Here is a 72,089-nt window from a genome sequence, read left to right as displayed (position 1 = left end):
ACACGCAGACACATACACGGAGACACAGACACACAGACACACAGACACAGACACAAAGACACAGACACACACAGACACACAAAGACACAGACACAGACACACACAGACACAAAGACACAGACACACAGACACACAGACACAGACACACACAGACACAAAGACACAGACACAGACACACACAGACACAAAGACACAGACACACACAGACACAAAGACACAGACACACAGACACAAAGACACAGACACATAGACACACAGACACAGACACACACAGACACACAAAGACACAGACACACACAGACACAAAGACACAGACACACACAGACACAAAGACACAGACACACAGACACAAAGACACAGACACACAGACACAGACACACACAGACACACAAAGACACAGACACACACAGACACAAAGACACAGACACACACAGACACAAAGACACAGACACACAGACACACAGACACAAAGACACAGACACAGACACACAGACACAAAGACACAGACACAAAGACACAGACACAAAGACACAGACACACAGACACAAAGACACAGACACAGACACAAAGACACAGACACAAAGACACAGACACAAAGACACAGACACAAAGACACAGACACACAGACACAAAGACACAGACACAGACACAAAGACACAGACACAAAGACACAGACACACAGACACAAAGACACAGACACAGACACAAAGACACAGACACACAGACACAAAGACACAGACACAGACACACAGACACAAAGACACAGACACAGACACAAAGACACAGACACAAAGACACAGACACACAGACACAAAGACACAGACACAGACACAAAGACACAGACACAAAGACACAGACACAAAGACACAAAGACACAGACACAGACACACAGACACAAAGACACAGACACAGACACACACAGACACAAAGACACAGACACAAAGACACAGACACACAGACACAAAGACACAGACACATAGACACACAGACACAGACACACACAGACACACAAAGACACAGACACACACAGACACAAAGACACAGACACACACAGACACAAAGACACAGACACACAGACACAAAGACACAGACACACAGACACAGACACACACAGACACACAAAGACACAGACACACACAGACACAAAGACACAGACACACACAGACACAAAGACACAGACACACAGACACACAGACACAAAGACACAGACACACAGACACAAAGACACAGACACAAAGACACAGACACAAAGACACAGACACACAGACACAAAGACACAGACACAGACACAAAGACACAGACACAAAGACACAGACACAAAGACACAGACACAAAGACACAGACACACAGACACAAAGACACAGACACAGACACAAAGACACAGACACAAAGACACAGACACACAGACACAAAGACACAGACACAGACACAAAGACACAGACACAAAGACACAGACACACAGACACAAAGACACAGACACAGACACACAGACACAAAGACACAGACACAGACACAAAGACACAGACACAAAGACACAGACACAAAGACACAGACACAGACACAAAGACACAGACACAGACACAAAGACACAGACACAAAGACACAGACACAAAGACACAAAGACACAGACACAGACACACAGACACAAAGACACAGACACAGACACAAAGACACAGACACAAAGACACAGACACACAGACACAAAGACACAGACACAGACACAAAGACACAGACACAAAGACACAGACACAAAGACACAGACACAAAGACACAGACACACAGACACAAAGACACAGACACAGACACAAAGACACAGACACAAAGACACAGACACAAAGACACAGACACAAAGACACAGACACACAGACACACAGACACAGACACAAAGACACAGACACAAAGACACAGACACAAAGACACAGACACAAAGACACAGACACACAGACACAAAGACACAGACACAGACACAAAGACACAGACACAAAGACACAGACACAAAGACACAGACACAAAGACACAGACACACAGACACAAAGACACAGACACAAAGACACAGACACAAAGACACAGACACAAAGACACAGACACAAAGACACAGACACAGACACAAAGACACAGACACAAAGACACAGACACACAGACACAAAGACACAGACACAGACACAAAGACACAGACACAAAGACACAGACACAAAGACACAGACACACAGACACAAAGACACAGACACAGACACAAAGACACAGACACAAAGACACAGACACAGACACAAAGACACAGACACAAAGACACAGACACAAAGACACAGACACAAAGACACAGACACACAGACACAGACACAAAGACACAGACACAAAGACACAGACACAAAGACACAGACACAAAGACACAGACACACAGACACAAAGACACAGACACAAAGACACAGACACAAAGACACAGACACAAAGACACAGACACACAGACACAAAGACACAGACACAAAGACACAGACACACAGACACAAAGACACAGACACAAAGACACAGACACACAGACACAGACACAAAGACACAGACACAAAGACACAGACACAAAGACACAGACACAAAGACACAGACACACAGACACAAAGACACAGACACAAAGACACAGACACAAAGACACAGACACAAAGACACAAAGACACAGACACAAAGACACAGACACCTGCACCCCACCTCTCCCCCCTCCCCCCCGCCTCACCCCCCCTCGCCCTCCCCTCCACCCCCTCTCACCGGTCGTGACCTCTCCGTGACCTCCGCAGTGCGTGGGACACGTGACCTCGTCCATCCTGCCGCCTCCCTGCAAGTAAAACAACAACAAACAACAAACACCGCGACTCCGTCCACGTGGCCACGTGCGGCGGCCCACGTGGGTTCCCTCCGCGGCGGAGGAGCGGTGGCGCAGCGGTTGGGGTTGCCGTCCCGCCTCCCGCACGAGACCCGGGTTCGATTCCCCGCCCGGGTCGACCGCGTTCGGTTCGGGGGGCTGACCCCTAGGTCGACTCAGCCGTGAATGGGTGAGTTATCCGGTGCAGCTGCTCACGACCGGCACTTGCCCCCGCGGACTGGGGAGGCTACGCGGGGCAAGCTCCTTTGCCTCTGTGCTCCGAGCGGTTCGCGGACCCCGGCCCTCCACCCCGAGTTCGATCCCCGTCCGCGGGCCAACGGACCCGGCGACGATTACTCAGAACCGGTCCTGGGGCCTCCGCTAGGGTCAACCGGCCCATCAAATGGGTTCCCGGCGCGTGGAGTGATCGCCACTGGGAAGACAAAGGCGGCTGGGCGTGGTGGTGCTGGCCACCCACCCCTGTCGTGTGTCACGGTGCGGGCGGTTCATAGGTGCTCCTCGCTAACAGCACTTGCCCCAAGCATCTGGTCGGGCTATACGGGGGAACTTTGTCTTTGCGTGTGTTGGGGCACGGCCGAAAACGGGTGCTTGCGAATATCCTTGAGTTTACAAATCCACATCCGTCGGGAGGAGGTGGTAGGAGGTGGTAGGAGGGGGGAAGAGGGAGAACTTTTAAACAAAACAATTGCTATTAAAATAGATGTTTAAAATAAAAATGAGAGTGCGCATTGTAGCTGGCCTGACAGAACGGAGGGTTCACGATGGCCGGGTCAGACACCCTGAGATCCTGGGTGATAGGTTCAAGCCCTGGGTCTAGGTTGGTCTCACGAGGTTCATGATGGCTTGGTCAGAGACACTGAGATTCTGGGTTATAGGTTCAAGCCCTGGGTCTGGGTTGGTCTCACGAGGTTCATGATGGCCGGGTCAGAGACACTGAGATTCTGGGTTATAGGTTCAAGCCCTGGGTCTGGGTTGGTCTCACGAGGTTCATGATGGCCGGGTCAGAGACACTGAGATTCTGGGGTGATAGGTTCAAGCCCTGGGTCTGGGTTGATCTCACGGGGTTCACGATGGCCGGGTCAGAGACACTGAGATTCTGGGTTATAGGTTCAAGCCCTGGGTCTGAGTTGGTCTCACGGGGTTCATGATGGCTGGGTCAGAGACACTGAGATTCTGGGTGATAGGTTCAAGCCCTGGGTCTGGGTTGGTCTCACGAGGTTCATGATGGCTGGATCAGAGACACTGAGATCTTGGGTGATAGGTTCAAGCCCTGGGTCTGGGTTGGTCTCACGGGGTTCACGATGGCCGGGTCAGAGACACTGAGATCCTGGGTGATAGGTTCAAGCCCTGGGTCTGGGTTGGTCTCACGAGGTTCATGATGGCTGGATCAGAGACACTGAGATTCTGGGTTATAGGTTCAAGCCCTGGGTCTGGGTTGGTCTCACGAGGTTCATGATGGCTGGGTCAGAGACACTGAGATTCTGGGTTATAGGTTCAAGCCCTGGGTCTGGGTTGGTCTCACGAGGTTCATGATGGCCGGGTCAGAGACACTGAGATTCTGGGTTATAGGTTCAAGCCCTGGGTCTGGGTGTCTCTCTCAGGGGGTTCACGATGGGCAGGTCAGAGACACTGAGCCAGTGGGCGTCGTGTGATGCAGCGCCCTTCCTAAGTGCTGCTACTCGCTGAAAGCGCTTCTGTCAATAGTCAACCTAGACACACACACACACACCTTAAAGTCGCGGCATCTCTTTAGAAAGGTGAGAGACTCGATCAGCTGAGCCTTCTTATCCCGGAGTTTGTTGAAGGATCTCAAGCCCTCCCCGTAGAGGCGGTTAAATTTCGACACACACACACATAACCTTGAGATCCTTCAACAAACTCCGGGATAAGAAGGCTCAGCTAATCGAGTCTCTCACCTTTCTAAAGAGATGCCGCGACTCTCAGGTAATACCTTCACCTGAGGAAGGCTACTTGTTTTATGGCCGAAACGTCGTGAGAATTTAATTCTGTTATTATTATTTTATCTCCATTCTACGTGACTTTTACCGAAAGAACCCAGAACGATGAAAAGATGTTGCCGCTCGACTGATTCGGAGTGAGACCTCTGCTGTTAAACTAGAGCCGGTCATAAGCACACTGCCCAGGTATGGGAAACAAGACACACACACAGACACACACACACAAAAACACACAGACACAGACACATACACACAGACACACACACAAACATAGACACACACATACACACACATACACACAGACACACACACAGACAGACACAGACAGACAGACACACAGACATACACACACAAACACACAGACGTACACACACACAAGACATACACAGACAAGACACACACACAAGAGACACACACACACAGACAAGACACACAAGAGACACACACAGACACACAAGAGACACAGATACACACAGAGACACACACACAGACACACACAAACACACATACACACATACACAGACAGACACACAGACATACACACACAAACACACAGACGTACACACACACAAGACACACACAGCCAAGACACACACACAAGAGACACACACACAGACACATACACACAGATACACACACAAACACACATACACACATACACAGACAGACACATAGACATACACACACAAACACACAGACATACACACACAAACACATAGACGGACACACACAGACAAGACACACACACACAAAAGAGACACACAGACACACACAGACACACACACAAGAGATACACACACACAAGACACACACAGACAAGACACACACAAGAGACACACACACAAGAGACACACACAGACACACACAGATACACACACAGATACACATACAGACACACACAGACACACAAGACACACACACAGACACACACACAAGACACACATACACACAGATACACATACAGACACACACACAGACACACAAGACACACACACACAGATACACACACAGACACACACACACATATACAGATACAGACACACACACAGACACACAAGACACACACACACAGACACACACACAGACACACACACACAAATACGCACAGACACACACAGACACACACACACACAGATACACACACAGACACACACACAGACACACACACACAGATACACACACAGACACACACACAGACACACACACAGATACACACAGACACACACAGACACACAAGACACACACAAACAGACACACACACAAGACACACACACACAGATACACACACAGACACACACACAGACACACACACACAGATACACACACAGACACACAAGACACACACAAACAGACACACACACAAGACACACACACACACACAAGACACACAGACACACACACAAAACGCACAGACACACACACACACACCTTTTTTTCTGCACACTCACACGTGAAGATAATTACAGTTTTTTTTCACAGACGCAAATTTATGATTTTATTTCAGAAATCAACACCCGGCCGTGATATTGCCCCCAGCGTGATGCCTGGGTGGCACGGCAGACGGTCACACAGCAGCAGCAGCAGCAGCTCACAAAGACAAAGGTCCCCCGTGTAGCCTCGACACACTCACGGGGCAAGTGCTGTCAGTGGCGAGCAGCAGCAGCAGCAGCCTTTGAAGGCTGCCGCCACTGTGGCTACACGATGGGGTTGGGTGGGTGGACAGCTACCAGGCCCGGCCGCCTTTGTCTCTCCACCCTCCCCCCCCCCCACCACCAGTGGCGATGTTCACTACACACCACTGCACCAGGTGACTGATTTGAGGCTGAGTTGACCTAGGGGAGGCCCAGGACCCGGTTCAGATAAATCGTCACTTGGTGTTTGCGGTCGCGATTCGGGAGTGGAACTCGGGTGGCCGGGTTCGTAGCGCAGCGTAGCGCTAACCACTACACCCACCGCTCCCCATTCAGGAGGTCACACCCGCACACACTCACTCACACACATACACTCGCACACACACTAACACACACACTCACACACTCGCACACCACTCGCACACCACACACACACTCGCACACACACTCGCACACACACTCGCACACACTCACTAGCTCGCACACACTCATACACTCGCACACACACCCCACACACACTCACAGACACACTCATACACTCACACACTCACACACTCACTCACACACACTCGCACACACACACTCACACACACACACTCGCACACACACACTCACACACACACACTCGCACACACTCGCACGCACACACACACTCGCACACACGCACACACTCGCACGCACACGCACACACACACACTCGCACACACACACACTCGCACACTCGCACACACACACTTGCACACGCACACACACACACTCGCACACACACACACTCGCACACACACACACACACGCGCACACACGCGCACACACACTCGCACACACCCACTCACACACTCGCACACCACACACACTCACAGACACACTCACACACTCACACACTCACTCACACACACTCGCACACACACACTCACACACACACACTCGCACACACTCGCACACTCACACACACGCACACACTCACGCACACACTCGCACGCACACGCACACACACGCACACACACACACGCGCACACACGCACACACACACTCGCACACACACACTCACACACTCGCACACCACACACACGCACACACACACTCGCACACTCGCACACACGCACACTCGCACACACGCACACTCACACACACCACACACACTCGCACACCACACACACTCGCACACACACACTCACACACTCGCACACCACACACACACACACACTCGCACACTCGCACACACACTACATACACACTACATACATACACACTACACTCACACTACACACGCTACACAACACATACATACACACACGATACACACTACAACCCACACATACTACATACACACACACTACACACACACACCACACACACACTACACACACGCACTACACACACAAAGACAAAGATCCCCCGCATAGCCTTCGACAGACCGTTCTAGGGGCAAGTGCTGCTAGCGACCACCTCTATGAAGGCTGCCGCCACATCACCAATACCGTCACCACGGCGCCCGTGCCAGGCTAGGTGCACCACCAGCTGTGACCCCTACTGTGCCAGGCTAGGTGCAGAAGGTCACGGGACAGACCCAGCAGTTGACAGGTGACTGAGATGACCGGCAGATGCAGCAGCAGCTGTGACCCCTACTGTGCCAACTTGCTATATTTTATTCGCCTGGCGCTCCGCTCGTTGTTGTGAGCGTCGCTCCTCTGCCCTCCGTTGTTGCTGGAGAGCGACTACCTCCAACTGCCCAGCAGCAGCAGCGTCCTTCACGAGCCTCCTCCTCCACAGAGGCGGATCTTGACACCGCTGGTACCGCTCATCGGCAAGTCCACTCAGCTCCAAATCCCTGCTGTACCACATCACTCCATCTCTTCTCCAGCCCGTGCCACTCACTCAGCTACTCACTCACCCATTCACTCACCAACTCACTCACTCACTCACCCACTCACTCACCCATCAGCTCCACCTCTTCTCCAGCCCGTGTCATTCACTCACTCAGCCACTCACTCATCCACTCACTCAGCCACTCACTCACTCATCCACTCAGCCACTCACTCACTCAGCCAGTCACTCACCCACTAACTCACCGATCAGCTCCATCTCTTCTCCAGCCCGTGTCACTCACTCACTCAGCCACTCACTCACCCACTCACCAACTCACTCACTCAGTCACTCACTCACTCAGCCACTCACTCACCCATTCACTCACCCACTCACCAACTCACTCACTCAGCCACTCACTCACTCAGCCACTCACACACTCACTCAGCTTCAGTTTTTCAGTTTCATGTATTTTGGTACAGCCCTGTGAGCCATTCGGCTCTTGAATCGGGTGCAACCACAACAACCAAAAAACAAAAACATGAACAAGAAAACATCTTCAAGTGACTATGTGACTGTGCAAACAGAAAAATCCAGGAAACAGCTCAAATCTTCCAGAAAAAGCACCGTACACTAACGCTGTGTGAAAAAATCCCAGTGGGATGCAAGTCAAACAACAACAACAACTACCACCACAAGACAACTTAAATAAAGGCCATCAGTCTAATTCCGTACTACAAACATGTCCAAACCAAAACAACTTTTCGAAATCACCAAAATAAAGCCATAAAAGCAATGTAACAGTGAGCATAGGGACTGTGACCGAATTTTCACAATAAACGACATAAACAACATGTACCACCAAACCCTGCAGGCAAAACTGGCTGCAAGAGTCACTCCACAACAGCAGGAGCATCAGTAGGAGTATCAACATTTTTCAATGCACCTTTAAGATCAGCACACTAAATCAAAATACAGAATAATACTTTGCAGCGGTCATCCGGAGCAAAACATTTTCTTTTATTTTACGCCAATGAATAGCAGTGGCAGCTAAGGGTGTACAACTCCTCTAGAGCAGTTTTAAGTGAAGATCTCATTGGTAGCGATTCAAGTTGCAGTTTATTGGCAATAGCATTCCAGACTCTGGGGGCATCAGTCACCCACTAACTCACCCATCAGCTCCATCTCTTCTCGAGCCCGTGTCACTCACTCACTCAGCCACTCACTCAGCCACTCACTCAGCCACTCACTCAGCCACTCACTCAGCCACTCACTCAGCCACTCACTCAGCCACTCACTCAGCCACTCACTCACTCACTTAGCCACCCACTCACTCACCCACTCACTCACTCACCCACTCACTCACCCACCCACTCACCCACTCACTCACTCACACACTCACCCACACACTCACCCACTCACTCACACACTCACCCACTCACTCACACACACACACCCACTCACCCACCCACCCACTCACCCACTCACACACTCACACACTCACTCACTCAGCCACTCACCCATCCACTCACCAACTCACTCACTCACTCACCCACTCACTCACTCACCCACTCACACACTCACTCACTCACCCACTCACCCACTCACCCACTCACCCACTCACTCACCCACCAACTCACTCACCCACCCACTAACTCACCCATCAGCTCCATCTCTTGTCCAGCCCGTGCCGTGCCCGCCTAGCCCCCTCTATGCGGCCAAACAGAAGCTGCTGGGCCATTCGGTGGCTGCTGGGCCATGCGGGGCTACGTGACCACAAAGACAAAGATCCCCCGTATAGCCTGTGACAGACCGTTGGGGCAAGTGCTGTGAGCGACACACCTATGAAGACCGCTACGGTACACGAGGGAGTGGTGCGGTGTGTAGTAAACATCGCCACTGGGGGAAACAAAGGCGGCCGGGTGTGGTGCAGGCCACCCACCCCCCCCCCCTCGTGTGCCACAGTGCCGGCAGCCCCTACACTTGCCCCTGCAGTCTGTTAGAGGCTACACGGGGGATCTTTGTCTGTGTCTACCTTCACAGGTGCTGCTGCTACTCGCTACTAACAGCACTTGCCCCTGCAGTCTGTTAGAGGCTACACGGGGGATCTTTGTCTGTGTCTACCTTCACAGGTGCTGCTGCTACTCGCTACTAACAGCACTTGCCCCTGCAGGCTGTTAGAGGCTACACGGGGGATCTTTGGCTGTGTCTACCTTCACAGGTGCTGCTGCTACTCGCTACTAACAGCACTTGCCCCTGCAGTCTGTTAGAGGCTACACGGGGGATCTTGTGTCTGTGTCTACCTTCACAGGTGCTGCTGCTACTCGCTACTAACAGCACTTGCCCCTGCAGGCTGTTAGAGGCTACACGGGGGATCTTTGGCTGTGTCTACCTTCACAGGTGCTGCTGCTACTCGCTACTAACAGCACTTGCCCCTGCAGGCTGTTAGAGGCTACACGGGGGATCTTTGTCTGTGTCTACCTTCACAGGTGCTGCTGCTACTCGCTACTAACAGCACTTGCCCCTGCAGGCTGTTAGAGGCTACACGGGGGATCTTTGTCTGTGTCTACCTTCACAGGTGCTGCTGCTACTCGCTACTAGTAGCACTTGCCCCTGCAGGCTGTTAGAGGCTACACGGGGGATCTTTGTCTGTGTCTACCTTCACAGGTGCTGCTGCTACTCGCTACTAACAGCACTTGCCCCTGCAGTCTGTTAGAGGCTACACGGGGGATCTTTGTCTGTGTCTACCTTCACAGGTGCTGCTGCTACTCGCTACTAACAGCACTTGCCCCTGCAGGCTGTTAGAGGCTACACGGGGGATCTTTGTGTCTACCTTCATAGGTGCTGCTGCTACTCGCTACTAACAGCACTTGCCCCTGCAGTCTGTTAGAGGCTACACGGGGGATCTTTGTCTGTGTCTACCTTCACAGGTGCTGCTGCTACTCGCTACTAACAGCACTTGCCCCTGCAGTCTGTTAGAGGCTACACGGGGGATCTTTGTCTGTGTCTACCTTCACAGGTGCTGCTGCTACTCGCTACTAACAGCACTTGCCCCTGCAGGCTGTTAGAGGCTACACGGGGGATCTTTGTCTGTGTCTACCTTCACAGGTGCTGCTGCTACTCGCTACTAACAGCACTTGCCCCTGCAGGCTGTTAGAGGCTACAGGGGGGATCTTTGGCTGTGTCTACCTTCACAGGTGCTGCTGCTACTCGCTACTAACAGCACTTGCCCCTGCAGGCTGTTAGAGGCTACACGGGGCACCTTTGTCTTCGATGCACATGGCAGTAGCCCTGCACGTGCAAGGCACCGCCACCACCACCGCCACCACCACCACCGCCACCACCACCACCATATGTCCCCGTGAGCGCGAGCCCCCGTGTGCATCGCCAACAGAAGGGCATTTGTCTCATCTTTTTCATATTTATTTAATATTTATATTTAAATTATATTTACGTTATAATCATACAAAATCATTATTATTTTTTTGGTTGCAATCGAGAATTAGCGACGATTATTGAATCAATGGAATTGAGTTGTGGAGGGGCGATCCGCTGGGCCGCAAGCGAGCGGGTTGGACACCCCTACACACATACACACACACATACACCCCTACACACATACACCGCTACACACATACACACACCCACACACACATACACCCATACACACAAACACACACCCCTGCACACATATACACCCATACACACCTACACACACATACACACATACACCCCTACACACACATACACACATACACTCCTACACACACATACACCCCTACACACACATACACCCCTACACACATACACACATACATACACACATACGCCCCTACACACATACACACATACACCCCTACACACATACACCCCTACACACATACACACACCCATACACACAAACACACACCCCTACACACATACACACACATCCCTACATACACACACACCCCTACACACATATACACCCATACACCCATACACACATACACACACATACACCCACACACCCACACACACCCCTACACACACACACCCCTACATACAGCCCTACACCCATACACCTCTACAGCCCTACACCCATTACACCTCTACACACATACACCCCTACAGTCCTACACCCATACAACCCTACAGCCCTACGGCCCTACAGTCCTACACCCATACAGCCCTACACCCCTACAGCTCTACACCCCTACACCCATTACACCCCTACACCCATTACACCCCTACACCCCTACAGCCCTACACCCATTACACCCCTACACCCCTACAGCTCTACATCCATTACACCCCTACAGCCCTACACCCATTACACCCCTACACCCCTACACCCCTACACCCTACACCCATACACCCCTACACCCCTACACCCCAACACCCCTACACCCATTACACCCCTACACCCCTACACCCATACACCCCTACAGCCCTACACCCCTACAGCCCTACACCCCTACACCCATTACACCCCTACACCCATACAGCTCTACACCCCTACACCCATTACACCCCTACACCCCTACAGCTCTACATCCATTACACCCCTACACCCATTACACCCCTACACCCCTACACCCTACACCCATACACCCCTACACCCCTACACCCCAACACCCCTACACCCATTACACCCCTACACCCCTACACCCATACACCCCTACACCCCTACACCCCAACACCCCTACACCCATTACACCCCTACACCCCTACACCCTACACCCATACACCCCTACAGCTCTACACCCCTACACCCCTACAGCGCGGGGCAGGTCCCTGGCGGCGTGCGGAAGTCGAATGTCACCACCGCCTCACACGGCGCAGTCACGCGGGTGAGTGTGGGTAGGTGTCTCTGGGTGTGACTGTGTGTGTGCGGGTTAGTGCGGGTGAGTGTGGGTAGGTGTCTCTGGGTGTGACTGTGTGTGTGTGGGTGAGTGTGGGTGAGTGTGGGTGAGTGTGGGTAGGTGTCTCTGGGTGTGACTGTGTGTGTGGGTGAGTGCGGGTGAGTGTGGGTGAGTGTGGGTAGGTGTCTCTGGCTGTGACTGTGTGTGTGTGGGGGAGTGTGGGTAGGTGTCTCTGGGTGTGACTGTGTGTGTGTGGGTGAGTGTGGGTAGGTGTCTCTGGGTGTGACTGTGTGTGTGCGGGTGGGTGTGGGTAGGTGTCTCTGGGTGTGCCTGTGTGTGTGCGGGTGAGTGCGGGTGAGTGTGGGTGAGTGTGGGTGAGTGTGTGTGTACGTGTGTGTGTGTGTCAGTGTGTGTGTCAGTGTGTGTGTGTGTCAGTGTGTGTGTGTGTGGGGAGCAGTAGTGGGGAGCGATAGTGTAGCCGTTAGCGCCACGCTGCGCTACGAACCCGGCGACCCGGGTTCGATTCCCGCTCACGGCCAACACCGGCGGTGACGATGATCTGAACCGGTCCTGGGCCTCCCCTAGGTCGACTCAGCCTCAAATGAGTACCTGGTGCGGTGGATAAAAACATTGCCACTGGGGAGACAAAGGCGGTCGGGCGTGGTGCTGGCCACCCACCCCCTCGTGTACCGTTCCGGCCTTCATAGGTGCTGCTCGCTAACAGCACTTGCCCCTACAGTCTGTAGAGGCTACACGGGGGATCTTTGTCTGTGTCTACCTTCACAGGTGCTGCTGCTACTAGCCGTCATTGACCGCCGGACCTCTGAAGAAAAACATTGATGGAGGATTCAGCCTCATTGTCTCCAGAGTCAAGTGGGGATGAGGTCGGTGCTTTTAAGTATCTCCCAGAGTTGGAGTCGGACATCGCAGCCACGCCTCGGGGAGAGACGGAGAGCACCGGTGGCAGAGACGGGGGCCGTCGCCATCCCAGATGCCCCGAGAGCCGAGACACGCACGGGGGAAGAGGCCCCGTGCAGGAGCCAAGACCAAGGGGGGGCCAGGACACCCGCAGAAAAAAAATCTGGAGCTTGAAATCCAAGCGGAGTTAAACGCAATCTGTGCACAGTGGCAAAGGAAACGAGTGAGGAGGGTCGCACTTGAGACCTTGACGATGCCACCCAGTGAGGCGGCCGTGGGCTCCCAGCGGCATCACCCAATAAAGCACCGACAGAGGATACCACGACCATTGAGAATCCTCAAAGCCTCGGAGGGAAGCCAAGAAGAGGTGGAGGAAATCCTCGGTATAGAACGCGCGGCGAGCCCGACATCTGCTGAGCCGACTGAAGTGGCACCAATATTCCCACAGACGGAGCTATGGAACCTGTTTTTAGATCAAGTGCATGGCTCGGAAGCAAGAGTGACTGCAGCTCTATCAAGGTGGCAAAAGTGGAGGCAATTATAGCCTCCCTTACTCCATATTGAGCAGGGCTTCAAGAGACAGGGAAAGTCATGATTTGGCAAGGAAAGAATCAGGAACCACCTGACCCAAATAACAACGACGTGGAATGATAACACGCCTGGCAACAACTCCACTAACACAATGCTGCGGAGAGACGCAATTAATATAAATGGGGGTTTAGAGGTGCACTCAAGAGACACATTGTGCCGCCTCTCGCAACAACAACAAAACACACAAAGCCTCGGTGCTCTCTGTGCAGGAGACGCATCTTACAACCAGCGAGGAAAATGAATGGGAAACAGAATGGGGAGGTGATTTGCTATTCTGCGTGGGGGTGGGCAACGTTATTTGCACCCAGGTTTACAGCCACCATCGTTAACCAAGTTGAGGTAGTTCCGGTAAGAGCCCTCAACCTTTACAATCAAACTTAACGACATTCCCGTCCACCTCATTAACATGCATTCACCCATCAATGATGGGGATAAGCGAATTTTTTTTCCCAATGCGCTACAGAACTATCTCAAAAAAACATCCCAAATGACGAGCGTCTGATTTTGGGAGGAGATTTCAACTGTTCGCTGGATGTCCTCGAGCGGACTGGCCACGAGCGGTGTAAAAGCGATGTCCTGGACACCTTGCGGCATGTGCAGCCCGGTCGAAGTGTGGTGGGCGCAACATCCAAAGCAGCGTGGCTTCACCTTTGCAAGAACCCGAGCTGGCAGGACACCGTCGTAGTCAAGGATTGCCCGTTTGTACATCTCGAAAGACCTTGAAGATAGTGCAGTGTCGTCCAGTATTCAGGCTGCACCACTGGCCGATCATCGCCTTATATACTACTTGAAATGAAAATACGAGGAGTCCCAAGGGGATCGGGCATAACGGAATTTCAACAATGCCCTTTTGCAAGACACCACCTTCACTGATCTTTTTTGGGGTGTTCTGGGTGGAGTGGCCGGGAAAGAAAGATCGGTTTAAATAACCGCGCACAATGGTGGGATGGGGGGAAAGTACAAATTTAAACACTTGTGTTAGTTGTATTCCAGGGAAACACACAAAAAAAACATCGACCAATACATTTAGAGCAAAGGCGGAAGTTTATGGACAATCCAGGCCTACTACAGGAACACATGGAGACCCGAGAAAATCTAAAAGGGTTGCAGACAGAAAAGGCAAACGTGGCGTTTGTACGCTCTCGTTTTAAAGATGCCCTTGCTATAGACTCTAGCTCGACACTTTCCTTCTCATTGGTGGAAGCAGAATGGGAGACGCAAAGCCATTGAGAATGTTTTTGATGGCAAGGGGGTCCTTGTTTCAAACAATAATCAAATAGCTTCAAGAATAGCACAGTACGGTAGAAATCTCTTTTCTCCAGAGCATACATCCACAGTGGCCCAGGATGAAATCTGGAAGGTCCTGCCTACTTAGAGTGAAGAGGACAGGGACCTTTTAGAAGAAGAGGTCAAACAAAGTGAACCTGGACATGGCACTGAGTGCCCTGGCCAGGAACAAATACCCAGGGATTTATGAGCTAACAGGGGAATTGTATCGCCATGTTTTAGCACTCCATACGGAAGGATTACAAAGCCGTTCTAGACGGAGCAGTGGAGACCAACGTGATGCCTCGGTCCAGGAGGAGAGCCGTGCTCACACCGATTCCAAAAAAAGGTGACCTCAGGCATCTGAAAAATTGCCGTCCAGTCTCAGTGCTGAGCACAGACTGTAAGATTCTCGTGAAAGCTGCGTCTGCAAGGCTGAAGAGGCAATGAGCAGGCATACACTCTTCCAGGGGAGGACCATCCATGATGGGATTTTCCTAGTCAGGGATTTGATCACCCTGTCGGAGCATTTGGACTTTCCACTTTGCCTTTCTCTCCCTTGATCAAGAGAACGCCTTTGAGAGGGCCGATCATCAGTATCTACTTGGCACCCTAAAAGCTTTTGGATTTGCTTCATTGGATCAATTAGGTTGCTGCACAACATGGCCCAGCGTCCAAAGTTAACGGTGGACTAATCGGTCCCATCAGGCACGGCTGTCCTACGTCAGGACAGCTGTACACCCTCGGCGTGGAGCCTTTTCTGCGTCCACTTCGACGCCGACTCGCCGGATTGATGCTCTAAAGGAGCCCAGTATGAGAGTGACCCTCGCAGCGTATGCCGATGACATCCTCCGCTTTTTACGAAGCTTTGACGACATCGGACGGCTAGCTTTGACGACATCGGACGGCTGCGTGAGTGCCAAGAGGTTTACTCCACCGCGTGCGTCCTCCTCCTCCTCCTCCAGGATCAACTGGGAGGAGTGTAGTGGGCTGCTTGCGGGGAAGTGGGACGAAGCCCGGTTCCCCGAGCTGGCCAAAACAATAACGTGGAGCAAAGAGTGAAGAGTCTTCACCATCTCGGCGTGCTCCTGGGACCTGGAGACAAACAACTGCAGAGTAAATTTTTATTTAAAGCTTTCGTGACCGCGGGGATTCATATTCTTGGTTCTTTCGGTAAAGTCACCACGTAGAAGGGAAACAATAAAATAATACAATTATAATAAAATTATTTTATTGTTTCCCTTCTACGTGACTTTACCGAAAGAACCAAGAATATAACTGCAGAGTAATTGGGATTTCTTGGACGGCGAGGAAACGGCTGGGGCCTTGGGGGCGCCTGTGCAAAACTCTCACGTTCAGATGGAAACCCCTGGTGGTGAACCAGTTGATTTCATCCATCTAGTGGCACAGCTTATTATCCTTCACTCCACCCGCATACCTGACAGCCAAAGTTCAGAGAATGATAGCTGCCTTCTTCTGGCCACATAGGAAGCACCGTGTGGCTGCTGGCATCGTGGCCTTGCCACTGCGGGAGAACGGGCAAGGTCTGGTGTTCATAACAAAAGGTTTTTGGGTTAGATCGCGTTATTTATAAATGTGTCGTAACCCTCCACCACCCGACACGGCCAATCAGCAAAAAAAGTGCCACGTTGACAAAAAAGTTCACTACTTTAGCCCACCGGTGTGTTGAAGAGTGAATCCACAACATTTACAGTTTGAGTACGACGTTTCGCTGGTAAATACATCCAGCATCATCGGGCAATTCGTCGTACTCAAACTGTAAATGTTGTGGATTCACTCTTCAACACACCGGTGGGCTAAAGTAGTGAACTATTTTGTCTTTTGTCAACGTGACACTTTATCTGCTGATTGGCCGTGTCGGGTGGTGGATGGTTACGACAAAATTTATAAATAACGCGATCTAACCCAAAAAACCTTTATTATGAATAATATTGTTCGCGAAAGCCTCCTACGTGTTAAAGGTCTGGTGTGTGTGCGGAGCCAGCTCTCTACCTTTCGCCTACAAGCCGTACAGAGGTTTCTCTACACAGCCCCGTCACCCGTGTGGTGTTTCCACGGGATCTTTTTACTCCAAATAACCTGGGGGTGGAGGGGGGGGGCCTTCAGTGCAGCACGCAGCTCTTCTTTATGGCCATTACGGGGTATTCCACTCACGCAGACTCCCCACTTCTACGGGAGTGTCCTACATACATGGGGTTGCCTTGTCGCTGCCCGACTGAATGAAACCCCGGTGAGCATCAGAATTCGCTCACCTAGCCGCTGTTACGGAGCCCCAACGTGGCACGACCCTCTCGTGTGGGCCCCCGCCGTGGAGAAACGCGCGGTAGACGCACGTCTCACCGGGGTGGGCGATTTGGTGAGACCAGGCACGGAGGGCGCGGTGGTTTCTCTATACCGAGATAGCTGCAATGACCGGAAATGCACTCGGTGAGACTCGCCGCAAAACTCGTGAATGAGGTACGAAGGGCTTTCTTCAACAGCAGTGGGGAGCAGCGCGCCTGCTGTGAGTGCTGGCGACGAGTCAAGCTAGCCGTGGCCCAGTGCCACCAACACTGAATGTGGTCCCCAGCAAGGAAGTAAACTCAACTCTCTTGCTCACAGCAGCACGGGGGATACACCTCAGGGAATGACCAGGAGGGGTGCTTCTCAGATATAGACGGGAGAAAGCTGTACGCCCAAAATGGTCAAATTCCACCATCAACAAATACTAACATCACGCAAAAGCTACGCTTGGATGGAGACGGTGCCCTGCAGCCACCATTGGGGGCTGTTTAACTCCAATCCACCGTACAAGCGCCACGGTGATTCTGAGCTGGAGCATTGCCCATGGGACTGTGACCACGAACACTATTCCCGGCACTTTTCACAGAGACAAATGCAGAATGCGTATTTCCCGTGGCGACCTCGAAACAGCGGCGCGCCAATACGTACGCTGCAAGGGCCCGGACTCGCTCTATGTGCTGCTACGGAATATCCGACTGAAATCCCATCTTCCATTTCTCCGCCACGATTCTTATTTTTGGATATAGGGGGGAACGAGAGTAACAAAGATACAGAGGGGTTGACGAACTCTCAATCACGAACAAAGGCAAAGCGGGCATCTACAGGGACAGAAAATGCGCGATTGAAGTCAGCGGCTTCCCCAGCCGCTGTCGCATCAAGGTGCTGGTTTATGCCAGAATTCGGCTGGGATTTCTGCACGCTCAGTTGACGGGGGTGGAGGTGTCGCATCTTTCTTGACGCGTTGCACTACCGAGGAGTGCTTTGTGTAACGTGACAAAACGCATGGGGATCTGGCGATGGGTTTTTTGAGGGCGAATTTCTCCATTGCCGCCGGTGTCCACGAACGCAGCGTCACACAAAAGGGATTCACGTTACATAGATATCACCCCGCGGTGATATCTTTTGATTTTAAAACAGGGGGCGCAAAAGCAAAAAAAAAACGACGACGACGACGATGATGATGATGATGAACGAATCAAAGCGCCGAAAAATCGACCGTCTTTCTGTTTCTTCTGATCGTCAAAAAAAAAGTAAAAAAAAAATGAGGGAGGGAGGAGAGGGAGGGAGGAGAGGGAGGGAGGGAGGAGAGGGAGGGAGGAGAGGGAGGGAGGGGAGGGAGACAAAATATTAACAGAGCAACGCAAACAAATAAATTCGGGCCGCGTCATTACCACGGGAAGACGCAAGCCGTGGCGGGGGCGGTTTTGGGCCAAAGAGGCAATAAAAGATGTAACGAGCTGATGGGGCAGGGGGAGAGACGGCGAGAGAGAGACGGGAGGGGGGGGTAATGAGTGGGACACGAGGCGGAGGAACGAGGCCTTCGCGTCTAATGAACGCAGCCCTGTCTTGTTGTGTTTACTAAACACTTAAACGCGGCTCCGGCAGCGCGCCGAAGATCCACAAACGTCGATCCGGTGGGGGGGGGGGGGGGGCGGGGGGGGGGGCTCAGACTCGCGTCTACAGACAGCGATCCTGAGACCCGGTCTCAAAGTCTTAAAGTCTACAGATACCGATCCTGAGACCCGGTCTCAAAGTCTCAAAAGTCTCTAGACACTGATCCTGAGACCCGGTCTCCAAGTCTCTAGACACCGATTCCTGAGACCCGGTCTCTAAGTCTCGAAGTTTCTAGGTCTACAGACACCAATCCTGAGACCCGGTCTCCAAGTCTCTAAGTCTACAGACACCGATCCTGAGACCCGGTCTCTAAGTCTCTAGACACTGATCCTCAGACCCGGTCTCTAAGTCTCTACGTCTCTAGACACTGATCCTGAGACCCGGTCTCTAAGTCTCTAAGTCTCTAGACACTGATCCTGAGACCCAGTCTCAAAGTCTCTAAGGCTCTAGACCAGTGGTTCTTAACCTGGGTTCGATCGAACCCCAGGGGTTCGGTGAGTCGATCTCAGGGGTTCGGCAGAGCCCCCGCCACGGAGGTCCGGACACACTTGAATTATTGTGTACATTTGTGATGACACACACGGCCCGCTTGGCCATCACTGGCTGCAGATGATCATGCTACACTGCTTGGCCAATCAGCGCTGCGGGGAATTTAGTGCGTACTCAGTAGTCAACGTGTGACTGTTGTTGTCGTACGTCGTGTGATTTCTTTAATATTTTATCCATACTAACTATGTCGGGCAAAAGAAGAAAGTGGTCGGACGAATATGTACAACATGGATTCTCATGTATCACGGAACGTGATGGGAGTGAGCGTCCTATCTGCATGATTTGCAACGCCAAGTTGAGCAACTCTAGTCTTGCACCGGCAAAACTAAAGGAACACTTCTTGAAGCTGCATGGAGACGGGGAATACAAGAACACAACACTTGCTGAATTCAGGGTGAAGAGAGCCAGATTCGATTAAAGGTCCACTCTGCCTGCTCTTGGATTTGTACCTGTTAACAAACCGATCCTGACAGCATCGTACGAAGTTGCTTACCTGATCGCAAAGTAGGGCAAGCCACACACCATTGGTGAAACACTTGTGAAACCAGCTGCATTAAAGATGGCGAATCTGATACTCGGAACAGCGGCCGAAGGTAAATTATCCCAAATTCCCCTTTCAAATGACACCGTCAGTGACAGAATAGAAGACATGAGTAAAGACATCTTGGCTCAAGTAGTCGCGGATCTGATTTCAAGCCCGGCAAAATTCAGCCTTCAACTCGACGAAACCACAGACGTTTCTGATCTAAGCCAGCTTGCTGTTTTTGTACGCTATGTGAAAGACGACATGATAAAAGAAGAGTTTTTATTTTGTAAGCCTCTTACAACAACGAAGGCAGCCGATGTGAAGAAGCTTGTGGATGACTTCTTCAGAGACAATCTTTCATGGGATATGGTTTCTGCAGTTTGTACGGACGGAGCTCCAGTCATGCTGGGAAGAAAGTCTGGTTTTGGTGCGCTAGTAAAGGCCGATGCACCACACATCATTGTGACGCATTGTATTCTGCACAGGCATGCGTTGGCAACAAAAACCTTACCTCCAAAAATGGCAGAAGTATTAAAAACTGTGGTGGAATGTGTGAACTATGTGCGAAAAAGTGCTCTGAGGCACCGCATCTTCAGTGAGCTGTGTAAAGAAATGGGCTCTGAATTTGAGGTACTTCTGCTCCATTCTAATATTCGGTGGTTATCCCGGGGAAAGGTGCTGAATCGTGTTTTTGCCATGCGTGTGGAATTAGCCCTGTTTTTGCAAGAGCACCAACACTGCCATGCAGATTGCTTCAAAAATCCTGAGTTCATTCTCATTTTAGCGTACATGGCTGATATATTCGCAGCTCTCAATCATCTCAATCAGCAGATGCAGGGTGGTGGAGTCAATATCATGGAAGCGGAAGAACACCTGAAGGCTTTTCAAAAAAAGCTACCGTTATGGAAACGACGAACAGAGAACAATAACTTCGCAAACTTCCCGCTTCTGGACGACTGTGCAAGTAAGATCGAAGATGTGTCTGGAATCGGAGATATTTCTGTATCCACGGAACTGAAGCAAACAATTGCCACGCACTTAGATGAGCTTGCAAAGTCTCTCGACGGATATTTCCCTACAAGAGAGTCATATCCAGCATGGGTGAGACAGCCGTTCACGTTTGCTGTTGAAACAGCAGATGTCAATGATGAATTCCTCGACGAAATCATTGAAATTCAGCAGAGCCAGGTTCAACAGCAACTCTTCAGAACAACAACGCTCTCAACGTTTTGGTGTCGACAAATGAACAAGTATCCAGTTATTGCTAAGAAAGCCCTGGATTTTTTTATACCATTTGTTACAACATATCTTTGTGAGCAATCCTTTTCGAGGATGCTGGACATAAAAACGAAGAAAAGGAACAGACTTTGCTGTGAAAATGGCATGAGAGTGGCACTTGCCAAGGTGAAGCCACGCATATCTGAACTGATCTCTCAAAGGCAACAGCAGAAGTCACATTGATTTCCAGGTATGTAATTTGTTGTGAGTTTATGCATTGTGTTGGTTTTATTCGTTGAACAAGGTAATGTTCATGCACGGCTCATTTTGTGTACCAGTAAAAAACATATCTATGACTTGAATTTGAAAAAAATCACATTTTATTTTTCACTAAAGAGGGGTTCGGTGAATGCGCATATGAAACTGGTGGGGTTCGGTACCTCCAACAAGGTTAAGAACCACTGCTCTAGACACTGATCCTGAGACCCGGCCTCTAAGTCTCTAAGTCTCTAGACACCGATCCCGAGACCCAGTCTCTAAGTCTCTAGACACCGATCCCGAGACCCGGTCTCTAAGTCTCTAAGTCTCTAGACACTGATCCTGAGACCCGGCCTCTAAGTCTCTAAGTCTCTAGACACCGATCCCGAGACCCGGTCTCTAAGTCTCTAGACACCGATCCCGAGACCCGGTCTCTAAGTCTCTAGACACCGATCCTGAGACCCGGCCTCTAAGTCTCTAAGTCTCTAGACACCGATCCGGAGACCCGGTCTCTAAGTCTCTAGACACCGATCCTGAGACCCGGCCTCTAAGTCTCTAAGTCTCTAGACACCGATCCTGAGACCCAGCCTCTAAGTCTCTAAGTCTCTAGACACCGATCCCGAGACCCGGTCTCTAAGTCTCTAGACACCGATCCCGAGACCCGGTCTCTAAGTCTCTAAGTCTCTAGACACCGATCCCGAGACCCGGTCTCTAAGTCTCTAGACACCGATCCCGAGACCCGGTCTCTAAGTCTCTAGACACTGATCCTGAGACCCGGTCTCTAAGTCTCTAGACACTGATCCCGAGACCCGGCCTCTAAGTCTCTAGACACCGATCCCGAGACCCGGTCTCTAAGTCTCTAGACACCGATCCCGAGACCCGGTCTCTAAGTCTCTAAGACTCTAGACACTGATCCTGAGACCCGGTCTCTAAGTCTCTAAGTCTCTAGACACTGATCCTGAGACCCGGTCTCTAAGTCTCTAAGTCTCTAGACACCGATCCCGAGACCCGGTCTCTAAGTCTCCAGACACTGATCCTGAGACCCGGTCTCTAAGTCTCTAAGTCTCTAGACACCGATCCCGAGACCCGGTCTCTAAGTCTCTAGACACCGATCCCGAGACCCGGTCTCTAAGTCTCTAGACACCGATCCCGAGACCCGGTCTCTAAGTCTCTAAGTCTCTAGACACCGATCCCGAGACCCGGCCTCTAAGTCTCTAAGTCTCTAGACACCGATCCTGAGACCAGGTCTCTAAGTCTCTAGACACTGATCCTGAGACCCGGTCTCTAAGTCTCTAGACACTGATCCCGAGACCCGGTCTCTAAGTCTCTAGACACCGATCCCGAGACCCGTTCTCTAAGTCTCTAGACACCGATCCCGAGACGCGGTCTCAAAGTCTCCAGACACCGATCCCGAGACCCGGTCTCTAAGTCTCTAAGTCTCTAGACACCGATCCCGAGACCCGGCCTCTAAGTCTCTAAGTCTCTAGACACCGATCCCGAGACCCGGTCTCTAAGTCTCTAAGTCTCTAGACACCGATCCCGAGACCCGGTCTCTAAGTCTCTAAACACTGATCCTGAGACCCGGTCTCTAAGTCTCTAGACACCGATCCCGAGACCCGGTCTCTAAGTCTCTAAGTCTCTAGACACCGATCCCGAGACCCGGTCTCTAAGTCTCTAGACACTGATCCCGAGACCCGGTCTCTAAGTCTCTAAGTCTCTAGACACCGATCCCGAGACCCGGTCTCTAAGTCTCTAGACACCGATCCCGAGACCCGTTCTCTAAGTCTCTAGACACCGATCCCGAGACCCGGTCTCTAAGTCTCTAGACACTGATCCCGAGACCCGGTCTCAAAGTCTCCAGACACCGATCCCGAGACCCGGTCTCTAAGTCTCTAAGTCTCTAGACACCGATCCCGAGACCCGGTCTCTAAGTCTCTAAGTCTCTAGACACCGATCCTGAGACCCGGTCTCTAAGTCTCTAGACACTGATCCCGAGACCCGGTCTCAAAGTCTCCAGACACCGATCCCGAGACCCGGTCTCTAAGTCTCTAAGTCTCTAGACACCGATCCCGAGACCCGGTCTCTAAGTCTCTAGACACCGATCCCGAGACCCGGTCTCTAAGTCTCTAGACACCGATCCCGAGACCCGGTCTCTAAGTCTCTAAGTCTCTAGACACCGATCCCGAGACCCGGTCTCTAAGTCTCTAGACACCGATCCCGAGACCCGGTCTCTAAGTCTCTAGACACCGATCCCGAGACCCGGCCTCTAAGTCTCTAAGTCTCTAGACACTGATCCCGAGACCCGGTCTCTAAGTCTCTAAGTCTCTAGACACCGATCCCGAGACCCGTTCTCTAAGTCTCTAGACACCGATCCCGAGACCCGGTCTCAAAGTCTCCAGACACCGATCCCGAGACCCGGTCTCTAAGTCTCTAGACACCGATCCCGAGACCCGGTCTCAAAGTCTCCAGACACCGATCCCGAGACCCGGTCTCTAAGTCTCTAAGTCTCTAGACACCGATCCCGAGACCCGGTCTCTAAGTCTCTAGACACCGATCCCGAGACCCGGTCTCAAAGTCTCCAGACACCGATCCCGAGACCCGGTCTCTAAGTCTCTAAGTCTCTAGACACCGATCCCGAGACCCGGTCTCTAAGTCTCTAAGTCTCTAGACACCGATCCCGAGACCCGTTCTCTAAGTCTCTAGACACCGATCCTGAGACCCGGTCTCTAAGTCTCTAGACACTGATCCTGAGACCCGGTCTCTAAGTCTCTAGACACTGATCCTGAGACCCGGTCTCTAAGTCTCTAGACACTGATCCTGAGACCCGGTCTCTAAGTCTCTAGACACTGATCCCGAGACCCGGTCTCTAAGTCTCTAGACACCGATCCTGAGACCCGGTCTCAAAGTCTCCAGACACCGATCCCGAGACCCGGTCTCTAAGTCTCTAAGTCTCTAGACACTGATCCCGAGACCCGGTCTCTAAGTCTCTAAGTCTCTAGACACCGATCCCGAGACCCGGTCTCTAAGTCTCTAGACACCGATCCCGAGACCCGGTCTCTAAGTCTCTAGACACCGATCCCGAGACCCGGTCTCTAAGTCTCTAGACACCGATCCCGAGACCCGGTCTCTAAGTCTCTAAGTCTCTAGACACCGATCCCGAGACCCGGTCTCTAAGTCTCTAGACACCGATCCCGAGACCCGGTCTCTAAGTCTCTAGACACCGATCCCAAGACCCGGCCTCTAAGTCTCTAAGTCTCTAGACACTGATCCCGAGACCCGGTCTCTAAGTCTCTAAGTCTCTAGACACCGATCCCGAGACCCGTTCTCTAAGTCTCTAGACACCGATCCCGAGACCCGGTCTCAAAGTCTCCAGACACCGATCCCGAGACCCGGTCTCTAAGTCTCTAGACACCGATCCCGAGACCCGGTCTCAAAGTCTCCAGACACCGATCCCGAGACCCGGTCTCTAAGTCTCTAAGTCTCTAGACACCGATCCCGAGACCCGGTCTCTAAGTCTCTAGACACCGATCCCGAGACCCGGTCTCAAAGTCTCCAGACACCGATCCCGAGACCCGGTCTCTAAGTCTCTAAGTCTCTAGACACCGATCCCGAGACCCGGTCTCTAAGTCTCTAAGTCTCTAGACACCGATCCCGAGACCCGTTCTCTAAGTCTCTAGACACCGATCCTGAGACCCGGTCTCTAAGTCTCTAGACACTGATCCTGAGACCCGGTCTCTAAGTCTCTAGACACTGATCCTGAGACCCGGTCTCTAAGTCTCTAGACACTGATCCTGAGACCCGGTCTCTAAGTCTCTAGACACTGATCCCGAGACCCGGTCTCTAAGTCTCTAGACACCGATCCTGAGACCCGGTCTCAAAGTCTCCAGACACCGATCCCGAGACCCGGTCTCTAAGTCTCTAGACACTGATCCCGAGACCCGGTCTCTAAGTCTCTAGACACTGATCCTGAGACCCGGTCTCTAAGTCTCTAGACACTGATCCTGAGACCCGGTCTCTAAGTCTCTAGACACCGATCCCGAGACCTGGTCTCTAAGTCTCTAGACACTGATCCTGAGACCCGGTCTCTAAGTCTCTAGACACTGATCCTGAGACCCAGTCTCTAAGTCTCTAGACACTGATCCTGAGACCCGGTCTCTAAGTCTCTAGACACCGATCCCGAGACCCGGTCTCTAAGTCTCTAGACACCGATCCCGAGACCCGGTCTCTAAGTCTCTAGACACCGATCCCGAGACCCGGTCTCTACTCTGGCCACTGATCCTGGAGCGGTGGCTTCATTATTACTTTGACTTCGCGATGAGTTTCAGGGGCCGCATCTAGGTCACCTCAGCCACAAACGGTACCAACAGAAACGTTGACACAACGAGAGAGAGGGGGGGCGGTGGGGGGGGGCCTGGGGGATCGTGAGAGGGGGGGGGGGGCGCGATTGCGCAATGACGGATCGCCACGACCCCGCCGCCTTAATTGCCTCTCGCCGTGGTGGTGAAGGAGCGGCGAGCAGGGAAAGGTCAGCGCTGATTCATCGCGCGATTTTACTTCCTTTTTCCTTAGTCTTTTTTTATTAGTCAAATGAAGCAGTCACACCTTCCCCTGCCCCCCGCCCCCCGGCGCTCATTACCGCCGGTGAGGACCCTCGCAAGCAGTCGTAGCCCGGACTGACCCAACAACGGACGGACCGACTCACAGACTCACCGACGGACCGATTGACCGACCAACGGATGGACCAACTGACCTACCGCCTGATCTACCGACTGACCAACTGACCTACCGCCTGATCTACCGACTGACCAACTGACCTACCGACTGACCACCTGACTGACCAACTGACCTACCGACTGACCACCTGACTGACCAACTGACCAACCGACTGACCTACCGACTGACCTACCGACTGACCAACTGACCTACCAACTGACCTACCGACTGACCACCTGACTTACCAACTGACCTACCGACTGACCAACTGACCTACCGACTGACCACCTGACTGACCAACTGACCTACCGACTGACCACCTGACTGACCAACTGACCAACCGACTGACCTACCGACTGACCTACCGACTGACCAACTGACCTACCAACTGACCTACCGACTGACCACCTGACCTACCGACTGACCACCTGACTGACCAATTGACCAACCGACTGACCTACCGACTGACCTACCGACTGACCAACTGACCTACCAACTGACCTACCGACTGACCACCTGACTTACCAACTGACCTACCGACTGACCTACCGACTGACCAACTAACCTACCGGCTGACCTACCGACTGACCAACTGACCTACCGACTGACCTACCGGCTGACCGACTGACTGATCGACAGACCAATGGATGGGTTAGAAGAGGAAGCGGTTCAATTAAATATCCCGGCACGGCAGTTGAGATGATGCACCACCATCTCCTCCTCAACCACCTCCTCAACCACCACCACCTCCTCAACCACCACCACCACCACCTCAACCACCACCACCTCAACCACCACCTCCTCAACCACCACCACCACAACCACCACCACAACCACCACCACAACCACCACCACCTCAACCACCACCACCTCAACCACCACCTCCTCAACCACCACCTCAACCACCACCACCGCAATCACCACCTCAACCACCTCCTCAACCACCTCAACCACCACCACCTCAACCACCACCACCTCCTCAACCACCATCTCCACCACCACTTCAACTACCACCATCTCAACCACCACCACCTCAACCACCATCTCCACCACCATCTCAACCACCACCACCTCAACCACCACCACCTCCTCAACCACTACTTCAACCACCATCTCCACCACCACTTCACCACCACCATCTCAACCACCACCACTTCAACACCACCATCTCAACCACCACCATCTCCACCACCACTTCAACCACCACCACTTCATCCACCACCATCTCAACCACCATCTCAACCACCACTTCAACACCACCACCTCAACCACCACAATCTCAACCACCACTTCAACACCACCATCTCAACCACCACCATCTCAACCACCATCTCAACCACCACTTCAACACCACCATCTCAACCACCACCATAACCACCATCTCCACCACCACTTCAACCACCACCACTTCAACCACCACCATCTCCACCACCACTTCAACCACCACCATCTCCACCACCACTTCATCCACCACCATCTCAACCACCACCATCTCAATTACCATCTCCACCACCACTTCAACCACCACCACTTCAACCACCATCTCCACCACCACTTCAACCACCACCATCTCAACCACCACTTCAACACCACCATCTCAACCACCATAACCACCATCTCCACCACCACTTCAACCACCACCACTTCAACCACCACCATCTCCACCACCACTTCAACCACCACCATCTCCACCACCACTTCATCCACCACCATCTCAACTACAACGACCGCCACCACCACCGCCGCCACCGCCGCCACCGCCGCCCACCACAGTTTTGTTCACGATGGGACGATGGCGCCGGACTGCGATCCATCGGCACGTCACCTTGCAGGGTGCGCCATAGTGTGGGCAACTCAACACCCGTCCCAAAGCGTGCGGCCAGGCGCGGAAGAGTAGGCCAAAGGTCCCGTTTAGTTAGCGAACACGCCGAGATCTAGGACCACACCGCGTTCGCCTGGCCGCCTTTGTCTCCCCTCAAGTGGCGATGTTCTACTGCAAGCCGCAGCACCAGGGTACAAAGCAGTCATTTGAGGCCGAGTCGATCTAGGGGGAGGCCGACTCGGCACGGCCGCTGGGATGATCGCTGGCGCTAAGGCGTGCAGCACGTCAAGACGCACGGCACGTCGACATTCACTTCGCTACGTGCGTAAGCCAGCCACGCTGATCAGGGGTGTGGGTGGTGGTGGTTGTGGTGGTGGCTGTGGTGGTTGGTGGTGGTGGTTGGTGGTGGCCGTGAGCGGGAGTCGAACTCAGGTCTGTCGGATTCGCAGCGCTGCGCAGTGTGCTAACCGCTGCACCACCGCTCCCCTCCCATTCCCCCCCCCCCCCCCCCCCAGAAACACAGATACACAGAGACACAGTGACACCCATACAGAGACACAGAGACACCCACACAGAGACACAGAGACACCCACACAGAGACACAAAGACACCCACACAGAGACACAGAGACACCCACACAGAGATACAGAGACACCCACACAGAGATACAGAGACACCCACACAGAGACACAGAGACACCCATACAGAGACACAGAGACACCCATACAGAGACACCCACACAGAGACACCCACACAGAGACACAGAGACACCCACACAGAGACACAGAGACACCCACACAGAGACACAGAGACACCCACACAGAGACACAGAGACACCCAAACAGAGACACAGAGACACCCATACAGAGACACAGAGACACCCATACAGAGACACAGAGACACCCATACAGAGACACCCACACAGAGACACAGAGACACCCATACAGAGACACAGAGACACCCACACAGAGACACCCACACAGAGACACAGAGACACCCACACAGAGACACAGAGACACCCACACAGAGACACAGAGACACCCACACAGAGACACAGAGACACCCATACAGAGACAGAGACACCCACACAGAGACACAGAGACACCCACACAGAGACACAGAGACACCCACACAGAGACACAGAGACACCCACACAGAGACACAGATACACCCATACAGAGACACAGAGACACCCATACAGAGACACAGAGACACCCATAGAGAGACACAGAGACACCCATACAGAGACACAGAGACACCCATACAGAGACACCCACACAGAGACACAGAGACGCCCACACAGAGACACCCACACAGAGACACAGAGACACCCACACAGAGACACAGAGACACCCATACAGAGACACAGAGACACCCATACAGAGACACCCATACAGAGACAGAGACACCCACACAGAGACACAGAGAGACCCACACAGAGACACCCATACAGAGACACAGAGACACCCATACAGAGACACAGAGACACAGAGACACCCACACAGAGACACAGAGACACCCACACAGAGACACAGAGACACCCACACAGAGACACAGAGACACCCACACAGAGACACAGAGACACCCACACAGAGACACAGAGACACCCATACAGAGACACAGAGACACCCATACAGAGACACAGAGACACCCATACAGAGACACAGAGACACCCATAAAGAGACACAGAGACACCCACACAGAGACACAGAGACACCCACACAGAGACACAGAGACACCCACACAGAGACACAGAGACACCCACACAGAGACACAGAGACACCCACACAGAGACACCCACACAGAGACACAGAGACACCCACACAGAGACACAGAGACACCCATACAGAGACACAGAGACACCCACACAGAGACACAGAGACACCCACACAGAGACACCCATACAGAGACACAGAGACACCCACACAGAGACACCCACACAGAGACACAGAGACACCCACACAGAGACACAGAGACACCCACACAGAGACACAGAGACACCCATACAGAGACACAGAGACACCCACACAGAGACACAGAGACACCCATACAGAGACAGAGACACCCACACAGAGACACAGAGACACCCACACAGAGACACAGAGACACCCACACAGAGACACCCACACAGAGACACAGAGACACCCATACAGAGACACAGAGACACCCATACAGAGACACAGAGACACCCATAGAGAGACACAGAGACACCCATACAGAGACACCCATACAGAGACACCCACACAGAGACACAGAGACGCCCACACAGAGACACAGAGACACCCATACAGAGACACAGAGACACCCACACAGAGACACAGAGACACAGAGACACCCATACAGAGACACCCATACAGAGACACCCACACAGAGACACAGAGACACCCACACAGAGACACAGAGACACCCACACAGAGACACAGAGACACCCACACAGAGACACCCATACAGAGACACCCACACAGAGACACAGAGACACCCACACAGAGACACAGAGACACCCATACAGAGACACCCATACAGAGATACAGAGACACCCACACAGAGACACAGAGACACAGAGACACCCATACAGAGACACCCATACAGAGACACCCACACAGAGACACAGAGACACCCACACAGAGACACAGAGACACCCACACAGAGACACAAAGACACCCACACAGAGACACAGAGACACCCACACAGAGACACAGAGACACCCATACAGAGACACCCACACAGAGACACAGAGACACCCACACAGAGACACAGAGACACCCACACAGAGACACAGAGACACCCACACAGAGACACAAAGACACCCACACAGAGACACCCACACAGAGATACAGAGACACCCACACAGAGATACAGAGACACCCATACAGAGACACAGAGACACCCATACAGAGACACCCACACAGAGACACCCACACAGAGACACAGAGACACCCACACAGAGACACAGAGACACCCACACAGAGACACAGAGACACCCACACAGAGACACAGAGACACCCAAACAGAGACACAGAGACACCCATACAGAGACACAGAGACACCCATACAGAGACACAGAGACACCCATACAGAGACACCCACACAGAGACACAGAGACACCCATACAGAGACACAGAGACACCCACACAGAGACACCCACACAGAGACACAGAGACACCCACACAGAGACACAGAGACACCCACACAGAGACACAGAGACACCCACACAGAGACACAGAGACACCCACACAGAGACAGAGACACCCACACAGAGACACAGAGACACCCACACAGAGACACAGAGACACCCACACAGAGACACAGAGACACCCACACAGAGACACAGATACACCCATACAGAGACACAGAGACACCCATACAGAGACACAGAGACACCCATAGAGAGACACAGAGACACCCATACAGAGACACAGAGACACCCATACAGAGACACCCACACAGAGACACAGAGACGCCCACACAGAGACACAGAGACACCCACACAGAGACACAGAGACACCCACACAGAGACACAGAGACACCCATACAGAGACACAGAGACACCCATACAGAGACACCCATACAGAGACAGAGACACCCACACAGAGACACAGAGAGACCCACACAGAGACACAGAGACACCCATACAGAGACACAGAGACACCCATACAGAGACACAGAGACACAGAGACACCCACACAGAGACACAGAGACACCCACACAGAGACACAGAGACACCCACACAGAGACACAGAGACACCCACACAGAGACACAGAGACACCCATAGAGAGACACAGAGACACCCATACAGAGACACAGAGACACCCATACAGAGACACCCACACAGAGACACAGAGACGCCCACACAGAGACACAGAGACACCCACACAGAGACACAGAGACACCCACACAGAGACACAGAGACACCCATACAGAGACACAGAGACACCCATACAGAGACACCCATACAGAGACAGAGACACCCACACAGAGACACAGAGAGACCCACACAGAGACACAGAGACACCCATACAGAGACACAGAGACACCCATACAGAGACACAGAGACACCCACACAGAGACACAGAGACACCCACACAGAGACACAGAGACACCCACACAGAGACACAGAGACACCCACACAGAGACACAGAGACACCCACACAGAGACACAGAGACACCCATACAGAGACACAGAGACACCCATACAGAGACACAGAGACACCCATACAGAGACACAGAGACACCCATAAAGAGACACAGAGACACCCACACAGAGACACAGAGACACCCACACAGAGACACAGAGACACCCACACAGAGACACAGAGACACCCACACAGAGACACAGAGACACCCACACAGAGACACAGAGACACCCACACAGAGACACAGAGACACCCATACAGAGACACAGAGACACCCACACAGAGACACAGAGACACCCACACAGAGACACAGAGACACCCATACAGAGACACAGAGACACCCACACAGAGACACCCACACAGAGACACAGAGACACCCACACAGAGACACAGAGACACCCATACAGAGACACAGAGACACCCACACAGAGACACAGAGACACCCATACAGAGACAGAGACACCCACACAGAGACACAGAGACACCCACACAGAGACACAGAGACACCCACACAGAGACACAGAGACACCCACACAGAGACACAGAGACACCCATACAGAGACACAGAGACACCCATACAGAGACACAGAGACACCCATAGAGAGACACAGAGACACCCATACAGAGACACAGAGACACCCATACAGAGACACCCACACAGAGACACAGAGACGCCCACACAGAGACACAGAGACACCCATACAGAGACACAGAGACACCCACACAGAGACACAGAGACACAGAGACACCCATACAGAGACACCCATACAGAGACACCCACACAGAGACACAGAGACACCCACACAGAGACACAGAGACACCCACACAGAGACACAGAGACACCCACACAGAGACACCCATACAGAGACACCCACACAGAGACACAGAGACACCCACACAGAGACAGAGACACCCATACAGAGACACCCATACAGAGATACAGAGACACCCACACAGAGACACAGAGACACAGAGACACCCATACAGAGACACCCATACAGAGACACCCACACAGAGACACAGAGACACCCACACAGAGACACAGAGACACCCACACAGAGACACAGAGACACCCACACAGAGACACAGAGACACCCACACAGAGACACAGAGACACCCACACAGAGACACAGAGACACCCACACAGAGACACAGAGACACCCACACAGAGACACAGAGACACCCACACAGAGACACAGAGACACCCACACAGAGACACAGAGACACCCATACAGAGACACAGAGACACCCACACAGAGACACCCACACAGAGACACCCACACAGAGACACAGAGACACCCATACAGAGACACAGAGACACCCATACAGAGACACCCACACAGAGACACAGAGACACCCACACAGAGACACAGAGACACCCACACAGAGACACAGAGACACCCATACAGAGACACAGAGACACCCACACAGAGACACCCACACAGAGACACCCACACAGAGACACAGAGACACCCATACAGAGACACAGAGACACCCATACAGAGACACCCACACAGAGACACAGAGACACCCACACAGAGACACAGAGACACCCACACAGAGACACAGAGACACCCACACAGAGACACAGAGACACCCACACAGAGACACAGAGACACCCATACAGAGACACCCACACAGAGACACAGAGACACCCACACAGAGACACCCACACAGAGACACAGAGACACCCACACAGAGACACAGAGACACCCATACAGAGACACCCACACAGAGACACAGAGACACCCACACAGAGACACAGAGACACCCACACAGAGACACACACTGACCCACAGCCCCAACCCAGGAGTTCAGGCTCTGCGACACGGCCATCAGGAACCCCCTCATAGACACCTCACCACCTCCTCCTGCACCTCCTCCCCCACCTCCTCCAATTCCTGCTCCATCAGCCTCCTCCTCCACGCGACGCTAAGCCGTAGTAATGTTTTGATTCTTAATGGGCACCACGGGGGGTCCCTGTGTGCCGGGAGTCACGTGACAGCCCCCCAACCCCCACCACCAACTATCCCCCCCCCAAAATCCCCCCCCCCCCCCCAGCCAGCCTGTCAGATGGTGAACCATCAACCCCCCGTGGAGCGCAGAGCACCACGCGACACATCTCCATCTCTCTCCCCGTCTCTCTCCCTCTGTCTCTCTCCGTCTCTCTCCACCTCTCTCTCGCTCGACACCCCGTCTCTCTCTGTCTCTGTCTCTCTCTCTCTCCCTCTGTCTCTCTCCGTCTCACTCTCTACACCCCGTCTCTCTCTGTCTCTCTGTCTCTGTCTCTCTACACCCCGTCTCTCTGTCTCTCTCTCTCTACACCCCGTCTCTCTGTCTCTCTACACCCCGTCTCTCTGTCTCTCTCCCTCTGTCTCTGTCTCTCTACACCCCGTCTCTCTGTCTCTCTACACCCCGTCTCTCTCTGTCTCTCTCCCTCTGTCTCTGTCTCTCTCTCTACACCCCGTCTCTGTCTCTCTACACCCCGTCTCTCTCCCTCTGTCTCTGTCTCTCTCTCTACACCCCGTCTCTCTCCCTCTGTCTCTCTCCCTCCGTCTCTCTCTCTGTCTCTCTCTGTCTCTCTCTCTACACCCCGTCTCTCTCCCTCTGTCTCTCGCTCTACACCCCGTCTCTCTCTGTCTCTCTCCCTCCGTCTCTCTGTCTCTCTCTGTCTCTCTCTCTACACCCCGTCTCCCTCTCTCTGTCTCTCTCTCGCTCTACACCCCGTCTCTCTCTGTCTCTCTCCCTCCGTCTCTCTCTCTACACCCCGTCTCCCTCTGTCTCTCTCTGTCTCTCTCTCTCTACACCCCGTCTCTCTCTGTCTCTCTCCCTCTGTCTCTCTCTGTCTCTCGCTCTACACCCCGTCTCTCTCTGTTTCTCTCCCTCATCTCTCTCTGTCTCTCTCTCGCTCGACACCCCGTCTCTCTCTGTCTCTCTCCGTCTCTCTCCGTCTCTCTCTGTCTCTCTCCGTCTCTCTCCATCTCTCTGTCTCTCTACCCCCCGTCTCCCTCTGTCTCTCGCTCTACCCCCCGTCTCTCTCCCTCATCTCTCCCTCCGTCTCTCTCTGTCTCTCTCTCTCTCTACCCCCCGTCTCTCTCCCTCATCTCTCCGTCTCTCTCCCTCATCTCTCCCTCCGTCTCTCTCTGTCTCTCTCCCTCATCTCTCCCTCCGTCTCTCTCTCTACCCCCCGTCTCTCTCTCCACACCCCGTCTCTCTCCCTCCGTCTCTCTCTGTCTCTCTCCCTCATCTCTCCCTCCGTCTCTCTCTCTACCCCCGTCTCTCTCTCCACACCCCGTCTCTCTCCCTCTGTCTCTCTCTGTCTCTCTCTACACCCCGTTTCTCTCCCTCCGTCTCTCTCTGTCTCTCTCCCTCATCTCTCCCTCCGTCTCTCTCTCTACCCCCCGTCTCTCTCTCCACACCCCGTCTCTCTCCCTCATCTCTCCCTCCGTCTCTCTCTCTCTCTCTACCCCCCATCTCTCTTTCTCCTCTCTCCCTCCGTCTCTATCCGTCTCTCTCTCTCCATCTCTCCACCTCTCTCTCCGTCTCTCTTTTTTTACGATCAGAGGAATCAAGAAGATGCTCGGTGTAGTCGGCACTTTGCTTCGTTCATCATTTCGTTTGTTTTAAATGCTTTGCTTTGATGTAAACTCTTCGTCTCTCCTCTCTCTATCCATCTCTCTTTCCACCCCCCCTCTCTCTCTCTCCATCTCTTCACCATATCCTCCTCTCTCCACCAATCTCCGTCTATCTCTCGATATCATCATCATCATCAGGGAGGCTATCTCGCCCGTTACGCAGGAGGCCATGGGTTCGATCCCGACCCTGACACTGCCTGCTGCTGTATATTTGGAGTCTGCGTCTCTCTCTCTCTCTCTCCCATCATCATCATCATCATCATCAGGGTGGCTAAGAAATGTTGACTACCTCGCCTGGTACGCAGGAGGTCGTGGGTTCAATCCCGACCCTGACGACGCCTGCTGCTGCTGCTGCTGTATAATTGGAGTCCGAGTCTCTCCGTCTCTCCCTTCCCGTGGTGGGTCGCGTGGATTTTTCTCCGGGTCCACCGGTTTTTACCCTCCCCGTTTGGAATCAACGTCAACGCTTCAGAGGATGTGGCCGCTAAAATTGTCCACGTGACCACGATGATGACGACGACCCTGAGACTCGCAACGGTCAGATCTGCCGGCTTCGACCACTCTGGCTTGGCTAATCGTGAACCCGACATGGCGATATTAACCAGAAAACTCGATTTCATTTTGCTTCACTTTACCGGGTAATACGGCCACATTGATCTATGGCGGTTATTTTTTTTAACGAGCGACCCTGGCGATCACAAATGGTAGCTCGACGTAGTGGCCCATCACCGTCATCATCATCATCATCGTCATCATCGTCGTGTGGAAATGTACAGCAGTAGCCAAATAACTGTGAACGCGTTGTGCTGCTGAATCTAAATATGTGGAGGGGAGAAACCGGAGGACACGGAGATAAATAAATCCAAACATCCACGGGGAGAGACAGAGAGAGAGACAGAGAGAGAGAGAGACGCAGACTCCAAATATACAGCAGCAGCAGCAGGCATCGTCAGGGTCGGGATCGAACCCACGACCTCCTGTGTACCAGGCGAGGTAGTTAACATCTAGCCACCGTGATGATGATGATGAGAGAGAGAGAGACGCAGACTCCAAATATACAGCAGCAGCTGCAGGCGTCAGGGTCGGGATCGAACCCACGAACCTCCTTGGACACCGGGCGAGGGAGATAACATCTCCCCACCACGGCGCCCATGTACACATGAAGCAGAGCCAGATAGACTCCCAGAGATGCCGCGGTGGAAGTAGCGGTACCAGTCGTGGCCGCAATTACCAAAAACTAAGCGATGCTCTTCAGATTTCCGAAGCACGGGAGCAAAAAGACGAGCACAAACTCTTTGCATATGGAGAGGCGAGCGCGCTTTGTGAATGCAGCGATTCAATCCGTTCACGTCTCAGTCAACGATCGGGTACCGCGCATACCAGGCGAGGTAGTCAACATCTCCTAGCCACCGCGGCGCCCCCGTCTGGAAGCTCGGAGGTGTAGCGCCACCGGCTGCATCACGAGGGACAGGCTCGCACCTCCTGTGGAGTTCATAGCAGCTCCGTCAGATTGTTCATGGTCGTGCCAGATTCATAACGATGTCTCGGTGTCTCCGACACGGCCATTGTGAACCCCCTGAGAGAGAGAGAGACACCCAGACCCAGGGCTCCAACCCAGACTCTCAGTGTCTCCGACACGGCCGTTGTGAACCCCCTGAGAGAGAGAGAGACACCCAGACCCAGGGCTCGAACCCAGGCTCTCAGCCATGATGTCTCAGTGTCTCCGACACGGCCATTGTGAACCCCCTGAGAGAGAGAGAGACACCCAGACCTAGGGCTTGAACCCAGACTCTCAGTGTCTCTGACACGGCCATTGTGAACCCCCTGAGAGAGAGACACCCAGACCCAGGGCTCGAACCCAGGCTCTCAGCCGTGATGTCTCAGCATCTCCGACACGGCCATTGTGAACCCCCTGAGAGAGAGACACCCAGACCCAGGGCTCGAACCCAGGCTCTTAGCCGTGGTGTCTCAGTGTCTCCGACACGGCCATTGTGAACCTCCTGAGAGAGAGAGACACCCAGACCCAGGGCTCGAACCCAGGCTCTCAGCCGTGGTGTCTCAGCGTCTCCGACACGGCCGTTGTGAACCACGCTCAGGTGTAGGTGTTGTCGTGGTTGTCAATCTTGGGGTGAGTCCCACAGACTGCTCCGAGTGGGGCCTCTGCAGATGGACAGGACTTCCAACCACCTGGACACACACGGAGACACACGGACACACACGGACACGTTCGTACAAGGACAAAGGTAACCCCCCCGTGTAGCCTGAACAGACTGTTGGGGCAAGTGCTGTCAGCGAGAGCCTATGAACGCCGGCACTGTGACACACGAGGGGGTAGTGGGTGGCCAGCACCACGACCGGCCGCCTTTGTCTCCCCAGTGGCGATGTTTACACATCACAACCAGGTACTCATTTGAGGCCGAGTGGACCTAGAGGAGGCCCAAGACCGGTTCAGTTAATCGTCACTGGCGTTGGCCGTGAGCGGGAATCGAACTCGGGTTACCTGGTCCGTAGCGCAGCGCGCTAACCACTACACTACTGCTCCCCACCTATACACACAACAACAACAACAACAACCGCCATTCACCATTTCGCTAGGGAGATCATCTCTGCCCGGTGCCTTTCCTGGTCTCAGAGACTCTGGATTGCCCTCTCAGTACTTCCTCAACGGACGGCACTTCAGCCAGCCACTCACAGGGGGTGGACTTCCTCCTCCAATATTTGAGGCACCGCAGCCTCAGCAGGGTCATCTCCCCACTTTGCCCCACGATGTCTTCCAGGCTGAGGGATTTCCCCTCCCCCGAGACCTCACAGAAAATGCTCAGCAAATGTGCAAACCTGTTCCTGGGGGGGGGGGGTGGGTCGGAGTTTGGATCACCGTTCTTCCCCCCTAACGATGGTGATAGGTGCGGCACTACAAGCTACATCTTCTTTGGTTCTTTCGGTAAAGTCACCACCACGTAGAATGAGAATAAAATAATAAATTGATCAAATTAAAATAACATAACGCGATAATATTCTCACGACGTTTCGGCCACAACACAAGCGGCCTTCATCAGGCGAAGGGGGCGAGACTGTCTGGTAGGACAGCGCTGGAGCGTCACATTTTTAATGGATTTAAAGAGCGATTAGCGATCGCGGGCCACCGAGGCAACGGGTGGTGGTGGGGTGGCCAGCAACCGCGCCCGGCCGCCTTTGTCTCCCCCCCCGGCGCTTGCCCGCACGTCACACCTCTGAAAGGTGAACTGGCCCTCGGCGCGGAACAGATAGCTGTGAGCCCGCAGACGCAGGCGGAAGACGAAGTCGCATCTCCCGCCGTCGTCGCCCTCCCGCTGCACCGCCGTCTCCGCCCCCTCGCCGGCGCCGCCGCCGGTGTCGCCGGTGTCGCCGGTGTCGGCGTCGGCGTCGGCGACGTCCTCCACCGCAGACACCGAGTAGCCCAGCAGGGGCAGGCTCGCTAGCGGGGCGTCCTCCTTTGACGACGACGACGACGACGGCACAACGAAAACAACGAAAACAACAACGCCCGTGTCGGCCGATCGAAACGTCGCGATTGATTTTAGAAGAGCATGGTTCTCCTGCAGTCGCGAACGCTTCAAATCAAGATGAGAACAACGACGACGAGGACACAAAGACATTAAAGGTTCACCACGCGCACCGCGTGGCCTCTGACGCTGTTGGGCCGAGTGCTGTTTGGTAGCAGCAGCAGCAGCAGCAGCAGCCAATGAAGGCTGCCGGCACTGTGGCAACACGAGGGGGTGGGTGGCCAGCAGCAACCACGCCCGGCCGCCTTTGTCTCCCCCAGTGGCGATGTTTACTACACCACCGCATCGGGTACTCATTTGAGGCCGAGTCGACCTAGGAGAGGCCCAGGACCGGTTCAGATAATCGTCACTGGTGTTGGCCGTGAGCGGGAATCGAACCCGGGTCGCCGGGTTCGTAGCGCAGCGTAGCGCTAACCACTACACCCACCGCTCCCCACGCGCACACACACACACACGTGTACACACACGTGTACACACACGTGTACACACACGTGCACACACACGTGTACACACACGTGCACACACACGTGTACACACACGCTCGCACGCACACGCACACACACGTGCACACACACACGTGCACACACACACGCTCGCAGGCGCACATCAACAAGTACACAGAGACACCCAGACCCAGGGCCATGGTGGAGGGTTTCCCAACCTGATGGTTCTTGTAGAAGTAGAGACAGAAGTTGGAGAAGACGACCCAAAGCTTCTGCCACCCTCTGCTCATCTTGAACTTGCGTAGCAGGTAACCAGACAGCTGGCTCTGTGGGGACAGCAGGTAACCAGACAGCTGGCTCTGTGGGGACAGCAGGTAACCAGACAGCTGGCTCTGTGGGGACAGCAGGTAACCAGACAGCTGGCTCTGTGGGGACAGCAGGTAACCAGACAGCTGTCTCTGTGGAGACAGCAGGTAACCAGACAGCTGGCTCTGTGGGGACAGCAGGTAACCAGACAGCTGGCTCTGTGGGGACAGCAGGTAACCAGACAGCTGGCTCTGTGGGGACAGCAGGTAACCAGACAGCTGTCTCTGTGGGGACAGCAGGTAACCAGACAGCTGGCTCTGTGGGGACAGCAGGTAACCAGACAGCTGGCTCTGTGGGGACAGCAGGTAACCAGACAGCTGGCTCTGTGGGGACAGCAGGTAACCAGACAGCTGGCTCTGTGGGGACAGCAGGTAACCAGACAGCTGGCTCTGTGGGGACAGCAGGTAACCAGACAGCTGGCTCTGTGGGGACAGCAGGTAACCAGACAGCTGGCTCTGTGGGGACAGCAGGTAACCAGACAGCTGGCTCTGTGGGGACAGCAGGTAACCAGACAGCTGGCTCTGTGGGGACAGCAGGTAACGAGACAGCTGGCTCTGTGGGGACAGCAGGTAACCAGACAGCTGGCTCTGTGGGGACAGCAGGTAACCAGACAGCTGGCTCTGTGGGGACAGCAGGTAACCAGACAGCTGACTCTGTGGGGACAGCAGGTAACCAGACAGCTGGCTCTGTGGGGACAGCAGGTAACCAGACAGCTGGCTCTGTGGAGACAGCAGGTAACCAGACAGCTGGCTCTGTGGGGACAGCAGGTAACCAGACAGCTGGCTCTGTGGAGACAGCAGGTAACCAGACAGCTGGCTCTGTGGGGACAGCAGGTAACCAGACAGCTGACTCTGTGGAGACAGCAGGTAACCAGACAGCTGGCTCTGTGGGGACAGCAGGTAACCAGACAGCTGGCTCTGTGGGGACACGGGACAGCAGGTAACCAGACAGCTGGCTCTGTGGGGACAGCAGGTAACCAGACAGTTGGCTCTGTGGGGACATGGGACAGCAGGTAACCAGACAGCTGGCTCTGTGGGGACAGCAGGTAACCAGACAGCTGGCTCTGTGGGGACACGGGACAGCAGGTACCCAGACAGCTGGCTCTGTGGGGACAGCAGGTAACCAGACAGCTGTCTCTGTGGGGACAGCAGGTAACCAGACAGCTGGCTCTGTGGGGACAGCAGGTAACCAGACAGCTGGCTCTGTGGAGACAGCAGGTATCCAGACAGCTGGCTCTGTGGGGACAGCAGGTAACCAGACAGCTGGCTCTGTGGGGACACGGGACAGCAGGTAACCAGACAGCTGACTCGGTGGGGACAGCAGGTAACCAGACAGCTGACTCTGTGGGGACACGGGACAGCAGGTAACCAGACAGCTGACTCGGTGGGGACACGGGACAGCAGGTAACCAGACAGCTGACTCGGTGGGGACACGGCACAGCGTGTGAGAGGCAACCTGTTCCCCTACCTTGGCCATGATGAGGTTGTCGCAGAGGGAGAGACTGTGACCCCGCAGCCAGCAGACGTGGGTCAGGGAGTTGGGTCTCGGCTCTGTCGCAGCAGGAAGTTCACCTCCACGCACGCACATGTACAGACAAAGGTCCCCCTTGTAGCCTCAGCAGACTGTAGGGGCAAGTGCTGTTAGCGAGCAGCACCTATAAAGGCTACCGGCACTTTGGTAACCGAGGGCGTTGTGGAGTCAGCACCACGCCCGGCCGCCTTTGTCTCCCCCAGTGGCGATGTTTAATACACACCGCACCAGGTACTGGGTCGAACTAGGGGAGGCCCAGGACCGGTTCAGATAATCGTCACCGGTGGTGTTGGTGGCCGTGAGTGGGAATCGAACTCGGGTCGCTGGGTTTGTAGTGCGGTGTGCTCACCACTGCGCCACCGCTCCCCGCACACAAAGGCCCCCCGTGTAGCCTCTAACAGACTGCAGGGGCAAGTGCTGTTAAGCGAGCAGCACCTATGAAGGCTACCGGCACCGTGGCACACGAGGGAGTGGGTGGCCAACACCACGCCCGGCCGCCTTTGTCTCCCCCAGTGGCGATGTTTACTACACACCGCTACACCAGGTACTCATTTGAGGCTGGCTCGACCTAGGTGGGCGGGAATCGAACACGGATTTCCGGGTTCGTAGCGCAGCGTAGCGCTAACCACTACACTACCGCTCCCCACACACACACACAGGTACACACGCACACACACGCACGCACGGACACATCAACAACACGTGTGCATTATGTATGTTGAACTTTTTTCACACCGCAACTTAGCCGAGCGTGCAAATCGTCATCACGTGATGATGCTGCTGATGTTGATGGTGCTGCTTGTGTCGAGGACATTGTTGATGATGTCAACGATGTTGTTGATATTCATATTCTTAGTTTTTTTCGGTAAAGTAAAAACAAATATAAATATATATATATAATATATTGTTTTATATATATTTTATTATTTTGTTGTTTCTCTTCAACGTGACTTTACCGAAAAAACTAAGAATATGAATTACTGCAGTCACGAAAGCTTTAAATCAAGATGTTGTTGATGTTAATCACGACGATGATGACGATGTTGCTGATGTTCATGTTCATCATGATGATGTTGATGGTGTTGATGTTGTTTCTTTGTAAGCCATCTGGCTACCATGAGAGATTCGTTCATGAGGCTATCCGCATATACAAGCACAGAGACAATTTCAACCGAGAAGATGGATTCTGGCTTAGCAATCATTGTAAAGATTTGATAAACCATTTCGGGTCTTAATTGATTGTTCACGCTTACAGTGGCTTTCAGACAGCATACATTATAAAAAATTTCGTCTCCCCCCTCCTCTTTTCAAAATATAGATGGACTAGTCCTGGGTAAACTGCCAAATCGCTGCGCGTGACGCTAACGTTTTTTATAAATAAATACACCGTTTAAAAATAAAACAATTAATGCAAACCGACACACCTGATGACGACCGTTTGTTATGGTCGAAACGTCGTGAGAATTTTTTATTGTTTTAAATATATTTTATTATTTTATTGTTTCCCTTCAACGTGACTTTACCGAAAGAGTTAAGAATATGAATTACTGCAGTCACGAAAAGCTTTAAATCAAGATGTTGTTGATGTTTATGTTCATCATGATGATAATGTTGATGGTGTCGAAGATGGCGCTGCTGTTGATGATGATGATGATGCTCGCAACGGGACCTACTCTCCATCACAATCCCCTCTCCACCTCCTCCACCTCCTCCACCTCCTCCTCCTCCACCACTCCTCTTCGCGTGACAAATCGCCTGGTCCAGGTCCGAGAGCCAAGCCTCCATCTCCTGGGGAGAACTTCCTCGCAAACAAAGACAAAGGTCCCCCGTGTAGCCCAGCACGCGACGGCGGGGCAAGTGCTGCTTGCTTCAGGGCGTGCAGGATGGCATTGTAGGCAGGATGGGATTGTAGGGGGATGGGATTGTAGGGGGTATGGGATTGTAGGGAAGATGGGATTGTAGGGAGGGTGGGATTGAAGGGAGGGTGGAATTGTAGGGGGTATGGGATTGTAGGGGGGGTAGGGGATTGTAGGGGGGGTGGGATTGTAGGGAGGGTGGGATTGTAGGGGGGGTAGAGGATTGTAGGGGGGGTGGGATTGTAGGGAGGATGGGATTGTAGGGGGGGTAGGGGATTGTAGGGGGGGTGGGATTGTAGGGGGGGTAGAGGATTGTAGGCAGGATGGGATTGTAGGGGGATGGGATTGTAGGGAGGGTGGGATTGTAGGGGGTATGGGATTGTAGGGAGGGTGGGATTGTAGGGAGGGTGGGATTGTAGGGGGTGTGGGATTGTAGGGGGTATGGGATTGTAGGGGGGGGTTGTAGGGTGGGATTGTAGGGGGATGGGATTGTAGGGAGGGGGTTGTAGGGTGGGATTGTAGGGGGATGGGATTGTAGGGGGGGGGGTGTAGGGTGGGATTGTAGGGGGATGGGATTGTAGGGAGGGTGGGATTGTAGGGAGGGTGGGATTGTAGGGAGGGTGGGATTGTAGGGGGTATGGGATTGTAGGGAGGGTGGGATTGTAGGGAGGGTGGGATTGTAGGGGGTGTGGGATTGTAGGGGGTATGGGATTGTTGGTGGGGTTGTAGGGTGGGATTGTAGGGGGATGGGATTGTAGGGAGGGGGTTGTAGGGTGGGATTGTAGGGGGATAGGATTGTAGGGGGGGGGTGTAGGGTAGGATTGTAGGGGGATGGGATTGTAGGGGGGTGGGATTGTAGGGAGGGTGGGATTGTAGGGAGGATGGGATTGTAGGGAGGGTGGGATTGTAGGGGGAATGGGATTGTAGGGGGGGGGGTTGTAGGGTGGGATTGTAGGGGGATGAGATTGTAGGGAGGGTGGGATTGTAGGGAGGGTGGGATTGTAGGCAGGATGGGATTGTAGGGGGATGGGATTGTAGGGAGGGTGGGATTGTAGGGAGGGTGGGATTGTAGGGAGGATGGGATTGTAGGATGGGATTGTAGGGAGGGTGGGATTGTAGGGGGGATGGGATTGTAGGCGGGATGGGATTGTAGGGAGGGTGGGATTGTAGGGAGGGTGGGATTGTAGGGGGGTGGGATTGTAGGGAGGGTGGGATTGTAGGGGGTATGGGATTGTAGGGGGGGGTTGTAGGGTGGGATTGTAGGGGGATGGGATTGTAGGGAGGGGGTTGTAGGGTGGGATTGTAGGGGGATGGGATTGTAAGGGGGGGGTTGTAGGGTGGGATTGTAGGGGGATGGGATTGTAGGGGGGGTGGGATTGTAGGGAGGGTGGGATTGTAGGGAGGATGGGATTGTAGGATGGGATTGTAGGGAGGGTGGGATTGTAGGGAGGATGGGATTGTAGGATGGGATTGTAGGGAGGGTGGGATTGTAGGGAGGGTGGGATTGAAGGGAGGGTGGGATTGTAGGGGGTATGGGATTGTAGGGGGGGTAGGGGATTGTAGGGGGGGTGGGATTGTAGGGAGGGTGGGATTGTAGGGGGGGTAGAGGATTGTAGGGGGGGTGGGATTGTAGGGAGGATGGGATTGTAGGGGGGGTAGGGGATTGTAGGTGGGGTGGGATTGTAGGGGGGGTAGAGGATTGTAGGCAGGATGGGATTGTAGGGGGATGGGATTGTAGGGAGGGTGGGATTGTAGGGGGTATGGGATTGTAGGGAGGGTGGGATTGTAGGGAGGGTGGGATTGTAGGGGGTGTGGGATTGTAGGGGGTATGGGATTGTAGGGGGGGGTTGTAGGGTGGGATTGTAGGGGGATGGGATTGTAGGGAGGGGGTTGTAGGGTGGGATTGTAGGGGGATGGGATTGTAGGGAGGGTGGGATTGTAGGGAGGGTGGGATTGTAGGGAGGGTGGGATTGTAGGGAGGGTGGGATTGTAGGGGGTGTGGGATTGTAGGGGGTATGGGATTGTAGGGGGGGGTTGTAGGGTGGGATTGTAGGGGGATGGGATTGTAGGGAGGGGGTTGTAGGGTGGGATTGTAGGGGGATGGGATTGTAGGGGGGGGTGAAGGGTGGGATTGTAGGGGGATGGGATTGTAGGGGGGTGGGATTGTAGGGAGGGTGGGATTGTAGGGAGGATGGGATTGTAGGGAGGGTGGGATTGTAGGGGGTATGGGATTGTAGGGGGGGGGTTGTAGGGTGGGATTGTAGGGGGATGGGATTGTAGGGAGGGTGGGATTGTAGGGAGGGTGGGGTTGTAGGCAGGATGGGATTGTAGGGGGATGGGATTGTAGGGAGGGTGGGATTGTAGGGAGGGTGGGATTGTAGGGAGGATGGGATTGTAGGATGGGATTGTAGGGAGGGTGGGATTGTAGGGGGGATGGGATTGTAGGCGGGATGGGATTGTAGGGAGGGTGGGATTGTAGGGAGGGTGGGATTGTAGGGGGGTGGGATTGTAGGGAGGGTGGGATTGTAGGGGGTATGGGATTGTAGGGGGGGGGGGTTGTAGGGTGGGATTGTAGGGGGATGGGATTGTAGGGAGGGGGTTGTAGGGTGGGATTGTAGGGGGATGGGATTGTAAGGGGGGGGTTGTAGGGTGGGATTGTAGGGGGATGGGATTGTAGGGGGGTGGGATTGTAGGGAGGGTGGGATTGTAGGGAGGATGGGATTGTAGGATGGGATTGTAGGATGGGATTGTAGGGAGGGTGGGATTGTAGGGAGGATGGGATTGTAGGATGGGATTGTAGGGAGGGTGGGATTGTAGGGAGGGTGGGATTGTAGGGAGGGTGGGATTGTAGGGGGTATGGGATTGTAGGTGGGATGGGATTGTAGGGAGGGTGGGATTGTAGGGGGGATGGGATTGTAGGCAGGATGGGATTGTAGGGGGTATGGGATTGTAGGGGGGATGGGATTGTAGGGGGGGGTGGGATTGTAGGGAGGGTGGGATTGTAGGGAGGGTGGGATTGTAGGGAGGATGGGATTGTAGGGAGGGTGGGATTGTAGGGAGGGTGGGATTGTAGGGGGGGTGGGGTTGTAGGGGGGGTGGGATTGTAGGGAGGATGGGATTGTAGGCAGGATGGGATTGTAGGGAGGGTGGGATTGTAGGGAGGGTGGGATTGTAGGGAGGGTGGGATTGTAGGGGGGTGGGATTGTAGGGAGGGTGGGATTGTAGGTCTCTCGCGTAGCCTCTAGCAGGCCGTTGGGGCAAGTGCTGTTAGCGACCAGCGGTAGCGGCGTTCATTGCACCAGCAAAGGCTCAGCGAGCTCTGTAGCGCTCTTTCCGAAGCGACCTGGCTGCCACAAATGATAACTCAACACGGCGGCCGAGCATCCCGTGGAAATGTAGAGCAGGCAAACACTCCAAACGCACGTTTCCAAATGTGGAGGGTAAAACCGGAGGACGCGGGAGAAAATCCACGCGAACACGGAGAGAGAGAGAGGCACGCAAACTCCAAATATACAGCAGCAGCAGGCGTCAGGGTCAGGATCGAACCCACGACCTCCTGCACACTAGGCGAGGTAGTTAACATCTCCTAGCCACCGTGATGAGAGCATCATGATCATCATCACCATCGCCACCACCATCATCAGCCACCATCAGCACCACCATTCATCAACACCATTCATCATCACCATTCATCATCATCATCACCACCATCATCATCATCAGCCACCATCACCACCACCATCAGCACCACCATTCATCATCAGCCACCACCATCATCATCATCACCACCATCGCCACCATCATCATCACCACCACCGCTACCATCACCACCATCATCATCAGCCACCACCACCATCATCACCATTCATCATCACCACCACCATCATCACCATTCATCATCACCACCATCATCATCATCATCACCATCACTCATCACTACCACCACCAGCACCACCACTCATCACCACCATCATCATCACCACCACCATCAGCACCACCACTCATCATCACCGTCATCATCACCACCATCATCATCATCACCACCACCACCACCATCAGCACCACCACTCATCATCACCACCATCATCATCACCACCATCATCATCACCACCATCATCATCATCACCACCACCACCACCATCATCATCACCACCACTCATCACTACCACCATCAGCACCGCCACTCATCACCACCATCATCATCACCACCACCATCATCATCACCACCACTCATCACCACCATCATCACCACCACCACCAGCACCACCACTCATCACCACCATCATCGGCAAGGACATCTCAAGAGGTCGCTCCGTGATATCCGCACGTGCGCTGTGGTGGCAGATTAACGGATAAGGGCGCGAGAGGGGAGAGACAAAGACGGACCTGGCAGACAGCACCATGGACTTGTGAGCCGAGAAGATGGTGAAGCAGTTGGAGACTACCACGGGGGTGTCTCCCTCCTGCGGCCCATACAAAGACAAAGATCCCCAACCTCCTCTCCCGTGTAGCCTCAAGGGAGTGCAGGGGCAAGTGCTGTTGGCGAGCAGCACCTATGAAGGCTGCCGGCACTGTGGCACACGAGGGGGTGGGTGGCCAGCAACCACGCCCGGCCGCCTTTGTCTCCCCAGTGGCGATGTTTACCGCACGCCGCGACACCGGGTACTCGTTTGAGGCGACCTAAGGGAGGCCCAGGACCGGTTCACCCACACACACTCACACACTCATACACACATACACACACTCACATACACACACACACACTCTCACTCATACACTCACTCACTCACACACTCACACACTCTCACTCATACACTCACTCACTCACACACTCATACACACATACACACACACTCATACACACACACTCACTCATACACACACTCACTCATACACACACACACACTCACTCATACACACTCATACACACACACACACTCATACACACACTCACACACATTCACTCACTCATACAAAGACAAAGATCCCCCATATAGCCTTAACAGACTGTAGGGGCAAGTGCTGTTAGCGAGCACCTATGAAGGCCGGAACGGTACACGAGGGGGTGGGTGGCCAGCACCACGCCCGACCGCCTTTGTCTCCCTAGTGGCAATGTTTACACACCGCACCAGGTACTCATTTGAGGCTGAGTCGACCACTCATACACACACTCACACACACTCATACACACACTCATACACTCACACACACTCACTCATACACACACTCACTCATATACACACACGCACTCACACACACACACTCACACACACACACTCACTCATACACTCACTCATACACACACTCATACACACACTCACACACTCTCACTCATACACTCTCACTCATACACTCACTCACTCACACACTCATACACACACACTCATACACACACACTCATACACACACTCATACACCCACACACACTCACATACACACACTCACACACACTCACACACACATACACACACTCACACATACACACTCACACATACACACACACTCGCTCACACACACACTCACACACTCTCACTCATACACTCACTCACTCACACACACTCATACACTCATACACTCACTCATACACTCACACACACTCACACACACTCACACACACACACTCACACACATTCACACATACACTCACACACACACACTCACTCACACAATCTTACCGGTGGCTCCAAAACGATGAGCTGCAAAGAGACAACATGAAGCGTGATGGTCAACCGCGAGGTGAGTTGTCCGCATGCCCTGCTGCGTCCCGCCACGTTAACGTGGAGTGGGCGATGCGCTGGGGTGCACCGCGGAGCAAGCGAGCATCACGCCGGATGTACTGTGTCCCGTCGCGGTAACGCGGAGTGGGCACTCACGATCATGCCGTGCAGGGGAATGCGTCCGGCCACGGGGAACTGGTTGTGGGCAGTGAGGTCCCGGCGCGTGTAGATGAGGGCGTCCAGGAACTGGACATCGAAGAACACCATCGGAGGGGGGACAGCAGCAGAGGCAAAGGTTCCCCCAGGTAGGCTTGGCAGACTGTCGTGTGTGTACCTGAGTGTGTGTGTGTGTGTACGTGCGTGTGTACCTGAGTGTGTGTGTGTGTACGTGTGTGTGTACCTGTGGTGCATGTGTGTGTACGTGTGTGTGTGTGTGTGTACCCATGTGTGTGTGTGTGTACGTGTATGTGCGTGTGTGTGTATGTATGTGTGTGTACCTGTGGTGCATGTGTGTGTATGTGTGTGTACGTGTGTGTACGTGTGTGTAAGTGTGTGTAAGTGTGTGTCCCTGAGTGTGTGTGTGTACGTGCGTGTGTACCCGTGGTGCATGTGTGTGTACGTGTGTGTACGTGTGTGTGTGTGTACGTGTGTGTGCGTGTGCGTACGTGTGTGTCCCTGAGTGTGTGTGTGTACGTGCGTGTGTACCTGTGGTGCATGTGTGTGTACGTGTGTGTACGTGTGTGTGTGTGTATGTGTGTGTGCGTGTGCGTACGTGTGTGTCCCTGAGTGTGTGTGTGTACGTGCGTGTGTACCTGTGGTGCATGTGTGTGTACGTGTGTGTACGTGTGTGTGTGTGTGTGTACTTCACGTGGCCTCAGGGTGCACATAGCCTGGCACAAGCGTCGTGGTGACGTTACCGCCACTTAGTGGCGAATGGCGGTTGTTGTTGTTGTTGTACGTGTGTGTGTATGTGTGGTGTGTGTGTGTATGGTACATGTGTGCGTGTGTACGTGTGTGTGGTACTTGTGTGTGTGTGTGTGCGAGTACGATTCTAGCTCACGGCTGACACCGGTGACGATTATCTGAACCGGTCCTGGGCCTCCCCTAGGTCGCCTCAGTCTCAAATTAGTTCCTTGGTGCTGTGTGTAGTAAACACCGCCACTGGGGAGACAAAGGCGGCCGGGCGTGGTGCTGGCCACCCACCTCCTCGTGTACCACAGTGCCGGGAGCCTTCACAGGTGCTGCACTCTAACAGCACTTGCCCCTGCAGTCTGTTAGAGGCTACACGGGAGAGCTTTGTCTTTGTGTGTGTGAAGAACCCTCCACCACCTGACGCATCGTCGCTCACCAGGAAGAACATGCGCTGCTGGGGCCCCGAGCGCGTGAGCTTCAAGAGTCGACCCTCACGCACAAACACCTGCGGAGCCACGCACCACAAACACACCGCGTAGCACACACACACCACACAGCACACACGTAGCACACACACACCACGTACCACGCACACAGCACACACGTACCACGCACACACCACGCACACACCACGCACCACGCACCACGTACCACGCACACAGCAAACACGTACCACACACACACCACACACCACACACCACTCACGCACCACGTACCACGCACACACCACGCACCACGCACACACCACGCACCACGCACACACTACGCACCACGCACCACGCACACACCACGCACACACCACGCACGTACCACGCACACACGACACACGTACCACTCATGCACCACGCACCACACACACACACCACGCACCACGCACAATCCACGCACGTACCACGCACACACGACACACGTACCACTCACGCACCACGCATGCACCTCGCACACACCACGCACGTACCATGTACCACACACCGCGCACACACCACGCACGCACGCACCACGTACCACGCACGTACCACGCACGGACCACGCCGCACGCACCACTAAATCTTATCTCTCCAGGTGAGGGCCTACGGAACTGTGTAGCTCTTTTTCAGAAGCCACGTGGCTATCGCAAATGATAGCTCACACGAAGTGGCTCGCGATGATCATCGTCGTCATCACGTGGAAGTTTATAGCGGCAGCAAAATACTCGAAACGTGTAACGTTGATTCTAAACGTGGAGGGGGGGAAAATCGGGGGGATCCGGAGAAAAATCCACGTGACCACGGGGAGAGAGAGAGAGAGACGCTAAGTAAAAATATACAGCAGCAGGCGTCAGGGATGGGATCGAACCCACGACCTCCTGCGTACCAGGCGAGGTAGTCAACATCTCCTAGCCACACACAAATATACAGCAGGGTCGGGATCGAACCCACGTCCTCCTGCGTACCAGGCGAGGTAGTCAACATCTCCTAGCCACATACAAATATACAGCAGGGTCGGGATCGAACCCACGACCTCCTGCGTACCAGGCGAGCTAGACAACATCTCCTAGCCACACACAAATATACAGCAGGCTCGGGATGGAACCCACGACCTCCTGCGTGCCAGGCGAGGGAGCTAACATCTCGTATCTACAAACAAATATACAGCAGGCTCGGGATCGAACCCACGACCTCCTGCGTACCAGGTGATGTAGTCAACATCTCCTAGCCACACACAAATATACAGCAGGGTCGGGATCGAACCCACGACCTCCTGTGTACCAGGCGAGGTAGTCAACATCTCCTAGCCACACACAAATACACAGCAGGCTCGGGATCGAACCCACGACCTCCTGCACGCCAGGCGAGGTAGTTAACATCTCCTAGCCACACACAAATATACAGCAGGGTCGGGATCAAACCCACGACCTCCTGCATGCCAGGCGAGGTATTTAACATCTCCTAGCCACACACAAATATACAGCAGGGTCGGGATCGAACCCACGACCTCCTGCGTACCAGGCGATGTAGTCAACATCTCCTAGCCACACACAAATATACAGCAGGGTCGGGATCGAACCCACGACCTCCTGCACGCCAGGCGAGGTAGTTAACATCTCCTAGCCACACACAAATATACAGCAGGGTCGGGATCGAACCCACGTCCTCCTGCGTACCAGGTGAGGTAGTCAACATCTCCTAGCCACACACAAATATACAGCAGGCTCGGGATCGAACCCACGTCCTCCTGCGTACCAGGTGAGGTAGTCAACATCTCCTAGCCACATACAAATATACAGCAGGGTCGGGATCGAACCCACGACCTCCTGCGTACCAGGCGAGGTAGTCAACATCTCCTAGTCACACACAAATATACAGCAGGGTCGGGATCGAACCCACAACCTCCTGCACACCCAGCGAGGTTGTTAACATCTCCTAGCCACACACAAATATACAGCAGGGTCGGGATCGAACCCACGACCTCCTGCGTACCAGGCGAGGTAGTCAACATCTCCTAGCCACACACACAAATATACAGCAGGGTCGGGATCGAACCCACGACCTCCTGCGTACCAGGCGAGCTAGACAACATCTCCTAGCCACACACAAATATACAGCAGGCTCGGGATGGAACCCACGACCTCCTGCGTGCCAGGCGAGGGATCTAACATCTCGTATCTACAAACAAATATACAGCAGGCTCGGGATCGAACCCACGACCTCCTGCGTACCAGGCGAGGTAGTCAACATCTCCTAGCCACACACAAATATAGAGCAAGGTCGGGATCGAACCCACGACCTCCTGCGTGCCAGGCGAGGTTGTTAACATCTCCTAGCCACACACAAATATACAGCAGGGTCGGGATCGAACCCACGACCTCCTGCGTACCAGGCGATGTAGTCAACATCTCCTAGCCACACACAAATATACAGCAGGGTCGGGATCGAACCCACGACCTCCTGCACGCCAGGCGAGGTTGTTAACATCTCCTAGCCACACACAAATATACAGCAGGCTCGGGATGGAACCCACGACCTCCTGCGTACCAGGCGAGGTAGTTAACATCTCCTAGCCACACACACAAATATACAGCAGGGTCGGGATCGAACCCACGACCTCCTGCACGCCAGGCGAGGTAGTTAACATCTCCTAGCCACACACAAATATACAGCAGGGTCGGGATCGAACCCACGACCTCCTGCGTACCAGGCGAGGCAGTTAACATCTCCTAGCCACACACAAATATACAGCAGGGTCGGGATCGAACCCACGACCTCCTGCGTGCCAGGCGAGGTTGTTAACATCTCCTAGTCACACACAAATATACTGCAGGGTCGGGATCGAACCCACGACCTCCTGCGTACCAGGCGAGGTAGTCAACATCTCCTAGCCACACACAAATATACAGCAGGGTCGGGATCGAACCCACGACCTCCTGCGTACCAGGCGAGGTTGTTAACATCTCCTAGTCGCACACAAATATACTGCAGGGTCGGGATCGAACCCACGACCTCCTGCGTGCCAGGCGAGGTAGTTAACATCTCCTAGTCACACACAAATATACTGCAGGGTTGGGATCGAACCCACGACCTCCTGCGTACCAGGCGAGGTAGTTAACATCTCCTAGCCACACACAAATATACAGCAGGGTCGGGATCGAACCCACGACCTCCTGCGCGCCAGGCGAGGGAGCTAACATCTCCTAGCCACACATAAATATACAGCAAGGTCGGGATCGAACCCACGACCTCCTGCGTGCCAGGCGAGGGAGCTAACATCTCCTAGTCGCACACAAATATACTGCAGGCTCGGGATCGAACCCACGACCTCCTGCGCGTCAGGCGAGGGAGCTAACATCTCCCAGCCAGCGTGGTCCAAGCGGAGGGGGGTGTCAGTCCAGGTGTAAACCCGGCAGCGGGTGGGGTCCCAACCTTGCCAGGAGTGCTCAGCTTGCCGATCCCCACGACGTCGCGACCCAGTGCGGCCAGCTTCTCCGCATTCTCCATTCGAGCCGCCACCTCCTGCGTAACGTCGGTGATGCGCGACACCTCCTGCAGCGCGGCTGGCGGACGCGCACACGCACACACGCACAGACACACACACACACACACGCACACACACACGCACACACACACCGCACACACGCACACACACACACACGCACACACACACACGCACGCACACACGCACAGACACACACACGCACACACACGCACACACACACACACGCACACACGCAAACACACGCACACACACACGCACACACGCACGCGCACGCACGCACGCACACACACGCACACACGCACACACGCACACGCACGCACGCACACACACACACGCGCACGCACACACACACACGCACGCACACACACACGCACGCACACACACGCGCACGCACACACACGCGCACGCACACACACACGCACAGACACGCACACACGCACACACACACACACGCACACACACACACGCACACACACGCACACACACACACACGCGCACGCACACACACACACACGCACACACACACACGCACACACACACACACGCACACACACGCACACACACACACACACACACGCGCACACACGCACGCACACACACACACACACGCGCACACACGCACGCACACGCGCGCAAGATGGCCGTTTGCGGACGTGTAGCTCAACCAAAAGCCTGCGACCGATCGGCCAACCAAACATCAAGATGGCCGCGTGCACGTGCGGCTCAGGCGGAGCGGAGCGGAGCGAGCGATCGACCGACCCCCAGTAAGCAGGATGGCTGTGTGAACGTGCACCTCGACCAGAGCAATGCTACCGGTCGGCCAACCAAACATGAAGATGGCCGCGTGCACGTGCGGCTCAGTCAGGATAATCGGCGATCGATGGGCGCCTGAAACAGGCAAGGGAGGGCCGTGCGGGCCGATCGAACCGGCGCAGTCTCCGCGGTCCGGGTGCTCGTCCGGGTAGTGGGCGCACAGGCGGGCAAGCAACAGCCCGTAGTGAGGCGGCCGCTGCAGGGCCTTCGCGAGGAGACCGCCGCCCGACGGGAGGCACAGCGGCGGGGAGGCGTGGGGGGAGGAGGGCGGCGGCGGCGGCGGCGGCGGCAGCTCCCCCTGCAGGGACTCCAGAGAGAGCAGCAGGGGCAGCTGGGCCTGTGGGTGGGTGGCGGGCGTGGGTGAGCGCGAGTGTAAGAGGTGGAGTGATGACGACGACGATGACGATGATGCTGTGGATGGTGCTGCTTACGATGATGACGATGATGACGATGATGCTGTGGATGGTGCTGCTTACGATGACGACGATGACGATGATGACGATGCTGTGGATGATGCTGCTTACGATGACGACGATGACGATGATGACGATGCTGTGGATGATGCTGCTTACGATGACGCTGACGATGCTGTGGATGATGCTGTGGATGATGCTGCTTGCGATGACGATGATGACGATGCTGTGGATGATGACGATGCTGTGGATGATGCTGCTTACGATGACGACGATGACGATGCTGACGATGCTGTGGATGATGCTGCTTACGATGACGATGATGACGATGCTGTGGATGATGCTGCTTACGATGACGATGATGACGATGCTGTAGATGATGCTGCTTACGATGACGATGATGACGATGCTGTGGTTGATGACGATGCTGTAGATGATGCTGCTTACGATGACGATGATGACGATGCTGTGGATGATGACGATGCTGTAGATGATGCTGCTTACGATGACGATGATGACGATGCTGTGGATGATGCTGCTTACGATGACGATGATGACGATGCTGACAATGCTGTGGATGCTGCTGCTTACGATGATGATGACGATGACGATGATGACGATGCTGTGGATGCTGCTGCTTACGATGACGATGATGACGATGCTGTGGATGATGACGATGCTGCTGTATGATGATGCGGACGACGACGCTGCTGATCATGACGATGCCGCTGACGCTGTTGATGATGACGATGCGTGCCGATGATGCTGCTGATGACGATGTTGATGATGCGATGCGTGCTGATGATGCTGCTGATGATGATGTTGATGATGCATTGCGTGCTCACTGTTACATTGCATTTATGGCTTTTATTTTGGTGATTTCGAAAACGTTTTTTTTGTTTTGGCCATGTTTTTGGTTATTGTAGTACAGAGTTAGACTAATGGCCTTAATCTTAGTTGTCCTGTGGTTGTTGTTGTTGTTGTTTGACTTGCATCCCACTGGGATTTTTGCACACAGCGTTGGTGTACGGTGCTATTTCAGGAATATTTTGATGTTTTTTTCCTGGATTTTCTGTTTGCACAGTCACATAATAATCACTTTAAGATGTTTTTTCTTGTTCATGTTTTTGTTTGTTGTGGTTGCACCCGATTCAAGAGCCGAATGGCTCACAGGGCTGTACCAAATAAATGCAACTATGGAACTATGGGTGCTGATGATGCTGCTGATGATGCGTTTTCACCTTCAGGGTTTGAATGAAGTGGACGAGGATGTCTCCAATTCTTTGGAAGTCTCCTTTGAGGTGGGCATTGGACCTCCCTTCCCTGGGGAAAAGACAAAAGTCCCCCGTGTAGCCTCTAACAGACTGCTGGGGCAAGTGCTGTTAGTAGCGAGTAGTAGCAGCACCTGTGAAGGTAGACACAGACAAAGATCCCCCGTGTAGCCTCTAACAGACTGTAGGGGCAAGTGCTGTTAGTAGCGAGTAGCAGCAGCACCTGTGAAGGTAGACACAGACAAAGATCCCCCGTGTAGCCTCTACAGACTGCTGGGGCAAGTGCTGTTAGTAGCGAGTAGCAGCAGCACCTGTGAAGGTAGACACAGACAAAGATCCCCCGTGTAGCCTCTAACAGACTGTAGGGGCAAGTGCTGTTAGTAGCGAGTAGCAGTAGCACCTGTGAAGGTAAGACACAGACAAAGATCCCCCGTGTAGCCTCTACAGACTGTAGGGGCAAGTGCTGTTAGTAGCGAGTAGCAGCAGCACCTGTGAAGGTAGACACAGACAAAGATCCCCCGTGTAGCCTCTAACAGACTGCTGGGGCAAGTGCTGTTAGTAGCGAGTAGCAGCAGCACCTGTGAAGGTAGACACAGACAAAGATCCCCCGTGTAGCCTCTACAGACTGCAGGGGCAAGTGCTGTCAGTAGCGAGTAGCAGCAGCACCTGTGAAGGTAGACACAGACAAAGATCCCCCGTGTAGCCTCTACAGACTGCTGGGGCAAGTGCTGTTAGTAGCGAGTAGCAGCAGCACCTGTGAAGGTAGACACAGACAAAGATCCCCCGTGTAGCCTCTAACAGACTGTAGGGGCAAGTGCTGTTAGTAGCGAGTAGCAGCAGCACCTGTGAAGGTAAGACACAGACAAAGATCCCCCGTGTAGCCTCTACAGACTGTAGGGGCAAGTGCTGTTAGTAGCGAGTAGCAGCAGCACCTGTGAAGGTAGACACAGACAAAGATCCCCCGTGTAGCCTCTAACAGACTGCTGGGGCAAGTGCTGTTAGTAGCGAGTAGCAGCAGCACCTGTGAAGGTAGACACAGACAAAGATCCTCCATGTAGCCTCTAACAGACTGTAGGGGCAAGTGCTGTTAGTAGCGAGTAGCAGCAGCACCTGTGAAGGTAGACACAGACAAAGATCCCCCGTGTAGCCTCTAACAGACTGTAGGGGCAAGTGCTGTTAGTAGCAAGTAGCAGCAGCACCTGTGAAGGTAGACACAGACAAAGATCCCCCGTGTAGCCTTTAACAGACTGTAGGGGTAAGTGCTGTTAGTAGCGAGTAGCAGCAGCACCTGTGAAGGTAGACACAGCCAAAGATCCCCCGTGTAGCCTCTACAGACTGTAGGGGCAAGTGCTGTTAGTAGCGAGTAGCAGCAGCACCTTTGAAGGTAGACACAGACAAAGATCCTCCATGTAGCCTCTAACAGACTGCTGGGGCAAGTGCTGTTAGTAGCGAGAAGCAGCAGCACCTGTGAAGGTAGACACAGACAAAGATCCCCCGTGTAGCCTCTAACAGACTGTAGGGGCAAGTGCTGTTAGTAGCGAGTAGCAGCAGCACCTGTGAAGGTAGACACAGACAAAGATTCCCCATAGGGGGAAGGGGAGAGGAGGAGGAGGTGGGAGAGGAGGGAGAGGTGGACGGGGACAGAGACACACAAGGATGACGGAGTGGACTGGCGATGCCAGGGTGCTCCCCGTCCCTACCAGAGCGCCATCCGCTGCTCCACGCGGCGCAGGAAGGCCTCGTGGAGCAGCTGCAGAGTAGCGATGGCGGACAGCAGCGGCGGTGGCGGCTGGGCAGCAGCAGCAGCAGCACTCGCTCCACTGTCCGTCACTCCACCTCCACCACCCAGACACTGGACAGAAAACACAAACCTTCTTCCCCACAGTCACCGCTCACCTCTCTCCTCTCGCGTCTCCTCCTCCTTCCTGGCTGCCTGCCTGGCTGCCTGCCTGGCTGGCTGCGTGGCATAGCCACTGAGAACCTGGGTTCTAGGTTAAAGCCCTGGGTCTGGGTCTCTCTCTCTCTCTGGGAGTTCACGATGGCCGTGTCATAGCCACTGAGAACCTGGGTTCTAGGTTCAAGCCCTGGGTCTGGGTGTCTGTCTGGTGGTTCACGATGGCCGTGTCAGAGACACTGAGATGCTGGGGTCAAGGTTCAAGCCCTGGGTCTGGGTGTCTCTCTCTGGGGGTTCACGATGGCCGTGTCATAGCCACTGAGAACCTGGGTTCTAGGTTCAAGCCCTGGGTCTGGTTGTCTCTCTCTCTCTGGGGGTTCACGATGGCCGTGTCAGAGACACTGAGAACCTGGGTTCTAGGTTCAAGCCCTGGGTCTGGGTGTCTCTCTGGGGGTTCACGATGGCCGTGTCAGAGACACTGAGATGCTGGGGTCAAGGTTCAAGCCCTGGGTCTGGGTGTCTCTCTCTCTGGGGGTTCACGATGGCCGTGTCATGGCCACTGAGAACCTGGGATCTAGGTTCAAGCCCTGGGTCTGGGTGTCTCTCTCTCTCTCTCTCTGGGAGTTCACGATGGCCGTGTCATGGCCACTTTGAACCTGGGATCTAGGTTCAAGCCCTGGGTCTGGGTGTCTCTCTCTCTCTGGGAGTTCACGATGGCCGTGTCATAGCCACTGAGAACCTGGGTTCTAGGTTCAAGCCCTGGGTCTGGGTGTCTCTCTCTCTCTCTGGGAGTTCACGATGGCCGTGTCATGGCCACTGAGAGCCTGGGTTCTAGGTTTAAGCCCTGGGTCTGGGTGTCTCTCTGGTGGTTCACGATGGCCGTGTCAGAGACACTGAGATGCTGGGGTCAAGGTTCAAGCCCTGGGTCTGGGTGTCTCTCTCTGGGGGTTCACGATGGCCGTGTCATAGCCACTGAGAACCTGGGTTCTAGGTTCAAGCCCTGGGTCTGGTTGTCTCTCTCTCTCTGGGGGTTCACGATGGCCGTGTCAGAGACACTGAGAACCTGGGTTCTAGGTTCAAGCCCTGGGTCTGGGTGTCTCTCTGGGGGTTCACGATGGCCGTGTCAGAGACACTGAGATGCTGGGGTCAAGGTTCAAGCCCTGGGTCTGGGTGTCTCTCTCTCTGGGGGTTCACGATGGCCGTGTCATGGCCACTGAGAACCTGGGATCTAGGTTCAAGCCCTGGGTCTGGGTGTCTCTCTCTCTCTCTCTCTGGGAGTTCACGATGGCCGTGTCATGGCCACTTTGAACCTGGGATCTAGGTTCAAGCCCTGGGTCTGGGTGTCTCTCTCTCTCTGGGAGTTCACGATGGCCGTGTCATAGCCACTGAGAACCTGGGTTCTAGGTTCAAGCCCTGGGTCTGGGTGTCTCTCTCTCTCTCTGGGAGTTCACGATGGCCGTGTCATGGCCACTGAGAGCCTGGGTTCTAGGTTTAAGCCCTGGGTCTGGGTGTCTCTCTCTCTCTCTGGGGGTTCACGATGGCCGTATCATAGCCACTGAGAACCTGGGTTCTAGGTTCAAGCCCTGGGTCTGGGTGTCTCTCTCTCTCTCTGGGGGTTCACGGTGGCCGTGTCATAGCCACTGAGAGCCTGGGTTCTAGGTTCAAGCCCTGGGTCTGGGTGTCTCTCTCTCTCTCTCTCTGGAAGTTCACGATGGCCGTGTCATAGCCACTGAGAGCCTGGGTTCTAGGTTCAAGCCCTGGGTCTGGGTGTCTCTCTCTCTCTCTGGGGGTTCACGATGGGCGTGTCATAGCCACTGAGAACCTGGGTTCTAGGTTCAAGCCCTGGGTCTGGGTGTCTCTGTGGGGGTTCACAATGGCCGTATCATAGCCACTGAGAACCTGGGTTCTAGGTTCAAGCCCTGGGTCTGGGTGTCTCTCTGGGGGTTCACGATGGCCGTGTCATAGCCACTGAGAACCTGGGTTCTAGATTCAAGCCCTGGGTCTGGGTGTCTCTGTGGGGGTTCACGATGGCCGTATCATAGCCACTGAGAACCTGGGTTCTAGGTTCAAGCCCTGGGTCTGGGTGTCTCTCTGGGGGTTCACGATGGCCGTGTCAGAGACACTGAGATGCTGGGGTCAAGGTTCAAGCCCTGGGTCTGGGTGTCTCTCTCTCTCTCTGGGGGTTCACGATGGCCGTGTCATAGCCACTGAGAACCTGGGTTCTAGGTTCAAGCCCTGGGTCTGGGTGTCTCTCTGGGGGTTCACGATGGCCGTATCATAGCCACTGAGATGCTGGGGTCAAGGTTCAAGCCCTGGGTCTGGGTGTCTCTCTCTGGGAGTTCACGATGGCTGTGTCATAGCCACTGAGAACCTGGGTTCTAGGTTCAAACCCTGGGTCTGGGTCTCTCTCTCTCTCTCTGGGGGTTCACGATGGCCGTGTCATAGCCACTGAGAACCTGGGTTCTAGGTTCAAGCCCTGGGTCTGGGTCACTCTCTGGGGGTTCACGATGGCCGTGTCAGAGACACTGAGAACCTGGGGTCAAGGTTCAAGCTCTGGGTCTGGGTGTCTCTCTGGGGGTTCACGATGGCCGTGTCAGAGACACTGAGATGCTGGGGTCAAGGTTCAAGCCCTGGGTCTGGGTCTCTATCTCTGGAGGTTCACGATGGCCGTATCATAGCCACTGAGATGCTGGGGTCAAGGTTCAAGCCCTGGGTCTGGGTCTCTATCTCTGGGAGTTCACGATGGCCGTGTCGGAGTGACCCAGACACAGGGGGGAGGGGGTTGACCTCTGACCGTGACGATGGCTGCCAGGTCACGCTGGTAGGTCCGCTCCGTGGCCAGAAGCTCCTTGGTGATGAAGTAGGCCCGGTCTGCCGGCACACGCTGCGCAAGACAACAAAGGCAAAGGTCCCCCGTGTAGCCTCAACAGACTGCAGGGACAAGTGCTGTTAGTAGCAAGTAGCAGCACCTATGAAGGTAGATACAGACAAAGATCCCCCGTGTAGCCTCTAACAGACTGCAGGGGCAAGTGCTGTTAGTAGCGAGTAGCAGCAGCACCTATGAAGGTAGACACAGACAAAGATCCCCCGTGTAGCCTCTAACAGACTGCAGGGGCAAGTGCTGTTAGTAGCGAGTAGCAGCACCTGTGATGGTAGAACACAGACAAAGATCCCCCGTGTAGCCTCTAACAGACTGTAGGGGCAAGTGCTGTTAGTAGCGAGTAGCAGCAGCACCTGCGAAGGTAGATACAGACAAAGATCCCCCGTGTAGCCTCTAACAGACTGCAGGGGCAAGTGCTGTTAGTAGCGAGTAGCAGCAGCACCTGTGAAGGTAGACACAGACAAAGGTCCCCCGTGTAGCCTCTAACAGACTGCTGGGGCAAGTGCTGTTAGTAGCGAGTAGCAGCAGCACCTGCGAAGGTAGACACAGACAAAGATCCCCCGTGTAGCCTCTAACAGGCTGTAGGGGCAAGTGCTGTTAGTAGCGAGTAGCAGCAGCACCTGTGAAGGTAGACACAGACAAAGATCCCCCGTGTAGCCTCTAACAGACTGCAGGGGCAAGTGCTGTTAGTAGCGAGTAGCAGCAGCACCTGCGAAGGTAGACACAGACAAAGATCCCCCGTGTAGCCTCTAACAGGCTGTAGGGGCAAGTGCTGTTAGTAGCGAGTAGCAGCAGCACCTGTGAAGGTAGACACAGACAAAGATCCCCCGTGTAGCCTCTAACAGACTGCAGGGGCAAGTGCTGTTAGTAGCGAGTAGCAGCAGCAGCACCTGTGAAGGTAGACACAGACAAAGATCCCCCGCCTTTGCCTCCCCAGTGGCGATGTTTACTGCACACCGCACCAGGTACTCATTTGAGGCCGAGTCGACCTAGGGGAGGAGGCCCAGGACCGGTTCAGAGAATCGTCACTGCCGGTGTTGGCCGTGGCCGTGAGGGGGAGTTGGGCCCGGGGTCTGTGCCGGGATCGTAGCGCAGCGCCTTCAGCTGCTCACACCGCCACATAAGTCGCGGTGACGTCGCCACGGCGCTTGTGCCAGGCTAGGTGCACCTTGAGGCCCGTCACGTGAAGTGTGGAAAGCTCGCTGATGGCGGGTCACGTGACAGAGCCAGCAGGTGCCATGGGTCGACTACGTTGACTGGCTGATGCACCACCTGTGCTCCCTACTGTGCCAGGCTAGGTGCAGGAGGTCATGTGACAGACCCAGCAGGTGCCATGGGTCCACTACGATGACTGGCTGATGCACCACCTGTGCTCCCTACTGTGCCAGGCTAGGTGCAGGAGGTCACGTGACAGACCCAGCAGGTGCCATGGGTCGACTACGCTGACTGGCTGATGCACCACCTGTGCTTCCTACTGTGCCAGGCTAGGTGCAGGAGGTCACGTGACAGAGCCAGCAGGTGCCATGGGTCGACTACGTTGACTGGCTGATGCACCACCTGTGCTCCCTACTGTGCCAGGCTAGGTGCAGGAGGTCACGTGACAGACCCAGCAGGTGCCATGGGTCGACTACGCTGACTGGCTGATGCACCACCTGTGCTTCCTACTGTGCCAGGCTAGGTGCAGGAGGTCACGTGACAGACCCAGCAGGTGCCATGGGTCGACTACGTTGACTGGCTGATGCACCACCTGTGCTCCCTACTGTGCCAGGCTAGGTGCAGGAGGTCATGTGACAGACCCAGCAGGTGCCATGGGTCCACTACGATGACTGGCTGATGCACCACCTGTGCTCCCTACTGTGCCAGGCTAGGTGCAGGAGGTCACGTGACAGACCCAGCAGGTGCCATGGGTCGACTACGCTGACTGGCTGATGCACCACCTGTGCTTCCTACTGTGCCAGGCTAGGTGCAGGAGGTCACGTGACAGACCCAGCAGGTGCCATGGGTCGACTACGTTGACTGGCTGATGCATCACCTGTGCTCCCTACTGTGCCAGGCTAGGTGCAGGAGGTCACGTGACAGACCCGCAGGTGCCATGGGTCGACTACGTTGACTGGCTGATGCACCACCTGTGCTCCCTACTGTGCCAGGCTAGGTGCAGGAAGGAGGTCACGTGACAGACCCAGCAGGTGCCATGGGTCGACTACGTTGACTGGCTGATGCACCACCTGTGCTCCCTACTGTGCCAGGCTAGGTGCAGGAGGTCACGTGACAGAGCCAGCAGGTGCCATGGGTCGACTACGTTGACCGGCTGATGCATCACCTGTGCTCCCTACTGTGCCAGGCTAGGTGCAGGAGGTCACGTGACAGAGCCAGCAGGTGCCATGGGTCGACTATGTTGACTGGCTGATGCACCACCTGTGCTCCCTACTGTGCCAGGCTAGGTGCAGGAGGTCACGTGACAGACCCAGCAGGTGCCATGGGTCGGCTGACTGACTTGTGGATGCACCACCTCCTGTGCCCCCCCCGCCCCACACTGCGCCAACTCGCTGCGTTTTATCCGCCGCTCGTTGTTGTGAGCGTCGCTCCTCCGCCCTCCGTTGTTGCTGGAGGGCGACTGCCTCCGACTGCCCAGCAGCAGCAGCAGCGGCGTCCTTCACGAGCCTCCCCCTCCGCAGAGGCCGACCCTGACACCGCTGGTACCGCTCATCGGCAAGTCCACTCAGCGATGCTGACCATCACCGTCCACGCACCCTCCTCCTCCGATGATGATGATGATGATTTGAGCGATGATGATGATGATATAGGAATAGGCTTTACCCTTTTAACTGGCACAAAAACTGACACCTTTATTCAAGACATCGTGTTTGCAATGACCACAACACAAGCAGTCAAAATGCAAACAAAAAAAGACAACTCTGATAATAATATTGGCACTTGTCCTTGAATTTGATTGGTCCACACCCGAGACAGCTTTTCTTAGAGCCTAGTGCCAATATTATTATCAGAGTTGTCTTTTTTGTTTGCATTTTGACTGCTTGTGTTGTGGTCATTGCAAACACGATGCCTTGAATAAAGGTGTCAGTTTTTGTGCCAGTTAAAAGGGTAAAACCTATTCCTATATCTTGTTACTGGCAAAGGAGGTTCTCATGATGATGTTAGTGACGACGCTGACGTTCGTGATGGCAGTGCCGCTCCACCATCATCGCCCACCCACCTTGCGATGCCCCCCGCTTACGACGCCTCCGGCGTCCTCGTCCGTGCGGGAGCTGCAGCCGCTCACGTCGCTGAGGCACGGCGAGAGCGACGGGGGCGACGGCGACGCGGAGACGTCGTCCGGGCGCCAGGGGGACGCGGCGGAGACACGTGGCGGAGACGCGGCCACCGGCCAGCGTCCCGCTGAGAGACACGGAGAGAGGGAGAGAGGCAGGGAGAGAGACAGGGAGACAGGGAGAGAGAGACACGGCCACCGGCCAGCGTCCCGCTGAGAGACAGGGAGAGGGAGAGAGGGAGAGGCAGGGAGAGAGACAGGGAGACAGGGAGAGAGAGACACGGCCACCGGCCAGCGTCCCGCTGAGAGACACGGAGAGAGGGAGAGAGGGAGAGAGACAGGGAGACAGGGAGAGAGACACGGAGAGAGAGAGAGGGAGAGGGAGGGAGAGAGGCCACGAGACGGGGAGAGAAACAGGGAGAGGCGAGGAGAGAGACAGGGAGAGAGACGGGGAGACAGGAGGGAGGCAAGGAGAGAAACGGGGAGACAGGAGAGAGACACGGAGAGAGACGGGGAGACAGGAGAGAGACACGGAGAGAGACACGGAGAGAGACGGGGAGACAGGGAGAGAGAGACACGGAGAGAGACAGGGAGAGAGACAGGGAGACAGGAGAGTGACACGGAGAGAGACACGGAGCGAGAGGGAGAGAGAGAGGGAGGGAGAGAGGCCACGAGACGGGGAGAGAAACAGGGAGAGGCGAGGAGAGAGACAGGGAGAGAGACGGGGAGACAGGAGGGAGGCAAGGAGAGAAACGGGGAGACAGGAGAGAGACACGGAGAGAGACGGGGAGACAGGAGAGAGACACGGAGACAGGAGAGAGACACGGAGAGAGACACGGAGAGAGACGGGGAGACAGGGAGAGAGAGACACGGAGAGAGACAGGGAGAGAGAGGGAGAGAGAGAGGGAGGGAGAGAGGCCACGAGACGGGGAGAGAAACAGGGAGAGGCGAGGAGAGAGACAGGGAGACAGGAGAGAGACACGGAGAGAGACAGGGAGACAGGAGGGAGGCAAGGAGAGAAACGGGGAGACAGGAGAGAGACACGGAGAGAGACGGGGAGACAGGAGAGAGACAAGGAGACAGGGAGACAGGAGAGAGACACGGAGAGAGACAGGGAGACAGGAGAGAGACACGGAGAGAGACAGGGAGACAGGAGGGAGGCAAGGAGAGAAACGGGGAGACAGGAGAGAGACACGGAGAGAGACGGGGAGACAGGAGAGAGACAAGGAGACAGGGAGACAGGAGAGAGACACGGAGAGAGACAGGGAGACAGGAGAGAGACACGGAGAGAGACAGGGAGACAGGAGAGAGACACGGAGAGAGACAGGGAGACAGGAGAGAGACAGGGAGACAGGAGAGAGAGACGGAGAGAGACAGGGAGACAGGAGGGAAACACGGAGAGAGACAGGGAGACGGGAGGGAGACACGGAGAGAGACAGGGAGACAGGAGAGAGACACGGAGAGAGACAGGGAGACAGGAGAGAGGCAAGGACGGGAGGAGGACAGGGACAGGAGCGAGGGACGCGTCTCTCCGTGTGTGGGGATGGCGTGGGACGGTCGGGAGGGTTGAGTTGGGAACCAGGGACCAGATCAACGTCTCAAACCCACACCCTTCACGTCAACACCACCACCACCACCACCGCCATCATCGTCACCACCACCACCATCATCATCGCCACCATCAACCTCTCACGCCACGTGGACGTCGCGTGAGCGAGAGCGGTGTGGGCCCTGGAGGAGTCTGCTCTTGTCTCTGTCTGGAGGAGGCGGTAGCGGTGTGAGTCACAGGGAGGTGATGAGGACGATGATGCAGTTGGGTGGACACAGATACCCATCTACTCACCCACCCACCTAGCCACCCACTCATTCAGCCACCCAACCACCCTCCCATCCACCCATCCACCCAACCACCCAGCCACTCATCCAACCACGCACCCACCCATTCAGCCACCCAACCACCCACCCACCCAGCCACCCACCCACCCATTCAGCCACCCAACCACCCACCCAGCCACCCACCCACCCATTAAGTCACCCAACCACCCACCCATTCAGCCACCCAAACACCCACCCACTCAGCCACCCACCCACCCACCCACTCAGCCACCCACCCATTCAGCCACCCAACCACCCACCCACCCAACCATCCAGCCACCCACCCACCCAGCCACCCACCCAACCACCCACCCAGCCACCCACCCACCCACCCAACCATCTGAGACCACGTGTGACACCCCGGTGTAGAGGCGACGGCGTGTTTATTGTCAACAGCGACTTTGGCACCGTCCGTTCGAACAAACAAATAAAATAGAACCATACAAAAACCACACGCGGATAAGGCCACCTCCTTGCCCCCTGTGGGACGCCCACCACCGTCTACGGGGGGGGGGGGTGGGGGCCAAGCGCTGACGTCAGCGAGGCGACGTCGCCACGTGGCAGGGGGCCACGGGGGACGCAGAGCGGCCGAGCCGACCTCCGACCCCAAGCGGGCCGCCGCCCGGAGCCTTGAGAGCCCAGGGCGGCAGGCCGCCGCCGTCCACCTCGTCGTCCACCTCGTCGTCCACCTCGTCGTCCACCTCGTCGTCCACCTCGTCGTCCACCTCGTCGTCCACCTCGTCGTCCACCTCGTCGTCCGCCTCGTCGTCCACCTCGTCGTCCGCCTCGTCGTCCGCCTCGTCGTCCACCTCGTCGTTCGCCTCGTCGTCCACCTCGTCGTAAGACCGGGCGCTCGACGAGCAGCGGTCCGAGTTGGTGAGCAGGAGGCCGAGGCCGCGGGAGGCGCCGAGGGCCGGGAACGCCGCCGGGAAGGATCGCTCCGACGACGCAGGGAAGTTGAGGAGCGAGCAGGGGGGCGAGTCCGCGGGGAGCGGGGGAGGAAGAGGTGGGTGGGGGGCAGCAGTCCCCCACCCACCGCTCCTCATCATCATCAACATCGTCGTCATGGTGACGCCGTCGTCGTCGTCAACGGCCTCCTCCTCCTCGTCCTCCTCCTCGTCCTCGTCGTCGTCCTCGTCGTCGAAGGAGCTGGGCCACGATCGATCGAACGCGGCCAGCAGCCCGTCGTCTCGCAACGAGGTGATGTCGGAAACGATGGTGCCGTCGCCCCCGCCGCCCCCGCCGCCCCCGCCGCCCCCGCCGCCCCCGCCGCCCTCGCCGCCCTCGCCGCCCTCGCCGCCCTCGCCGCCCTCGCCGCCCCCGTCGCCCTCGTCGCCCTCGTCGCCCCCGTCGCCCCCGTCGCCCCCGTCGCCCTCGCCGCCCTCGCCGCCCTCGCCGCCCTCGCCGCCCTCGTCGCCCTCGCCGCCCTCGCCGCCCTCGTCGCCCTCGCCGCCCTCGTCGCCCTCGCCGCCCTCGTCGCCCGGTAAGTGGTAGCGGTGGGAGGAGCAGCGATGGGCACCGCGACCGTCAACGTCACCGCCGGCGTCCAGGTCGTCGTCAACATCGCGCTCGGGGTTCGGCAAGCGGTGCCGGCGGGAGACGGAGCGGTGGACGGCGCCGCAATCACCGCCGCAATCACCGCCGCAATCACCGCCACAATCACCGCCGCAATCACCGCCACAATCACCGCCGCAACCACCACCACGGCCGCCACCCCCGCAGCTAGCCAAGCGGTACCGTGCACAGATGGAGGCGCGGAAAACACCAACACCACCACCATCACCATCACCACCACCATCACCATCACCACCACCATCACCATCACCACCACCATCACCACCACCACCACCATCACCATCACCACCACCATCACCACCACCATCACCATCACCGCCACCATCACCGCCACCATCACCAACACCGCCACCATCACCGCCACCATCATCACCACCATCACCGCCATCACCGCCACCATCACCGCCACCATCACCGCCACCATCACCATCACCGCCACCATCACCGCCACCGCCACCATCACCGCCACCATCACCGCCACCGCCACCTTCGCTCGGCGAGACGACATTGTCGTGCGAGGAGGAGGAGGAGGAGGAGGAGGAGGAGTTGGTCACGTGGGCCGCTGGCTCACCTCTCCCGGCCGGTGACGGAACCCCGGCGGACGACGACGAGGAGGAGGAGGAGGTGGAGGAGACCGACGATGGCGACGCGCGGAGGGCGCCGCTGCCCCTCCTCCTCGCGCCATCGTCCACCTCGTCAGCGTCGCCCGGCGTCAGCCGCCCCGCGGTGCCGTGCCGGTGCGGGCAATGTTCGCGCTGCTGTTGTGGTTGTTGTGGTCGTGGTTGTTGTTGTGGTTGTTGTGGTTGTTGTTGTTGTTGTTGTGGTTGCTGCTGCTGCTGCTGCTGCAGGTGGTGGTGGTGGTGGGGCAGCTGGCGAGGATGTTGACGGTGAGGGGGGCTGTGCGGCGAGGAGGCGAGAGCCGGCGACGACGGCGACTCGGGCCGGGAGCCGGCGTTGCCGGAGCCGGCGTCGCCGGAGCCGGCGTCGCCGGAGCCGGCGTCGCCGGAGCCGGCGTCGCACGAGTGGAGATGCGGCGAGGAGAGGAGAAGCGCCCCGTACGAGAAGCTTGAACTCTGCACCCGAATCATTCGACGGTTCAATCAACGATTCATCTGGCGGGAGATTCATTCCCCCTGGGCGATTCGTTCAGCGAGTGACTCACCGAGCGGCTCATTCGACCGAGTGATTCATTCGCCGATTCATTCATCGAGCGATTCCTTCGCCGAGTTATTCATTCGGTGATTGTCATTCGTTCAGCGCTTCGCTCGCAGCGCGCAGTAAACGTCGCTCACTGGGGGAGACAAAGGCGGCCGGGCGTGGTGGTGCTTACCAACACAGCAGCAGCTGCTGCTGCTGCTGCTCGCTACTTACCAACAGCACCTGCCCCCCACCCCCAACAGCCGGTTTGAAGGCTATACGGGGGGACCTTTTGTCTTTGCGTGTGAGAGCGTGCACCTAGCCCGGCACAAGCGCCGTGGCGAATGACGGATGTTAGGGTTGCGTGCGCACGCGCGCGCGTGTGTGTGTGGATGGATGGTGATGGTGGTGTTGCGGTGGTGGTGTGGTGATGGTGGTGGTGATGGTGGTGTGTGGCGGTGGTGGTGTGTGGTGGTGGTGGTGTGTGGTGATGGTGGTGTGTGGCGGTGGTGTGTGGTGGTGTGTGGCAGTGGTGGTGTTTGGCGGTGGTGGTGTGTGGCGGTGGTGGTGTGTGGTGTGTGGTGGTGTGTGGTGTGTGGTGGTGTGTGGTGGTGGTGGTGTGTGGTGGTGGTGGTGTGTGATGGTGTGTGGCGGTGGTGGTGTGTGGCGGTGGTGGTGTGTGGTGATGGTGGTGTGTGGCGGTGGTGGTGTGTGGCGGTGGTGGTGTGTGGCGATGGTGGTGTGTGGCGGTGGTGGTGGTGTGTGGCGGTGGTGGTGTATGGTGATGGTGGTAATGGTGTGTGGTGGTGGTGGTGTGTGGCGATGGTGTGTGGCGGTGGTGGTGTGTGGTGGTGGTGTGTGGTGGTGGTGGTGTGTGGTGATGACGGTGGTGGTGGTGTGTGGTGGTGTGGTGGTGGTGGTGTGTGGTGGTGTGTGGTGGTGGTGTGTGGCGGTGGTGGTGGTGGTGGTGTGTGGTGTGGTGGTGGTGGTGGTGGTGTGTGGTGGTGGTGTGTGTGGTGGTGGTGTGTGGCGGTGGTGGTGTGTGGTGGTGGTGTATGGTGATGGTGGTGATGGTGGTGATGGTGGTGATGGTGGTGGTGGTGTTGATGGTGATGGTGGTGTGTGGTGATGGTGGTGGTGTTGATGGTGATGGTGGTGTGTGGTGATGGTGGTGGTGGTGTTGATGGTGATGGTGGTGTGTGGTGATGGTGGTGGTGGTGTTGATGGTGATGGTGGTGTGTGGTGATGGTGGTGGTGGTGTTGATGGTGATGGTGGTGTGTGGTGATGGTGGTGGTGGTGTTGATGGTGATGGTGGTGTGTGGTGATGGTGGTGGTGGTGTTGATGGTGATGGTGGTGTGTGGTGATGGTGGTGGTGGTGTTGATGGTGATGGTGGTGTGTGGTGATGGTGGTGGTGGTGGTGTGATGGTGATGGTGGTGTGTGGTGATGGTGGTGGTGGTGTTGGTGTGGTGGTGTGTGGTGATGGTGGTGGTGGTGTTGATGGTGATGGTGGTGTGTGGGTGATGGTGGTGGTGGTGTTGATGGTGATGGTGGTGGTGGTGTGTGATGGTGGTGGTGGTGTGTGGTGGGTGGTGGTGGTGTGGTGGTGTGGTGATGGATGGTGGTGTGGTGATGGTGGTGGTGGTGGTGATGGTGGTGGTGTGGTGATGGTGGTGATGGTGGGTGGTGGTGTGGTGGTGGTGTGTGGTGATGGTGGTGGTGAGGGTGGTGGTGGTGTGGTGTTGGTGGTGGTGGTGGTGGTGGTGGTGGTGGTGGTGGTGGTGGTGTGGTGGTGTGGTGGTGTGTTGATGGTGGTGGTGGTGGTGATGGTGGTGGTGGTGTGTGTGTGTGGTGGTGGTGGTGGTGGTAGGTGGGTTGGTGTTGATGGTGGTGGTGGTGTGTGGTGATGGTGGTGGTGGTGGTGGTGGTGATGGTGGTGGTGTGGTGGTGGTGGTGGGTGGTGATGGTGG

At 55.1% G+C, this 72,089-nt stretch overlaps 1 protein-coding gene across 1 annotated transcript; it reads right to left on the bottom strand.

Moving 5' to 3' along the window:
* Positions 1-36,496: 36,496 nt before the first annotated feature.
* LOC142923008 (uncharacterized) lies at positions 36,497-70,131 on the bottom strand. Its single transcript, XM_076063946.1, has 16 exons — positions 69,553-70,131; positions 65,478-65,659; positions 62,177-62,266; positions 59,189-59,340; positions 57,459-57,540; positions 55,919-56,141; positions 54,919-55,049; positions 51,456-51,524; positions 50,264-50,353; positions 50,066-50,086; positions 48,777-48,853; positions 44,208-44,332; positions 42,472-42,575; positions 40,857-42,272; positions 39,882-40,123; positions 36,497-38,840 (listed from the first exon to the last, which is right to left on the bottom strand). The coding sequence occupies exons 1-16, from the start codon at positions 70,067-70,069 to the stop codon at positions 38,771-38,773; spliced, it is 3,591 nt and encodes a 1,196-aa protein (XP_075920061.1). The 5' UTR covers positions 70,070-70,131; the 3' UTR covers positions 36,497-38,770.
* Between the last annotated feature and the right edge of the window lie 1,958 nt (positions 70,132-72,089).

Source organism: Petromyzon marinus, unplaced genomic scaffold, assembly GCF_048934315.1.
Source record: "Petromyzon marinus isolate PM22_M1 ecotype Great Lakes invasive population unplaced genomic scaffold, UKy_Petmar_22M1.pri1.0 PM_Scaffold_249, whole genome shotgun sequence".
NCBI lineage: Eukaryota > Metazoa > Chordata > Hyperoartia > Petromyzontiformes > Petromyzontidae > Petromyzon > Petromyzon marinus.
Note: the sequence above shows the minus strand (reverse complement) of the source record. Positions and strands in the feature narration are given on the sequence as shown.

Coding starts and splice junctions, on each gene's coding strand:
- LOC142923008 (XM_076063946.1), bottom strand. CDS start 70,069: ATGATTCGGGTGCAGAGTTCAAGCTTCTCGTACGGGGCGCTTCTCCTC. Junction 55,050..55,918: donor GGACCGCGGAGACTGCGCCG/GTTCGATCGGCC, acceptor CGCGTCCGCCAG/CCGCGCTGCAGGAGGTGTCG. Junction 42,576..44,207: donor AGAGGGGATTGTGATGGAGA/GTAGGTCCCGTT, acceptor GCGTGCGTGGAG/GTGAACTTCCTGCTGCGACA.